The sequence below is a fragment of the Abrus precatorius genome, unplaced genomic scaffold (assembly GCF_003935025.1).
Source record: "Abrus precatorius isolate BTA unplaced genomic scaffold, Abrus_2018 Scaffold6, whole genome shotgun sequence".
Taxonomy (NCBI): Eukaryota; Viridiplantae; Streptophyta; class Magnoliopsida; order Fabales; family Fabaceae; genus Abrus; species Abrus precatorius.
In genome coordinates, this window is record NW_020874406.1 from 18,408,530 (window position 1) to 18,468,741 (window position 60,212).

At 31.8% G+C, this 60,212-nt stretch overlaps 9 protein-coding genes across 16 annotated transcripts; 5 read left to right on the forward strand and 4 right to left on the reverse strand.

Annotated features, from left to right (window-relative positions):
* The first annotated feature begins 10,542 nt into the window (after positions 1–10,542).
* Positions 10,543–20,065, forward strand: LOC113868820 (serine/threonine-protein kinase STY17-like). Of its 2 annotated transcripts, XM_027504741.1 has the most exons (16): positions 10,543–10,945; positions 11,309–11,423; positions 11,789–11,889; positions 12,039–12,158; positions 12,715–12,769; positions 13,327–13,437; positions 14,580–14,630; positions 14,998–15,173; positions 15,266–15,373; positions 16,681–16,754; positions 17,147–17,322; positions 18,154–18,249; positions 18,984–19,064; positions 19,186–19,239; positions 19,331–19,465; positions 19,546–20,065. In XM_027504741.1, exons 1-16 carry the CDS (start codon positions 10,749–10,751, stop codon positions 19,624–19,626), a joined length of 1,731 nt encoding a protein of 576 aa, XP_027360542.1. In that variant the 5' UTR covers positions 10,543–10,748; the 3' UTR covers positions 19,627–20,065. The 2 variants fall into 2 exon arrangements, with proteins under 2 accessions (XP_027360542.1, XP_027360543.1); XM_027504742.1 differs by lacking the exon at positions 19,546–20,065 and having other exon boundaries at positions 19,331–19,474.
* Positions 20,066–21,071: 1,006 nt separating this feature from the next.
* On the reverse strand, positions 21,072–23,704 carry LOC113868825 (thiosulfate sulfurtransferase 16, chloroplastic-like). The gene is made up of 7 exons (XM_027504748.1): positions 23,419–23,704; positions 23,241–23,318; positions 22,752–22,868; positions 22,571–22,644; positions 21,992–22,062; positions 21,837–21,890; positions 21,072–21,388 (listed from the first exon to the last, which is right to left on the reverse strand). Exons 1-7 carry the CDS (start codon positions 23,517–23,519, stop codon positions 21,314–21,316), a joined length of 570 nt encoding a protein of 189 aa, XP_027360549.1. The 5' UTR covers positions 23,520–23,704; the 3' UTR covers positions 21,072–21,313.
* A 987-nt stretch (positions 23,705–24,691) lies between these two features.
* Positions 24,692–27,546, forward strand: LOC113868823 (thiol-disulfide oxidoreductase LTO1). Of its 3 annotated transcripts, none has more exons than XM_027504745.1 (6): positions 24,692–25,059; positions 25,151–25,407; positions 25,512–25,615; positions 26,309–26,456; positions 26,924–27,061; positions 27,166–27,546. In XM_027504745.1, exons 1-6 carry the CDS (start codon positions 24,744–24,746, stop codon positions 27,238–27,240), a joined length of 1,038 nt encoding a protein of 345 aa, XP_027360546.1. In that variant the 5' UTR covers positions 24,692–24,743; the 3' UTR covers positions 27,241–27,546. The 3 variants fall into 3 exon arrangements, with proteins under 3 accessions (XP_027360546.1, XP_027360545.1, XP_027360547.1); XM_027504744.1 differs by having other exon boundaries at positions 24,706–25,059; positions 27,148–27,468; XM_027504746.1 differs by having other exon boundaries at positions 24,706–25,059; positions 26,915–27,479.
* A 1,115-nt stretch (positions 27,547–28,661) lies between these two features.
* On the forward strand, positions 28,662–30,223 carry LOC113868824 (ganglioside-induced differentiation-associated protein 2). The gene is made up of 3 exons (XM_027504747.1): positions 28,662–29,178; positions 29,292–29,556; positions 29,827–30,223. Exons 1-3 carry the CDS (start codon positions 29,055–29,057, stop codon positions 30,047–30,049), a joined length of 612 nt encoding a protein of 203 aa, XP_027360548.1. The 5' UTR covers positions 28,662–29,054; the 3' UTR covers positions 30,050–30,223.
* Positions 30,224–31,880: 1,657 nt separating this feature from the next.
* Positions 31,881–33,593, reverse strand: LOC113868822 (F-box protein At2g26160). Its single transcript, XM_027504743.1, has one exon. It carries the CDS (start codon positions 33,523–33,525, stop codon positions 32,389–32,391), a length of 1,137 nt encoding a protein of 378 aa, XP_027360544.1. The 5' UTR covers positions 33,526–33,593; the 3' UTR covers positions 31,881–32,388.
* A 2,150-nt stretch (positions 33,594–35,743) lies between these two features.
* LOC113868947 (protein S-acyltransferase 10) lies at positions 35,744–42,035 on the forward strand. Of its 4 annotated transcripts, none has more exons than XR_003505439.1 (12): positions 35,744–36,114; positions 36,345–36,459; positions 36,629–36,703; positions 36,814–36,885; positions 37,014–37,151; positions 37,240–37,273; positions 37,952–38,061; positions 39,243–39,329; positions 39,795–39,878; positions 40,605–40,670; positions 40,900–41,649; positions 42,009–42,035. XR_003505439.1 is itself a non-coding variant. In XM_027504966.1 (11 exons), exons 1-11 carry the CDS (start codon positions 36,021–36,023, stop codon positions 41,072–41,074), a joined length of 1,050 nt encoding a protein of 349 aa, XP_027360767.1. In that variant the 5' UTR covers positions 35,744–36,020; the 3' UTR covers positions 41,075–41,764. The 4 variants fall into 4 exon arrangements, 2 of the variants coding, with proteins under 2 accessions (XP_027360767.1, XP_027360768.1); XR_003505440.1 differs by lacking the exon at positions 42,009–42,035 and having other exon boundaries at positions 40,900–41,168; positions 41,472–41,764; XM_027504966.1 differs by lacking the exon at positions 42,009–42,035 and having other exon boundaries at positions 40,900–41,764.
* A 2,009-nt stretch (positions 42,036–44,044) lies between these two features.
* Positions 44,045–47,969, reverse strand: LOC113869865 (lysine histidine transporter-like 8). The gene is made up of 5 exons (XM_027506367.1): positions 47,531–47,969; positions 46,974–47,110; positions 45,865–46,292; positions 44,757–44,888; positions 44,045–44,533 (listed from the first exon to the last, which is right to left on the reverse strand). The coding sequence occupies exons 1-5, from the start codon at positions 47,944–47,946 to the stop codon at positions 44,045–44,047; spliced, it is 1,602 nt and encodes a 533-aa protein (XP_027362168.1). The 5' UTR covers positions 47,947–47,969.
* Positions 47,970–49,499: 1,530 nt separating this feature from the next.
* On the forward strand, positions 49,500–56,187 carry LOC113868614 (general transcription factor 3C polypeptide 5-like). Of its 2 annotated transcripts, XM_027504359.1 has the most exons (13): positions 49,500–49,935; positions 50,037–50,129; positions 50,231–50,321; positions 50,969–51,032; positions 52,406–52,448; positions 53,063–53,234; positions 53,333–53,431; positions 53,874–53,942; positions 54,229–54,367; positions 54,622–54,820; positions 55,214–55,311; positions 55,406–55,442; positions 55,720–56,187. In XM_027504359.1, exons 1-13 carry the CDS (start codon positions 49,584–49,586, stop codon positions 55,872–55,874), a joined length of 1,611 nt encoding a protein of 536 aa, XP_027360160.1. In that variant the 5' UTR covers positions 49,500–49,583; the 3' UTR covers positions 55,875–56,187. The 2 variants fall into 2 exon arrangements, with proteins under 2 accessions (XP_027360160.1, XP_027360162.1); XM_027504361.1 differs by lacking the exon at positions 55,406–55,442 and having other exon boundaries at positions 55,720–56,101.
* A 2,413-nt stretch (positions 56,188–58,600) lies between these two features.
* On the reverse strand, positions 58,601–59,548 carry LOC113870308. The gene has a single exon (XM_027506902.1). The coding sequence runs from the start codon at positions 59,546–59,548 to the stop codon at positions 58,601–58,603; it is 948 nt and encodes a 315-aa protein (XP_027362703.1).
* Between the last annotated feature and the right edge of the window lie 664 nt (positions 59,549–60,212).

Below are 60,212 nucleotides of genomic sequence, written 5' to 3' on the forward strand. Positions count from 1 at the left end.
ACAAGACTCAATTCCTTCGTTCGTTCTCGGCTAAGTTCTAATCCAATTCTGTTTATGTGATAAAATTGTGTCGGCAGAAAAAACGGTAAAATACACGTCCGAAATTAAATTGGCCCCGTCTTAATTCTGTATGTACCACTAAGTATTCGCTGATGGGCCATCATCCTATAGTTTTTGAACTAAAAGTTATTTTTCATTGTATATGAAATCAATTATGTGTATCTTGTTAGTATATATAACAAGGAGATACCTGAAAATTTACAATTTCCTAAATTTAAATGAGAAACCAAAACAAGTTTGGGGGATTACATGCAATATCTGCATCACCCAATGCACAAGTATTTAAGGCAGCAAGCAGAGTTAATTCATAATATTGACTAAAACGATTTAGAGCCTATTTGTTTAATATATGAAACTAATTTTACACAAATTTTCATGCATATTTCTGTTAGAAATCATATTACGTGAGAGGAGGAAAAATTCAATTATAGAAAACTCCGTTTTGAGTAGAGATACAAACGAGCTCTTATTTTTACTGAAAAGAAAAAAAAAAAAAAAAAAAAAAAAGGTATTTGAAGGATTTAACGTTTGTCATATTTGTGCCAACAAATTAGCATCACTATACATCTTCTAACAATATAGAACCTGGACTTATGCTCCTTAACCATGGCAAAGCACCCATGTGTTTTTGAATGAACAGAACCTTCACCATCCCCACCAAACTCTCCGCTATTATTTGTTGTTCTACGTGATGCTCGTTGACCCATCCAAATGAAGGCTAGCTCTAGCTTTCTCGTATTCCTCTTCCCTTCACTAAATGAAATTTGAGACTAAGCTTTATATTTCAGGAATTAGAGAGAGAGAGAGAGAGAGGGTCTTCCAAATAACTTCACGCGCCCAACACTCCTAAGTCATTTATATGCGTGTGAATCTGCTTCTCTATTTTCTGTTACTACCCTTTCCTGTCAAAGCAATTAAGCAAACCTTTTTTCTTCACCATTGACAAAATAGGGAGAGAGATTCCCAATATATCCTTTGAAAAATTGTTATTTATTTTATTAACATTGATTTTTAAAATTGGCTTATAAATTTATTTATTTGAATCTAAATCTAAACATTAATTTAAAATATCAATTTTTTATAAATTTTAAAAATATATATTATTTAAAGACACGTAATAATATATTAATACATAATAAATTTTATATTTTTTTATAATAACTTTTTATTATGTATTTTTGAACTAACGTCCGCGTTTCCGTAGTTGGCAGATTCTTGGACCCTACAATTTTTGGAAAGTTGGGTTGGTGGTTTAATGCTAAACACTGTTTCTATTTCGTCATGATCAGAATATGAGTAGGTAAATTTTATTTTATTTTTTTGGAAAGGAAATATCTTTTTATTAAAGAAAATATCCATCATATAAATATTTAATATTACTTTTTAAAATAGCTAAAAATATTTAAGATAATTTATTATATAAAAACAACTAATAAAGAGATAATACGCGTTGGAATATATCGATTGTCCTGTGGAATAATTCAGTCATTTCCAGTTATAAGTGGTTGAAGTTGTTAGGGATTGTAAAAATCATATAACAGAAATTCCAACTTATATGCATTGTGAAAATAAATATATTTGAAATCATGTTGTGTAAAAGACTACAAGGCAAATTACCACTCTATTTCAATGAATGAATAATAATTAATTAAAAAAATCAATAGAGCTTATTTTTATAAATTTAAAAAGATTGATATCAATAGGTTTGTACTTTAGAAAAATAAGCAAGTTTCTATATTAACTGTGATATGCGCATCAAACTTCAAAAAATATTCTGGAATGAATTTGTCTACTTTCGAAGTTTGGAAATGGAGGCATGATTGTGTAAGTTACTCCTATTCCTATGTGGATAATTGATGGGCAAGAGTGAGGTTTTCCACAGGTTTTATCCGTTCATATTTGGTAGTTCTAACTAACTATACATATTATATAGACCCACTGTATCTAAATTGTTTCTTATTCCCATAATTGAGTTCTGTGTACCATATTTTATTCTAAGTGTACAAGATTCCTCTTTAATACGCGTGAGAGAAAGTTCCAATAATTTCGACTTTTATATGGCTTTTATGCTTCAAACTAATATCGCTATATTCATTTCAGTGATATAAATAGCAAATAGTACAGTGAATTTTTTTTTTAGTTTTTGTTAGCTTAGTTGGAGAAACTCTATTCATAATTTGATGGTATTCTGTTAATTAGTACCTTTAGGAGATTGATAAAAAAAATTTAAAACATAATGTCAAATATACATTAATCGTATTTTTAATAATATTTTTTTATTTATTTTACTAGTATTATTTGTATTTGTTGATTTTATATTACATATTTAATAAAAAATTCATACAAAAATATTTATTATGACAAAGGAATATTTTAATATTTATAAATTTAATAAAAAATTTGATTAGTCTCGCCTTATATTCACGTACTTTGATTTTATCGTAGATAACTTCAAATATTAGCAAAGTCATTTATACTTAATGGAAGAGTTGGTTAAGGATTCCAAAGCTAACAATTATCAAAGTAAAATAAAACGGAGTTTAATTTGTAGGATTAATTTTTATATATGGAATTTAAAAAAAAATATACCAAAACATGGTCTTTTTTTAAAAAATTATAAAAATACAGTTTAAAAATCATCATCAGTGATTTTTTATGAAAGCATTAATAAAATAATGAAAAGTTACAAAATTTTAAAAATCGTTAAATAGTAATTTTTGATAAATTAAAATGATGATTTTTGAGAAAAACTAAAAAAAATAGTAATGGAATTTTTAAAAAAAATAATAAAAAGACGAGTATTAATTTAAAAAAGAACATGAAATTTTTAAAACACCATATTTTAATATTTTTTAAATTTTTTTTTCTCATATAACAAAAAAAACCCTAGTTTTTATGAGTATTGATTTTTAAAAAGAACATGAAATTCTATATTCTCAAATGTCTCAGGCTTGCATCACGTTCCTATAGCTTATGTTATATTAAGAGGAAAAGGCTTTTACAATTTACAACACGGATATCCTTTTCACAGTCAAAATTTTATATGCAATATAACAAAAAGAAGGGTAGAAAAAGGTTCAAATTAATTAACCGTTTGATGTTGAAAAGCATGGGTAGAAATTATGTATAATTATCACTTTGCATGCAGGGCATAAGTTATAAGTTAATAGGCTTATATTCACAAGTAATTATGCCTTTGTAAACTAAGATTAGCCAATTTGACATATAATTTAAAATTTATTCAGAAGTATTTAATAGTCTATATTAGATACTCTTTTGTTATGAAGTATCTTTGAATAATTGATTAGCAATATTCATTTACAATTTTGTTAGTATCAGTCTTTAATTTGTATTTTAAGCAAAAATATATTAGAAATAAATTACTTATTGCCTTTTTATATTTCAATAAAATATTTTTTTAATAAAAAATATATTTTTAATTACTTAAAACTAATCACAAAAACTAACGTTAGTATTTTACCCTTTCACTTGGGTAAGAACAAGATAAAAAGTTTTTAGTAGTAAAACAACTTTTATAATATAGAAAATATAAAAAAAAAAATTAAACTCACTTTATTAACAAATTAAAAGAATTTGAAAGAATATAGTCAATATTCATGAACCTCTACTCTCTTACAACTCATTTTTAAGCTTTTCCTTTAATGAGTTTGGAATTATCTATAAGACATTTATAGACAGATAATAAAAAATTTCAAAATATTATAAAAATACCTATTATATTAAAAACATTAAACCATTTAACACTATTCAATTTTTTAAACAACTCATTTAATATGATATAAAGTTTCAATTTCAAAATATTATAAAAATACCTATTATACTGTTTTTTTTCAATTAAAATTATACATATTTTTTCAACATCTAGAATAATTAATGATAATATTAAAAATTAATGGTGTTCTTAAAAATAAAGTTTGAATTAAAATATAAAATAACATAAAAAATAACCTAAAATGGTCGCTCTAAAAATTATCCTTAAAAATTTGCTTTGGAGTTTTGCATTTGGGACACAGGATGCCACTTACCAGAAACAGATATGCACTAATGTGAAAGCGCTGTGCTCTCATAAATGGAGACGCGGAGTGCCTGCAAGCAGATTCCATCTGAGAAATAAAAGGTCGTGGATATTATGAGTATTAAATGTTGTCATAAATACATGATGAACCCAACCAAACCACAAACAGTGTAGAAGCAGGGCATAGTATAAAACAAGATTCCCACTTGTAACAGAGATACTGCTTTGCCATATAGAGCAAACATCAAAAGGCTTTGAAGCCGTGAAATTGATTTTTCTCTCTGCAAGTCAACCCTCCCAAGTCCCTACTCGCCCCAAGGAGATACCCTACTCATGTTTTCAATATATTATTATAACGTAACACTAATGTTAATTAATATAATGAAGGTATATTGGAGCAAAAAATGGTCTTATCCTAAAAAGAAATAGGAGGGCAAATGGGTGTAACAGCTTGAAGACAGTCTAAGGAGTACGTTGCGTATTAATGTGATGGCCTGGCCATTCCAGAAGGAGATTCCCTCATTTAATGTTATCGGTCTTTCTAGTTTCTGCATGACAGCGAGTATCGCGATCATGCCCAACCCAGCCACAAGAAGCGTAACCAACAGAGGGTTAAAAAAGACATTTACTAGGCGAGGAGTTTCTGAAAGTGTGGATTTTAATGCTGCGTCCCTGCTTTATGCTTTGGTAGTCGGGGCTTTTAAATGCTATTTTCAGACCCTCTTCCGCTCCCTTCTTAAATTCACACCCAAGACATTCCTCTCTCACTCGCACTATCACTCTTCTCTCTCTCTCTCTCTCTCTCTCTCTCTCTCTCTCTCTCTCTCTCTCTCAAGCTTCTATGAAGTAGGTATTGTGATATTGGCTTGGTTCACTCAGACAAAATCACACACACGGATGCTAAATCAAGGTTTTGAGTTTTTGATTGAGCCGTGCCAATATCTCACTGCTATTTCATGTTTTGTTAGTTTATGCAAAAGTAATCAAGAGAAGATCAAACGCTAAATTTTTCTTCCTTCTCCCAACAGGCTATGAATGGATCGTGGATGCTTATTGAGCGAAGAAAAAAAAATCGCTGAAATTTTAATATTTAGTTCCTTTAAAAATTTGTTTATTGCAGGTGACTTTAGAAGACATGAATATAAGGTATACCTTCGTATCGTTCATCTTCTTCTCCGTTCTGTGCGCGTTGGCATTAATTGGTATGGGAACTTGAGGTTTATCTGTATCTTCCATGGCTCTGGTTATAAAGATCCAAAAGACTTTAATTAAGCGCGCAACGCAATCACTCTTTTTTCCAAAATTCTACGTTTATATTACTTAATTGAAAACAATGTTATTCCATCTCCGTTCATTTTATTCATGAAAAATGTTAATCCTAGAGTCTTAAGTGCTGAAGATAAGAACTAATTAAAATTTATTAAAAATAAAATATTAATATTTTTTAGAATATGAAAGTACAATAAATGTTGTATTTTTTAATAAAGTTAAATTATTAAAAGTATTTGTTTATTATAATTTTGAAGAAAAAAATATTTACATATCATTTTAATTGTTGAAGACAATATTAATTATATTTTCAGTGTGCTTGAGTATATAGCTTAATAAATACTTCTTTAGTAATTTCTTATTATAGATAACTTGTAGAAATTTAAACATTAATTTTTTAAAATAATTATTTTAATAATAAATATTTTAACTTGTAGTATTCATTAATATTATTATTAGTGCATCGAATTATATGATATTATTTTATTTTTAATAAATAAAATATTTTTAAAATTTAGTATTCATTAGTACATTAAATTTTAAATTTTATTTTATGCATTGTTGCACACATTAAAAAAATATTTTAATGTATTATGCTAAATTAATTATGAAAATAAAATTAAAAATTCTATAAATTATAAATTATTTCCATAAATATTTTATAAGATTTTTGAATGCTCTTTTTATCAATTATACCTTAACATAAAATTTAAAAAACAATTAATAAGAAAAATAATAAAAACACAGTTTCAAAAAAATTTAGAATATTAGTTTTTGACAACGTTTTAAATTGATACTGGGATAAATAACAAGGAACAAAAGGAGAGTACTAAACAGTTTTTTTCATTTAATAATAAAGCAAGTATGAGGACCACACAACTGACTGAGTAATAAATAGTATTGAAAAAAAAAATCAAATATTTTATTTTTTTAAGTTTTTTTTTTTTCCATATTTATTTTTAAGTAATATTTTTTCATTAATGATCAGTTATAGTTAGAGAAGACTACTTTTTTTTTGGGGGGGGGGGGGGGGGGAACTCATACTTGACTTTTGGATTATATAAGGTTACTATTATTCAAAATTTTCAAAACAAATAATTTGGGTTTTATAACATATCGCTTTGAGCAATGTTTGGGAGGCCAATGGGCAAATACAAATAATCTTTTCATATGTTAACCCTAACATGAAATTTTCTGCTTGGGCCTATTAAATTTGTGTTTTTTACCCAACCAGGAGGGCCAGATATGCGGACAGAAGTTGAAACCAATCACAATTTTTCGAAAACAAACAAACACAAATTCTATGCTGATACCAAATTATCAATGTTGACAAATTTGTTTTTTGTCAATGTGTCGATTGATCTTATCTTTAGAGGAATTTTTAGCAAAATAAATTTTCAAGTGTCACTTGATAGTATCTTCCCGGAATTGGGCATAACATTCAGGCGTGTTCCTCAAATTCGTCACCTAAGCTTCTAGGCGCTGAAATCCTTGGTTGGTGAGACTAGAACCCGAGTGAGCAGAACATGATACATGCCTTCAATTTTATACAGCTGCTACTTAAATATTTAAATGATAGATGTTGGTTAAGGACTTTTCAGATAAGATCATAATCTCAATAATTATAAAAATATAATATAAAAAACGCCCTATTGTTGGCCTTTAACTCTTATAAAAATCCCAATAAAAAATTGGAGTCAACACACCCTTGAAAAAATTGGAGTTAATATTGCCTTGAATGGAATTTTAGAGGTAAACGACTACAATCGGATAAGTATACTGTGTAATTGTTCTAGTCAGCCCAGACTAGATAGGTACAACAAACAACTAACGACAACAATCTTGAATATTTATTGGGGCTTAGTTTGAAATAAATTAATTGAGTCAAGTGAAAAAAAAAAACACTTTAATTCAGCATAAAAACTTTGAATAGATCAATAGAGAAGCCTTTGTTTTTTGTATTTTTTTTTAAACGGGATTAAATATATTTGTTTTCAAATGACTTTTGGGGACCATGCCCCTCTTGCACCCCGAACGTTTGAGTTGAATGCCTGTTCATCAAACTCATCCCAGGTCATGTGTAATATTATTATAGGTTAAAAATTTGCTCTTTACTTCTTATTTATATTTAATTTGATTTTTAATTTCTTTCTTCAACTTAATCTTCTCAATTAGGGTGTATTTAGATGATAGAATTGAGATTGTAATTTAGAGATTTAATATATAATTAGAATTGGTTGATAATTACAATCTTTATATTTGGGACTGTATAAGAAATTACACGTGGAAATAGATTTTTAATTTCATTTTCAACTCTATTTTTTAAATATTAAACCTAAAGTTTTAAAATACCAGTAATAATATTGGTGTTGGTAATGGGAATGAATATTTATGACTAAAAGTTATTTTATTTAATAAGCATCTCCAATATATATATATGTATATAATAAGTTTTTAAAATAAAGGAGACATGATAAGAAAAATAATGGACAAATGGTTTAGTTGATAGAAAATAATTATTTTAATATCAATTAAAAAATAATGTTAGAAATATAATATATTTCTTCCTTTTTTTAATTATGAAAACTTTTAATAATATATATATATATATTAATGTGAAAATGAGATACATAAACTGTAATAATTGAATTTTACAGTAAATAGTTAATAAAAAATTATAAAAGTCAAGTAAATTTTTTCAAAAAGCTATATAATTTTTTAAATGATCATATTTGACTTTTTAAACATTATAATCTTAATTATCGTATAGAAAAAACTTCTCTCACCATACACATACATGTCCATATGGTGTTGTAACTAAAAATAGTATAAGATTTTTTGTAAAAATATTTATAACCGTATAAATTATAAAATGTAATTAAAAATGAATAGAGTCTATATTTATATTCCACGTCAATTATAGTCAAACGCAGACAATTGAAATTTGAAAACAACAATTCTGGCAAAGCAAGTAACTTGAACCGCATGCATGAAGAGCTTACTTTTATTTTCTGTTGGTATTTTGTTTATATATTTTTATCTTTGCTGATGTTTGGGTTTTTGGGTGCTGGCATGCATGTGCGGCTCAACAGGTTGGATTAACTCTGCTGTTGTGACTTGCCCAAGAATAACAACCCTCTGTGGTCCAAATATTCGATCAATATTCTTAAACCCGAGTAAAACGTGCATAATAACTATGACATTTGTCAACCATTCCAACCAAAGTTTCTTTTTCTTCGTACTTTAACTAATATCTTAACAATATTATTTTAAAATGTATTTTATATATGTCATGTTAGTTTTCTAAAATTAATATAACAAATGTTATTATTATTATTATTGATTTTATTTTTTAATTTTACATCTTAAAGTTATATGTTTGTTAATTTAATTAACAGCTTAAATTTACTGGTATATCAAAATTTAAAGATACGGGTACTGACAATTTTGATATAATCTACTCTTGAAGTAGATTTATAGGTTACCATGAACTTTTAAAATATCTATATGAAATTTTTAGAATAAATGTAATTTTAATTTTTATATATTATTAATTACTTAAATATATAATAAATATAGTTTTTAAATTAATTATTATAAAAATATTTTATTGATATAACAATTTATAATCAATGATAGTATAAAAAGTGTTTATATTTTTTATTCAATTAAAATAAATAAGTTAGGTTTATACTTTACATTTTTTAAAATAAATTGAATTAAGATAAAATCAAGTCTGTCGTAACTTTTTTTTATGCTAATTTACATATGTATTTGTTATATAACTTTTCTATTTGTTTTAAACAAATTGTAAACTTTATTTTTTTAGCCCAATTAGAATTGCTTTATCCAGTAATTTTTTTTCATTTTCAACAATCAATTTATGAATGCAGATGATAATTTTAATGAATAATGGTGAATTTTGTATTACATCGATCGGCTAAAAAATTATGATAAATCACGGTACTAAACCAATTAATAATTCCTTGAATGTAGCGTTTATCGGAGAAGCAGCATGAAAAAAAAAATATATATATTTATTTCAGTTTTGAAATTTTTTCGGATTAAGGAATAAAACTTTTTTATGTTTATTTCAAGTTAAATAATGTATTTTATTCTCTAGAAAACAGTTTTTTATACGTTTTATTTTATTTATAATGAAGTAATTAACATGCTATTTTTCGGAAGAATGTTAGAAGTTAATATGTAACTTAAACAGTATCTTTTATTTTATCATTTTAGTTTTAATATTTTCTAAACATTAACATCTAGTTAAAATAATTTATCAAAATATAATTTTTTGGAAGTGTAACAATATATCTTCAAAAAACGTTGCCCAAAGTTTCTTAACAGAACGGTGAAATTTGAATATTTGTTGGCTTAAATTAAACAAAAAAACCTTCAGAAAAAGTAACATCAAACTCTCTGCTGTTCATGACTTGGTGAACTTTATTACTGTGTTCTTTGTTTTTAATTGTTCCCATTCCATGGTGCTCTCAAAACGACCCTACTCATAGTGGGATGAGCAAGAAAGTTCTATGGTTTGGTAGGCCCACGATTTAATCTGAGAGGATAAGGATTACAGGAATAAGCCCATATTCCCGAATAAACCTTAGACAAAGCCTCCCTCCGTGGGTCCCTATTCTGTTTTCTTTTATATATTTACTTCAAATTCTCTCCCATTTTCATATTATACTTAACTATACAAAAAATAATTTTATTATTTCCAAATTAAAAAAATTAAATTTAAAAATTGATAATAATAAATTATTATTAATAAATAAAACATATACTTTTATTTTTCTAATATGATAAATACTTTATTTTTAATATATTTTTTTACTTTTAATATCTCATCCTTGTCTTTTGACATTAACATTTTTTTAAAAAGGTATCTTCATTTATTCTGACATCAAATACAGAAAAAAATAATTATTAATTTTATTAATGTGCATTTATAATGTATGATAAAAAATAAGTTTTTATTAAAATTTAAAATATTTAATAAATTTGTGCTCGTGTTAAAAAATAGTTGATTTATTTATCCGATCCACAAACTTTCAATTGGCGTGTGTCCATTTTGGGCTGAATGCGGGGCCCACGCTGACGTGGATAGCTGGGAACAAACACACTGCGCCGAAGCAAAAACACTCATTAGTACCTGGAAAGAGAACCAAAGCAGCTAAATTAAAAAAGAAAGGACTCGAAAAGAGTTTTCCGTCAACTGAATCTCCATCTTTCCCCTTTCCCCTTTCCCCTTTCCCCATCCTCTCCTCTCTCTCTCTCGCTTTCGCTTCTTCTTCGCGATCTCTTTTGTCTCTCTCTTGGAGTTCTTCTTATTGTGCGTAGTGTTGCTGATCGCGCTTTGCTTCGCCTCGCGCTCATGGTGATCGAGCATGACATTGAGAGCTGCGGGAGCAGAGCGGTGCAGTCGTCACATACTCATCCTCGCCATCACCGCCAGAAACTGGAGGCCTACAATGAGGTGCTTCGTCGAATTCAGGAATCTAATTGCGAGGAGGCTCACGTTCCCGGCTTCGACGATCAGCTTTGGCTTCACTTTAATCGTCTTCCTGCTAGGTCTTTCACGATGCTTCTGAATTTACCTCGTTTTTTGCTTTTCTTTTGCGATTTGATACTTTCTTTTTTATTTTCTCAGAAATAACCGTGGAATAAGTGGTGAAAACGATTGACAGGAAATTCGTGACTAGCGTTTTTGTATATTCCTTCTCGTTTGTGTGTTTTTATAATTATTTCATGCAATTAGAGTTTTATTGTGTTATTTTGTACTCTGATGAAAATTGAAAGAAATAAAAAAAGGAGGAAAATAGCTGAGTGGTTTTTTTTTTTGCCTTTTTTTTTTACTTTACCTTTATAAGTGGATTTGCCAGAGTGGTTTTTGTACGAGTCTCCTGGTTGGTCACTGTGATTGCTACTACATAGGTACGCATTGGATGTGAATGTGGAGAGGGCAGAAGATGTTCTTGCTCATAAGAGATTGCTCAAGTTGGCAGAGGACCCTGCTAATCGTCCTGCATTTCAGGTTCGCTTGGTACAGGTAAAAACACATTAATAGAGCACTAGGAATTTGTTTAAATTACTACTATATCACAAACTCATTTTTCTGTAAGGATTTTATTGAAGTTTTGTAGTTTGTATTTTTACTTGTTTTGACTAAACCTAAATGAAATTCCTATAAATTAAGAATTCATTGTTCTAGAGGTTGTTAAGGATGCATACACGGAACTGGACACCCCCCCCCCCTCCTCTTTTTCTTGACTGGCACTATTGATTACTGCTAGCTGTTGTTGACATCAAAATTTAACTCTGGAATCTGCATGTTTATAAGTGACTAATATAACTACCAAGAAGTGCTACATACAGATTGAAATTGAATCATAACTATATCTATCCGTAATGCAGGTATATCCTTTTGCTAGTGTAAATTATGTAGATTCCATACATTCAGATCATTCTGAGAAAGAAGATGCACAGAGTTCTCTTAACTATTCTTTAAAGCAGGGGTATGGTTCTATCTTCTTGTGTCAGTTTTATTTCTATCCTTGCTGTTCAATAAGCAGAATCCTTTTCAATATTCAAACACTTGTTATTCTATTTTCATTTGTTCCACGTGTTTATTTTTTCAATTTTGTTTCTTTGTTGGGCAAAAAAGAATTCATCCACCACCTACATTTGGTTCATCCTCTAATCTTGAAGCTCTTGCACTTCAAGCAACTAAAAATAACATTGAAGATGGGGGCAGTGTTATGAGTGTGACACCATATGTTCACCGGTACGCTTTTTAAGAAATGTTTTATTTCGGGCTGTTATTCTTCTCGTCAAGATATAGTGAATGGGTTTGCTTTCTTCTGCTTCACTTTTTATTGCAAAAGGTGTCTTATGTTGATAAAGTAGAAGCATGTATTTTATGACAAGGTTGATTTATAGACTAGAATAAAATCTCACACCTTGAGGATAATAGTTTCCAAGTGTAATTCTCTTATTTTTTTTATTGTATATCCAAGTTTTAGAGAGAGAGAGAGAAGTTGGAGAATATTAAGTTTTTGTATTAGTCATTTTTATCTTTTCATAAATACATGATCATTGCTGACGTTTGATGTGTAGAAGAAAAATTCTAGAATCAGTCAATTAGAACATGTGTGTGTGTGCACGCATTGACAACGTTGTGGATGCCTCATGCCAATACTACGGAATGTAAAGACCCTCCATATGTAATTTCTCTAGAGGGCGCATGCATTCTTGTTTCCATTAGCTTGTAGTAGTCAATGAACATATTAATATGTTTAAAAGTTTAACCAGTTCTAATCTTTCCACTTACAAAATTTTAGGCCCATGCACGAGATCACCTTTTCAACAGTTGACAAGCCAAAACTCCTTAGTCAGGTGGTTAATTCTGACTTTATATTTAAAATTTTTGTAAATGGTGCTTTAATTTAAATTATTGGGTGATGTCGTTATGTGTAATCCTCATTATACTTTCTTTTTTACTTTATTCTTCAGCATCCTCATTTAAAATCTTTGCTCTTTTATACTTTGAAAAGAGTAATCGTCAATTGCATTCAAAACTGTAATTATCTGGATCTACTAGATTTCAAGGAGACTTTCATAAGTTCCAATCAATGATAGTACTGCTTATTCATTGCGCTTGGATAAAAATGTTTGGAAATTTTTAATGAGTTTAACTTTGATGCATTATCAATGTAACAAAGTTTTGCATTGTCATCTAATGATTAGTTGTCACATTGTTCAATGAATTTGACAGTGTTATGACTTACACAACATGTCAAATTCATTATATGATGTGACAGTATATTATTGGATGACAATATAAATCTTTTTTACATCAATAATGGATTAAAATTAAATTCTTCTTAATTATATGATAGAACAATTGTATTTTACATTATGGGATGTCTCTCACCCTTTACTATGCATTTTAGTTAACTTCAATACTTGGGGAGCTTGGACTGAATATTCAAGAAGCTCATGCATTTTCCACCACTGATGGATTTTCTCTGGATGTCTTTGTTGTCGAGGGATGGGCTAATGAGGTAGGACAAAAATATCTAAGCAATGATCTCATAAAATCACTAACAAGTGTTTTGGGCAACATAAAAACTTAATGTGTGCCTTGAACATCTTGCTATGAGTGCAGGTTGCAATTTTGAATTTGTAAAAAGATATTTAACTTTTTCTCTCTCTCTCTCTTTATGGCAAGTTTACCTTTCCATTCTATATGATTATTTATGTTGTCTCCATGGCATTTCAAAATTCAAACAATTTTGTTGTGTGGATATAAATACATAAGTACAATAATTTTTTGACTAGTTTAGAACATAGCAGGGTACTTAATTAAATAGTATGCCTAATTGATGTATTATTTCTTTAAATAAGTTATATTATCAAAACAGAATCGTTGCAAACCGTATCGTCACCCAACAAAGTGTAAAATTTTCCAATTTCGACAAAGATGAAGTATACATAATAATTCCAAATCCAACAAATAGAGATATTTAGGTTTTCTTCATAAAAAAGGAAAAGAGGGGGAGATAGAGAGGACTGATAACTGATCATTATGAAAGGGATGTTTCTAGCTGACTGCTGACACCCCTCCCAATACTAGCCAAAGCTATATGCTTCCTATGCTTTAGGTTGTAAAAATAAAATAAAATTTGGTAACAACATCTCTTATCTCGGATGAAACTGGAGAATTCCTGTTTGAATTTTTAATTGAATTGCATGTCAAACTAGATTAGGGACATTCTGTATGAGCTTTGTTAGTGATCATGCTGTTGATTTCTGCAAGACAATGGAATTTTTATAGCAATCAAATATTAAAGGAAGGTGTGAAGACTTTCTGTCAACAATAAATGCAGCACATAACTTTTTGTCAAGTTCTATTTGTCTAGCAATTCAAAGTTGTGCAAGATTTTTTGTTTTCTACTTTTTTGTTTTACTCTTGCAATGGTTTCTAGCAAGTGTACCTGGCTGTCATGTAAATTTGTTAGAATTTCGAATATTTTCCTTTGTAATCCATATATTATTTTACTTGCAGTTCTTACATGTTTATAATTTTCTTCTTTCCCCTTAGAAAATATTTGAATTTTATTTGTGTATGTGTTTTTTTATTTTTCCAATTGTATTTTCTATGTCCAAACTTCTTGACTCTATTGTATCTTCCTTTTGCCATTAGGAAACTGAGGAGCTGAAAGGTGTGTTGGAAAAGGAAATTTTGAAGGTTAAGGTATATTCTCCTTATCAATCATTTCAGTTAGAGATATGTTATAAAAACTACTCGTGTGTGGGATAGATTGCTCATGACATGACAATTTCAAATACAAAGTTCTCTCACTCTCTCTCTCTGAATGTATGTATGCGTGTGTGTATGTTTATATCTTTTGGAAACATTTCAAGATTAAGTTGGAAGAATGAGATTATTGCAGTTTGGATTTTGTTTTTCTGGGAAAAGGAACTGATATTAATTTGACTACATTTGAGTAATGGCAATGTCTGTGAAAATTAATTGTTCTTTGCACTCATACAGACCACTAAATTTCACTTCTCATTGTGTTAAAGACTTGCTGATACAAACTATCTTATTTGCTCTGCAGGAGCAATGTATGTCAAATCAGGGTATACGTTATGCTGCCAATGAACAATACCAGGCTCTGGTGGAACCCTCCCCGCACTGCATTCAAATACCATCTGATGGAGCTGATGTCTGGGAAATTGATAACAATCAACTGAAATATGAAAACAAAGTTGGCTCTGGATCATTTGGTGACTTGTAAGTTATTTTGATATGATGTTTATTTGAACTCTACATACATATCTTTTTGGTTGATGTCTCTTTCTATCCCATTCTTTGAACTACTTTAGGTACAGAGGTACATATTGCAGTCAAGATGTGGCAATCAAAGTTCTTAAACCTGAACGCATAAGTACAGATATGCTGAAAGAGTTTGCGCAGGAAGTTTATATCATGAGGTTTGTTTGCATGATTGAATGTAATTGTGTAGCTTCTATTTCCCATTACCAAGATATTTGTTTCTCCTATGCTTTCCTGCCTTGTGCTGTAACTTCACCTTTATGTATATACTTTTCATTCTGTATTTTATTAAATCATGATATTGTATATAATATTTCTGAGAATTGGGTTTTGACCGAGTTTAATGCTATCATGTGATCCGTCTAATTGACTTTACTTAATAGGATAAAGCTTGATTGTTGTTATATTGTATTAAATGGTGATCTGGTCTGCACACCCTATAATTAATTGTGATGGAGGAATGGAAATGGACTTATTTTGTTTGATAAATTATCTTGATATACTGTGCTATTAGAGGCTTATTGTCCATTGAGGAATTTTATGCCTTCTTACTATTCCTAGACTTAGAAAAATGTGAAATGCGCAGGCATTATACTTCTCGGCAGATCTTTTCTATCTTATTTCTTTTTGATCTCAGTTTGAAAATAAAAAATCCCAGGCAGCCTGACTCAAATCTTTGTGCTCCTATTGCAAAAGAGACTTCATAATTTGCTTTGATGCTTATTCACACTCATACAAAATTGTGCTACCTACACTGGTGCTTGATTATTTAAAGAGAATCATACTTTGGCTGTAATATTAAATTTTAGGTTCTGAAGAAAATCCTACATTTCAGTTATATTTCAATTTTTGGGCAGACTTAAAAAAGGACATAATATAAAATGATAGTATATGAGAGAATATTAGAGTAGAACTTATGGTGGAAAAGATAACCAAAAATCGTCTAAGATGATTCGGTCACGTATAGAGAAAACCTTTTGGAGGCGTAAGTAAGAAGAGTGAATTGCACGACTCTTACTTCGGTAAAAAAGGGTCAATAGAAATTCAAAAGAACTTTAAATGAAGTTATTCAAAAAGATTTTTTGATTATCTAGATTTTTGAAAATTTGATTTTTGACCGAACTCAATGGTTTCGTGTGATCCATGTTGCCAACCTCACTTTAGTGCAAAAAGGCTTGGTTATTTTTGTAGAGAAACTATATAACATCTGATTCCTTTGGTGGACCATTCAGGAAAGGAATATATTAACTAAAAATATGTCAATTTTAGATATTCGCTTCTTCAAATACTTCTCAATATTTTCTAAAATTAACTAGTAATGCTTCAATCGTGACAATATTAGTAGTTTGTATAACAGTCTTTTATCTTAGTTTGTTAGTATTAGTGATTGACTGATTGGTGATATGGTATCCATGTATGCCTAAATATTCATTCTTCCTTTACCATGCTTTATCTTGGATTGCAGGAAGATTCGACACAAGAATGTTGTCCAGTTCATCGGTGCATGTACTAGGCCCCCAAATCTTTGTATTGTTACTGGTAAATAGGAGAACCCAGACAATTTATGATGTTTAAATATATATGCTTCTTAGTATTAGTTTAGAGGATGAATCTGGGTGCAATGATATTGTTACTGCATTGTTACTTGGTGGTCCATGTATTTTAGTTGTGGGAACAACACTTCTGCTTATGGTGGAGGCTGAATACACATTGACCCTCCCCACATCCCATAATGAGGGAAGCCTTATACACAGACCTTCCTTTTTATATTCATATTGCTAGTTTACTAGTTCTATAATCTGTATAATGGCTCTGCTTATGTATTTATGTTTTGTCAAGTAATATAATTTTGGAGATGATTTGGCTGACCTATTCATTCACCTGATAATTCAATTTTGATGCTTATGTACTCATGTTTATGCCTTTATCAGAGTTTATGTCTAGGGGAAGCTTATATGACTTTCTGCACAAACAAAGAGGTGTATTTAAGCTTCCATCTTTGCTAAAAGTAGCAATTGATGTTTCCAAGGGAATGAACTATTTGCACCAAAATAATATAATTCACAGGGACCTCAAGACTGCCAATCTTCTGATGGATGAGAATGAAGTAAGAGGATTCCATGAATGCACACATTGATTCTGTCTGTTGCATCTATGTTTTGCTTCTCCCTGTATATAATTTTTGGTTTTGTATGCTTATGTTAAGTAAACTGTTACGTCTCCATGTTATGGGGTTATTGCACTGTTGACTCTTCTATTCTCAATTTAGAGTTCATTGTAGAATTTCTAATGTGTGATAATTTATTGTCAAAATTGTATTGGTGTTTTAAATTATAATTGATTGTTGTATTTTTATGTGCATTATTACACTGAAATACCATTAAGCTCTTAATAAAAGAGATTAGTTTACCTATTGGAGGTATTATGTGTTGAATCTGGGATTTAGTTCCTTTAAAATGAGGGGGGTGCAATATAGATGATAAAGTACGGTTTTTAGTTGTTCATTAAAAAATCAATGTTAGAATTGTCATAAAATACATGCACTTGTTTAACAAACCGTGAAATTGTAAAAATCTCAACCGTTGATTTTCTAATCAACAGCTTTAACCATAATTCTCTTAAGTACACCCACCTCAAGAAGCTAAATCTTTGTATCTAAAAGGCTCCTAGCCTTGTGCCCATCTCTCCCTATTGTCTCATTCATATTTCATACTGGTCTGCTTATATTTTGCCCTATATTCATTGATGAACCAGAATTGTATGTCATAGTGAATGACAAGAACCACTATAGCTTTAATTTTTCAGCAATCCAGCATCCAGTAAAATATAAGCCATACAGGGATGAGAGGAAAACAATATTTTTTTTTTCTTGAATAATTATGCATCTCTAAAAGTTATCATTTCACATGTACTCAAATAGCATATTGCTCTTCACCAGGTGGTCAAGGTTGCAGATTTTGGGGTTGCCAGAGTGCAAACACAATCTGGAGTGATGACAGCTGAAACTGGAACATATCGTTGGATGGCTCCTGAGGTATGGACTTGCTTGGACTTTATATTACTTGATTGATTTTTTTGTGTGACATTGATCATTGTGCAATACAAATTGAGGATCAGTATTTGTTTATGGTACACCTTTAGGTTCTGCCTGGTCGAAAAGTGGGAAATATGGTGGTGCACGGTGAAAATAGAGAATGATGGATTATTTTTTATTGGGGGGTGGGGGGAGGGAGGAGGGGTATGTTAGAGAGGTCTAAGACCTTATGTGGTGAGGGGAAGGTAAGCGTAAGCAAAGCCAAGTGGGATTCCATTCTGGGTTCAAGCAATCCTGAGAAGTCCCACTTGAACTGATATTCTTGGTTTCAATTTAAATGTGTCCAAGCTGAAGCAAAACTTTAATGTAGTAAGTAATATACTGGTTTTGGTAGATGTTAATATTCTGCCATAGTTATTGAATTTATCTTGTTTAGGTATGCAAGTTAAAATTTTAATTCAGCTTCTCTCTCTTTTTTTTAATAAAAAATTGAGATTAAAAAAGACAGATGAAATGATTGCCACTTTTTTCATGCTTTCTTAGTTATTTCCTTACCAATCATGCTTTGACACTTCCTCCTCAGTTCCATCCTTATTATTGTATTCATCAATCCCGTTAATATTGAACTTTAAATTGGGTACCTTATCTTCATATTTCCTTTGCTTTTCTAATTTTTATTTTAAATTCATCTGGTAATGGTAATCCCTTTCCATTGAAATTACTTTTACTTGAAGGTCATTGAACACAAACCCTATGACCAGAAGGCAGATGTTTTCAGTTTTGGAATAGCTCTTTGGGAGCTTCTAACTGGAGAAGTGAGTACCTTCATGCCAGGCAGTGCACTTTGCTGCTTTATCATTTATTCCTTTTTGATTCAGACATTGATCAGGCTTCTACTACTCTTATCTCATTGCATGTACTATTTTTTGTAACCAGCTGCCTTACTCTTACTTGACCCCATTACAAGCAGCAGTTGGCGTGGTGCAGAAGGTTTTTATTCTCTTCTCTTCGCAAATAATTTCCTTGTAAGCAATGTTCTTGTTTATCTATGATGATTCTACGTGGCTTAAATTGCTGTTAGGGTCTACGGCCTACTATTCCCAAAAATGCACATCCAAGACTTTCTGAACTGCTCCAGCGGTGCTGGCAACAAGATCCAACGCAGAGACCAAATTTCTCTGAAATAATAGAAATTCTTCAGCAGATAGCGAAAGAGGTAAACTAGTCCCGAATTTTTTAAAATATAACATAAACGTTGGACCCATCAAGCAATTTTCGGTTTCATGTTTCTACCAGGTCAATGATGAAAAAACAGACCGACCCAAAGATAAGTCATCCCATGGCTTTCTCTCAGCTCTTAGACGTGCCCATCATTGATATTGATATCCATGGAAGGATCACACACAGTATAGCCTTTTTGTCCTGTATAGTAGTCTGACCAAAGATCTATCGAGTTGGTTGTACCTGCTCTTGAAAGATTACGTTTTATAGTGCTATTGCCTTAAATCTCTCTTACAATCTGCGTCTCTCTCCCGGTTGCGTCTACTCAACTTATTCGCCTGTGAATATAGGATGGATGCAAGAGTAGTGAAAGTCGAAAATTCAAAGTATCATTGTAATATTAAATTTTTTATTTGTTTTCTATGCTTTTTGAATGGGAGCTTTTTCGATGCACTCCCCTGTATCCAAACCCTTGATGTTGGCTACTACAAGCATTATACATTGAGAATTGAGATGTACAAGGCTTAACTACAATAAGATTGGCATGTAATTGTTATGCAATTCAATGCAAAATTATTAAAACACGGGAGGTTGTCAAAATTCTTATCAAAAGCATTATATATATATATATATATTGTGCTTGATCAATTTATATTTTCCTTGTCACGAGTGATAAGGATACCACGATAAAGCCCAAAGATCGCCCCCCACTTGTAATCACAAAGAACAACCGTTGCTGTGGGTTAAACACCAACTAACCTTTTCATGTTTTTATCAGCTCAACTAGTCACTGTCACCATTCTTTAAAATACTTGTGATCAGTCTATTTGTTAAGTAGTTAAAACACCTATTTTATAAATTTATTGTTTCTCAAAAATCATTTTGAATATTTTAGAAGCTGATTAATTGCTAGAGGTATGTTAAAAAAACATGTTGACATCAGTCATCTTCTTATTACAACTATTGAGCAGCCGCTTTATATGAAAATAATCTAACCTAGAAAATGTAAGTGGATAGAACTAGTTTAAACAAATTTTTATTGACCAGTTATTAAAATATTATAACTAATAATTTGCTTAACGAATCAAGGGATTTGTGATAGGAATTGTGATTAATTAATGTTAACGATAGTTTGAATAGTAGGAAAGACTTCTGTCAACCTCATTGCTTAAACAATGATTGGACAATGTTAGATGTTATTTTTGTTTTTCATTGGGTCTTGTTAATATTTTTTATTTTTTATTTTTATGTTTAAGAATGATCCGATTGGGTCTTTTTTATTCACAAAAGTGTATTCAGTTTTTTTTTAAAAATATTTTTATTTTATTTTTATAAATAATTATAAACTGTCATCTTAATTTTATTTTATTTTCAAATATCTGTATTATAAGTACAAAATATATATTTTTGAATACATGAAACTTCGATAAATCTTGCGTTTTACCCAGTACATACGGACCATGGTTCAGCAAGTGGAACTCTCCCAAAAATCACAAAAAATTCCCTTTTGAAAAAAAAAAAAGGACATCATCTTAGAGTTGTATCAAGTTTTGGCCTGGCGGTTTGAACTGTATGGAGGAGAAGGCGTAATCAACAATACATGAAGCCAAGAAAGAGAGTTTCTTTACGAAGTTTGATAAATATTAACCTTTTTTAATTGTTGATATCAACAAATATATGTAACCATCTCTTTCTCCCGCATTTACATGTACATTTCAATTTAAGGATTTTTCCTCCCCAGTATCAGATTGCCAATGCCTTGGTGAAATGTTTCTGCAGCCCCATGCATGAGACTCTTCCCAAAACTTATTCTATATACAGCTGCAGGTCCAACATTAACATTTCATTGTTCTGTTGGAAGTCCATTTTGGGTCCAAGCAGCATAACCACCCGCTATGTCTGTGAGTCCAGTGAACCCCTACAAGATGAACAAATATTAGTCACTATACAATCTTTGAATTTTCAAGTAAGATTTAAAGATATCAAAACATCCTTAGGAAATTTGAATGACAATAAACCAACAATATATTCTCTTTAAAGCGAACCAGTAAAAAGTTACATTCATCCTAGAATTTAAATGGTTTAAGATCTTGATCCACTTTAAATTATATGAAGATGAATACTTCCTTATTTGATTGCTATAGATACAAGCTAACGTAAGAACAACCTTGATCCATTGCTTTTTTAGTATTAAAAGAGGTACAGAAAAACTTAATAGTCAATCAATCTAGGTTGTATACAGCTAGCCATGATAGACACCTTGCTGTGGAAACACTTACTGATCCAGACATTCAAACAAACTAGGATGCTTGCTTTCAACTCCAATCAATTTTAAGTTTAAGGAGTTGAAGAAATAAAATACTTACAGCAGCTAACAAGTCACTAGCAGCCATCATAGACCTTTTACCAAGCTGACACCCCTGTGAAACCAGAAGCCAACATCTAAAATTAAGCAAGAGTGCACAGAAACAACATAAAGAATTTAATGACTGGGAAACAAGAGTTTAAGATATGCACTCACAACAATAATTTCATCATCTTTCCTAAAATGTGAGGACACCTCCTTAAGAAAGTTGCTGTTCTTTGTCATCCCTGAATATATACATGAATGGAGAATCCATAATGAGATGATAATAATAATAATTTACCTACAACCATGAGACTCTGGAAGGGTACAGTATTAGATTATCAGTAAGTTTTAACATGAAAGAAATGATTTTTGAACGACTTTTCTTTATTTTTGGGATACGTGTATGTAAAGAGATAAAAACAACTGTATAAGGTGTCATTTTTCAGTTGTCTAAATAATATAACTCTGTGACCCTCTCTTGTAACCATCACATTTCAAGGATTTATTTTGATTTGAGCTTTCAACAAAATGCTTTCATTTTAATTTTCAAGGATGGGCATGTCACAATTGACATAATATTGGAACTATGGATTGAATTGGATTCATTGAACGTCTAAGCTAATGATCAGATCAGGTAAGATAGTTATTTTTGCTTTAGAAGGGAACTCTGCATTAAGAATCAACAAAGCAGCTACCATCATCACTGAGAATATTATAATTTAATGTACAAATTGAGAATTGAAATAAAACCTGATCCAACTCTGAACATGTAAGGAATGTTAATAGCTCCAGGAGCATGTCCAGCATTGAACTCTTCCGGGGTCCTTCACACAAAACAGGGGAAATAGGTGAGGTTTTGGCTGCTTCTAAAACATGATTCCAAAAAAACTCCATGCGTTACGCATATTAGTGATGGCAATTAATCTCTTACCTCACATCCAAATATCGATGACCAGCTAGAAGAAGCTCGTATGCTACACGCACGGGCACTGAAGTTGGACTTGGAACTCTAATAGCCTCCATATTCCCCTTCAGAGAAGCTTCCATCCTTCAATAACCCATAACACGTTAGCTACTATTTACTAATTATAATTACTACCCATGTCACAAGCCATGTTTAAATTCATGAAAAGAGAAAAATATAAGTAATATTTTCATTCTATTGATTAGCAAGTTAGTAACCGCAATTAAAACGTGATCCATTTCGTTTATTCTCGAGGGTACTACGAGGTATATATATAACTAGTCTCTTTTAATCAAAAAAATATTCATACAATAAAACTATTCTACTTGGTTATGTTATGTTCCATCTCATCATCTAATTTCACTCACAGAAGGAGAAAAACAAGAACAGAACAAAACAAAACACTCTTCTTTTTCGAAGCCCATGAATCATGATTAACACTTTCTTCACGCTTACCGGAAATTTGGAAACTTGAGTGGAACAGCAATGGTTCTCCGTCCCTTGTGAGAGTTCAGGGATTTTATAGGTGATGAGCTGCACGTAGCAACACTTGAAGTTTAACAAAAAGAAAAGAAATAAAGACAAATAATTAAAAAATTGTATTGGTATAGAAGAATGGTTTCATAAATTTGACCTTGTGTGACATAAATTGGGTGAGCATAGGGGAGAACATGAAGGAGGGGCACGGAAGCAAACGGCGGAGACATCAAATGTTGTTGCTATCATTGTTTTCATCGTCGTTGTTTACTAGTGATGCTGAGAATGAGATTATTATCGGAATGGTATATACTACGCAATGCAAAATAAGTGGTTAGCTTTGTTGATGTAATGCTTAAGGTTGCCACTGCCAGGCCAAAGATTTGAAAGGTTTGCATGCATTTGTAGCCAAAGTAAGGGTAACCCCTGGCCCACACCTTAATATCTATATCACATCTATTCAAAAACTCTTTAAAGACATTATTTATGTTTGTAATATTTTATCCCATTTTTTCTTAATAATAAAAGATGTTACCTTATTTGTTACTTTACCTTTTGAACTCAAGAAAAGATAGCTTATAATATATTAAAGTACGTCAAAAGAAGAGTAAGAAGTACACGAAAAGGAGACAGAGATCACAATCAATCGTGAGGATTGAGGAGCAGTGATGGGCAACCACGCCATCAATAATGTCTAGTACTCCTGTTCATGTTCTTTGTTGAGATACATTTTGTAGGTTATCCATAAGAACCAATTCCCGGTAAATTTTATACAAATAACATTGTGAGTTCAGACATTATTTTAATATATACAGTGGCATTATCTAACAACTCTTGGAATGATAATTCTTTAAGAGTTATATTATTTGTATATATTTATTCATTGTTTTATCTAATATATTAATTATTTTATCTTATAATTATCATTTTTATCTATTCAGATAATAACCTCATTTTTCAAAGAAAACTTTAACATATGGTAGGAGATCTCTAAACTAAAATATTTGACTATATATGTGACGTTTATAATTAGTGAAATAAAAGAAATGAGAGGGTGCATTTGTTTTGGATAAAATCCTATAAGATGACACGTATTGGCACACGGATAAGCCCGAGCACAAACATGAGCATTGAATAAACAAAGAAAGTGGTGACCCACCACTCACGACTCTGGAAACTCATGGATAAGTTTCCACCTCAGAAAGCCCATCGGATTAGGGTGGAGAGATTCTTCTACTGTTCTACACGTGGCAACACCATCCTCCACCTCCCTCCCAACTAATGGACCCTCTGCATTGGGCCTAGATATTTTCAAACCCCAAACCATATTCTTCCCCCATTATTGGGCTCCAATTAGGAGGCCCATTAATAAACCAACGAATCGGCCCAATCAATTCAACACTAACTAGTCTCAGTAGTTAGTGTGAATTGGGATAGAACGGAATGGTGAAAGAAGTAGCCAGAGACGGTTAAAGGTTCTGAATGGCTTCCTTCACCTACGCCACACTATCACTATCGTCTTCATGTTTTTTCTCTGCCGGAGCAACGATTCGCCACCGTCGTTCTCCGAACCAGCTCAGGTTGTTACCTCTCAAATGCTCCTCTTCGTCTTCGGAGCCTGAAACCGCCTTGCCTCCTACCGATTGGACTCGCAAACTGATCGCAGGGATCTCTGGAATCGGATTCCTCGAAACCTCGTACCTCACTTACCTCAAACTCACCGACTCCGACGTTTTTTGCCCCGTCGGCGGCGGCACCTGCTCCGACATACTCAACAGCGATTACGCCCTTGTTTTCGGTATCGCTTTCTTTTACGTTGCAACTAACTAACTAACTAACCGGTACGGGAATTTGTGTTATGAACGGCATGGTCGTTTTGCATTTTGCAGGTGTTCCTCTTCCTTTAATTGGTATGGCTGCGTATGGATTTGTTGCTGCTCTAAGTGTTCAATTGGCTTCAAAGAAATTGGCGTTTGGGATTGATAAATCCAATGCTCAATTAGTATTGCTTGGAATCACAACTTCCATGGCAGCTGCTAGTGCGTATTTTTTGTACATTCTAACGACAAAATTCTCCGGTTCATCTTGTTCCTATTGTCTACTATCGGCTTTCTTGTCCTTCACCTTGTTTTTTATTACCCTGAAGGTTCGTTGTGTTAAACCAAAGCCCCTTTAACTTACGCATTATACTACTTTTCCATGTTGGTTTGTGTTGCCTAATTGGTGCACTTTTTGGAATTTGTGTTATAGGACATTGGATTTCAAGAAGCGTATAAACAAGGGGGTCTCCAACTATTAGCTGCTAGCTTAGTGATTCTCATGCTTAGCACCTCCTATAGCGATTCTAAATCCAGGTGAATATTATTGACTTTTTTTTTTTTTTGGCAACTTGATTAGCACCTTTCGATCATTTCAAAATATCTATTCCATTTTTTAGGAGATGTAGTACAAATGTACAATTTTGTTATCCATTATCAATCGATGCCATTTCATCAGCTTGAACAAAATTAGGTGAAAAACGAATCTCCTTCGAGTCATGCCTTTTCTGTTTATTACCAATAATTCCTTGTTCAGTACATCTTTTTTCTACTATCGGGCTTTATGATCATTGCTAATAGTCCCTTATCCAGTGTTTTCTTTTTTAGTTGTTTCAGTTTTATTCATGTTGACATAGATATGACAAATGCAGAATGTAGTTAAGCTGGTGTGGATTTTACATCGCCTTCATTACTCATAATCAACAGATTAGGATTTCCGCACAAATGCATACTAAATGAACATAGAAACCCTCATGCATAACTATATAATTAGTATAGTATTATAATATGTGGAACTGTAAGAAGTAGGAAATGCCTTGACTTGGAGATTACTTAGATTTCTCAGTTTTCATGTGAAGGCTAGCTTTGTTCTTTCAAATAAATCTCAGGCAGCAATACATTTATTTAGTTTTTTTTCCTATCCCTATTGGAGATGAAACCAAGGTGAATGCATATTCTTGTAACATACAAAATTAAACTTTTCAATGCTTCCGATGTCTTCTTTAACAGCCTGGCTGAAATTGAACTGCCATATTATGCTACTGAAATTACAACTCCATCAAGCCCTTTTACACTATCTCTAGCAAAGTATTTGCACTCCATAGGAGCTAAAATGTATGGAGCTTTCTGGTGTTCGCACTGTCAGGAACAAAAAGAGGTATATTGTCACTTCTAATTTCTTTTGAACTTCTTAACCATACAACAATGTTACGCATTTCTCTTCCTTGAACTTGTCATCAATTCTGCTGAGAAGTGAACGACTCTTGCAATATCACTTTAATTTTTAGAATTCAATTTCAGTTGTGTAATTTTCAATCATGAACTCAATCATATGGCTATTTCACATTTTGTGAAGATCTTGACCTTGGTATTAGGAGTAGTTAAACAGTCAATGGATTCAGAAATTACATGGTTCATTTCTTCCTGAAAACTCTTCCTGGTATCATTATATTATTCTGCTTTGGATCTATCATAGCATACTAGCGTAGTCAATTTTAATTCTTCATCCTGTTTTCCTATGCTTGATAATGTCCAGATCTGAGAGTTCTCAAGCCTTTCTAGCTACAGTTTGTTGTCTAACATGTCTTTTAAGTGGAAATTATTGACTTCAACCAGCTGATGCAGATGTTTGGAAATGAGGCAGCCAAGCAGTTGGATTATGTGGAATGCTTTCCCGAAGGTTATCGGAAAGGAACTAAAATGATCAAGGCATGCCTAGATGCCAAAATTGAAGGTTTCCCAACGTGGGTTATTAATGGCCAGGTAAAAAGGAAGTAGGCTATGATTGCAACTGTCTCTTTGCATCCTCTCTGTCCTACCTGAATTTGTTTCGTTCTGATTGCATCAAGCATGGGCATCTCATGCAGGTTCTGAGTGGTGAGCAAGAATTGTCGGAGCTGGCTCAAGTGTCTGGTTATAATGAATCTGTTCAACCTAGTTAAGGCTTAGACTGAAAGTGAAAAAGATAGCATTGTAGTAGCACACACATTGTACAGCTTACAGATGAGTTGTTTGTCCTTAGGCATATGTATAAATTCCTTTCCATTAAGCTATAATGTTAATGTCTTTTAATTTTTCCTTTTATCGGTACATGTATTTTTTTTAATTATTATAACGGGTAGCTGGTTTAAATGATACATGTTTCCCTTAAGTTGAGAGAACTAGTTTTACCATAATATACATATTCTTGATTTGAACAGGATTACATTCCGTGAATAATACTTGTAGTTTGAACTTCAAAAACAACCACTATAACACGGTCATTTATTTTTTATATTATTAGATTGTTAACTATATAAACAATAAAATAATATCTAAACTATTACATATTCTTGATTTGGAAGGAACATAAAAAATCAGAACAAGAGACGCGTAATCCTAGAATTGCCGAGCAAATGAAAGATCAGTCCAGCAATGGATCTATGTTGATGGTAAAGAATGATCTAAACTCTCAATCTAACCAAACAAATACTCTCGATTAGTCAAAAATTCCAAATTGCTCTATGTATATAACTTCCTCAATGAAGTAACTTTTTTAAATCACTACTCTGAATTCTCGTTGCCAAATTAAGAATAGACCAAAGCAAGGTTTGTAAAATTTAGAAGCTGCGTCAGGAAGGCTCGAAGCCGATTTGTGTGTGTATAAGTGATTTCAGAAATAAATTTGATAAATCATTTAATTAACTTTAAAAAATTAATTAAATGAAAACAACTCATGTGAATCTACAGCTAATTAACATTTTAAAGTTGAAGTAAAATATAATGTTTAAATTGATTGAAATATAAAATAAAGTAATACACTTTGAATATTGAAGACTAATTCATTCCCCAAAATTTATTGCAAAATGGGACACACCATTAATCCACTGTTCTCCCTGCTCCGATTATTTTAATTTGCCTTCCTCTTTGAAGATAGGAGATTGAAATTGCAGCCCCACTAACATTATTGAATTTCGATCCCTACTTTCAATGAATCCAAAGCAAGAAACTACACATTTCTTATTTCTTTCTGGCCTTAGAAAGTGTAAATTCTACACAAACTTTGAGCGAGTTCGGACAGGCCCAAAGCCCAAAACATGACTATGATGATTCAATTTCAAAAAGAAAAAAATGAATCTTGAGCATTGTTTTTGGTCAAGGTTACGTATGAAATTGAAAAGAAAAGTCAAGAGAAGAAGATAAGAGAATAGTAATAAACAGATAAGATAGTTTAATACTTTGATCGGAATTGGGAAATAAATAAACAGACAATCACACGCAATAATGGCAAGAAGACAAGGCAGGAGATAGCGACCGCAGTTTCATTAGCATAACCTATTAGCCACCCGTGTTTATTTAATCATAGATGAGGAAGATGAAACGTACGGCTGTGATGGCGTGTGGAGAATGAACCCGGAATCACGCAGAGGCGGGGGCCACGAGGGTCAAAAAAAAAAAAAAGGAAGATGCTTTGGAATATACCTTATGACCGCGCAACCGCATAATGGTTTAATTTTCTCCATTACTTTCCCTCCTCTTTCTTCTTCTATCTTTTGTTTTCTCCCTCAATCTGTCCACACCCAAATTATTACGCCCTGTTCGTCTTTCATCCATCTTCCACCCCTTTTAAACCCTATCCGCATTCGCCATCACAGTCCCAATTACAATCACTATCACTCCCTTAATCTTTCTCTTTTTCTTCTTCCACTCTCTTACGCAAACGCAAACGCCTTTTCTTTCTCTTTTACTTTCCTCAAACCAATTTCAAAAAATTAAAATGAGCAGTGCCATATCTGAAGTTGAACAGGAAGAGTTGCTTGAAAAATTGGAGGTTTTCAAATTCAAAGGCAGGGATAAGCATGGCCGCAAGATCCTTCGCATTATCGGCAAATTCTTCCCTTGTAAATTCTCTATTCCTTTCTCGTTCTTTAGCTAGATCGCCTTTCTTAGTTTTCTCATGCATGGATTATAAGTCACCGAATTAATGTTGTGTTTTACCGATTTTACGATTCAGCGCGGTTCGTTACCGTTGAGGTTCTGAAGAAGTACCTGGAGGAGAGAGTTTTCCCCAAGCTTGGGAAGAGGAAATTCGCGGTGTTGTACGTGCACACCGGCGTTCAGAGGAGCGAGAATTTTCCTGGAATCTCTTCACTGCGATCGATCTACGACGCGATTCCGGCGAACGTGAAGGAGAATCTCGAAGCCGTGTATTTTATCCACCCTGGCTTACAGTCACGCCTTTTTCTCGCAACCTTCGGTCGCTTCCTCTTCAACGCTGGGTATGGATCACATCACGATCCGGATTTCATGATTTTTACCTCTTTTTAATAATATAATATTTTTCCGTTTAATTATCATACAAATAGTTATCATGATTAATCATAGATCCAGCAGTTAGATTTCATCATTCCAGAATAGTTGAGGAAGTCGTGACTGCATGTCGCGCAAGTTAGTCTGGAAACTTCTAAATCACAACTAATTAATAACAGTTAATTGTGATTATTGAAGTTTATGTTATTTTAATGGCTGACACTTGTGGATTGTGATAGGTTGTATGGGAAGCTGAGGTACGTGAGCAGGGTTGATTATTTGTGGGAGAATGTTAGGAGGAACGAGGTGGAGATTCCGGAGTTTGTGTTTGATCACGACGAGGATTTGGAGTACCGTCCGATGATGGATTACGGGTTGGAGAGTGATCATGCAAGGGTGTACGGTGGAGCTCCTGCTCTTGATTCGCCCGTCACCACTTATTCCATGAGGTGCATCTCATAGGATTCCTTTCCTCGATTCATTAATTCTCTGCGCCTGTTGTTTTGTACTATAGGTGGCTGCCTTTGTCGTCGCTCGTGGACTGGGCCTCCCTGGTAGTTATCCGGGCCCATACTGTGGGAAGGTTGATATTGTGCAGAAACAAAAAAAAAAAGGAAAAAGAATAGTTTTTTTTTTTGGGTTGGGTTGGGGGGGGGGGGGGTGGTGGTTAGGTTATGTTAATGTGTTAATACTTTATCCATGACCGTTTTCAGTTTTGGTTGGGTGATTCAGTTCAGTGATATTAAAAAGAATTCCACCGGCTCATACTTCTGATTTTTTTTTGGTATGGCGTATAGGGGTTTCCATCTTTCACGTTCTCTTATGCATTTTGGTCCAATACCAGTTTCTTAATCTTACCAAAATCCCTCCCCCACGAAATTATATTATACTATTAACTATAGCCATATTTTCTGAACACAACTTATGGGTATTTCTTTCATTGTATTTGTAAATATGTAGGAGATATAAAACAAAAATTATGATCTGAAATATTTGTATTCTGAAAACTTTGAATTTTGAAAAAGTTTAATTAATAAAATATTATTATAATGGTGAAATAAATAATACGATGTGTGGGGTTGATTAAGAAAATTTGAGTATAAACTAAAATAATGAAGGAAATTAAAAAAATTATTCAACTGAAAACTAATAAAAGAGCGAAGAAATTTGATTTGATGTAAAAATAAATAAGACCCGTGCTACGAAATAAGAAAAATATGTGACCACCTAATTTTTTTTTTCACGTGATTGTATTATTTTAAAAAATGATGATAATAATCTAGCCGAAGTTTTGACCTCATGTTAGATTTCCGTACAATGTTACAGCTTACAACTGAAATCCTAAGTGGTATCGATGCCAAATTTCGTTTTCGTTTCACTACATTTAAACATGACTAACAATAGATGGGTGATTAGATTGGGTTATTTCTATTGTTGTATCAACCTGAGGATAACATATAGATAGAGGGTAGTACATGGTTACCATATTCCTAAATCCTAATTAACCATCGTTTGCTAATTCCAATAGACGTGTGACTTGTCTTATGGTTGTTTATACGAATTTAACATGCCAATTTTACTCCATATGAAAAAAAGCTGGATTAGTTCTATAACATTAATCTTTGTAAAAACAGTTGTGTTGTCTTACCCCTGATTAGTGTCATGTGACTTATTTTGACACTATAACTTGCAAAATTAGTGATGTTAGATGGTGAACCCCATGTTCTAATAATGCCTTAGTATAGATAATATAGCAATTGACTAAAAAGAAGAAAAAAACATTCTTTAAATTATGACTCCACGATGACCCTTCACACTTGCATTTTTGTTTTAACTTTTACTTATTTCAATTATACGTTTGAAAAAGAAATTATAACCCAATTTTGGACATCATATAATCATAGTGGATGATAAAATATTGAAACCACATTTTGCAGTAGGCTACAGAATTAAATAACTTCAGATCTGACTAGATGATCCTCCTAGAGGGCCATCAAATTTGTTGCAACCAATCAACTTTCTTTTCTCATAAACCTTCATTAAGTATAATGGCACCATCAAATACAGGAAGGTCACTAAGTCATCCATTGCTCGGAAGCAAAAGCGCAAAACTACCTAACCATTCTCATTTTCCAGCGACTGTTGCTAATGATCTGCAAGCTCACGCTTTTCTTGTCTATCAAGCCGTTTGCAGACTCTCGAAAGAAGGAATTTTATAAAGGGAAAAGAAAAAAAAAAAAAAAAAACACTTTCCCCCAATGCAGCAAAATAATTTTTTTTAGTTGTTGCAAACTTTGTATTATAATAGAATGATCATAAATTCATAACCAGCAGCAGATAGTATTAACTTGAACTAAAAGTTTCTACTTAGAGTTGTTAAGACACTTCACCTATCCTATCTCTGCTAACTTGGAAGCATAAGAACTGACCAATGACCATTACAGAATGATGATCCATACATCGACAAAGTAGCTTGTAATCCTCGAGTTTATGAAGGCACAACAATTAGACACTTCTAACCGCGGCACACTTCTTTCTTAGGTAGATCAAAGAACTAAAGGAAACTACCTGAAAATTGTTACCTGTCTTGCTTTACAACTCAAACTAGAAGACAAGTCTGAATGAATATATAACCAAAATAAAATCCCAAACGTTCCTGACCTAAATCCAATGCAAAAGTTATAACTAGTAATGTTAAAGTAAACGTGGATTCATACGAATTTAAACGTAAATCTAAACACACCATAAGTCTCCTTTATTTCCTTAGAAGCCATTAACTTGAGCTTTGTGCATTACTATTCTTACAAATTGAACTTGGGATGGAACAAAGAAGGGCAAGGCCAGAAAAGGTTAGGAGACTTGAATTTGGAACTCTCCAAGCTGAAACCACAAGCTCTACCAGCAGAAGAAAAGTAGATGCAATTCCCTTCACACCCATAGTAATCTTGAGCTGACAAGGAGAAATTAGAGTCTTTACCCAACACAAACAGAACATCACCCAAGTTTTTCACATCTAGCCACCTACCCCATTCTTCATCAAGCTTATAAACCTTAATATCAATGACCTCATAGTACATCCCCATAGGGTTGTCGGGTTCCCCTTCAATATACATATCAACCACATAGAGACTTCCACCAGCCTCCACCAAATGCTTCCTCTTACCAAAACCGCACAAGAAGGGCGAAAACTGAACCAGCTTCAAAGACGAACAATCGATCCACAAAATGGTTCCCCATTTATCCACAACGTAAACCTGCCCCTTGTGAAGCATCACATCATCATAACGCTGGTTCCCACCATCGAGCACACTCCAATTCTCATCTCCAATAATGGAAACACCCAAATTTCCGTCCATATACAGAGCAAACACCATGCGACCCTCAAACAATACCACCTTACGAATTTCAGGAACAGGCATGTACAACCCAAGTTCAGCTTGATCTTCATCTTCCTCGTCCAAAAGCCCACTTCCGAAATTGAGCGTATATGCTTCGATCAACTCAACGACCCGAAAGTTGACCAAATTCAACACCTTTGGGGAAGCATCAGATGGGAATCTCCGATGGGTGAGTGAGACGCGGGCGTTGGTGAAAGGGTCCAAGAGGCGAAGTGGGATGGATTTGGATTCGCCAACCTTTATGATCCACCCTTTGGAGTTTGAAGAAGAAGAGGAAAGTGAAGAGTGTTGAGAAAGGTGAGGTTCAAGACGGTATATTTTGGTTTGTAGAAGATGAAAGTTGGCGTGTGGGATACGAATTTGTGGAGAGAAAAGGGTGTGACAGTGAGAGTGAGGGAGAGGGAGAGGGAGGGAAGAGCGCCATGATTTGCAGACGCTGCGGAATCGAAGAACATCGATTGTGGCGATGAGATGTTTTGCTATGAGAGGCCACAGTTCATCGGGAAGATGAGACCAATCCACTGTCTTCGTCTTACCCATCAATCTCCGGTGAACCAAGTCACACTGCTTCACTTCTTTCTTGTTCTGTTCTGTCTTCCAATAACATTCACTTCAGTCTCCAGGAAACATGGAATATTAATAAACTCAAGACCACACTGTTTCTTTCTATATTTTATTGGATTTTTCTAACATGAAAAAGTTTATTCCCAATTTAATGTATTTTCAATATTAAATGTTATAAATTTAAATAATTTTTAATTTTTTATGAATTTAATTTTAGTACAGTATTATACTATTAATAAAAATATATCGCTAATATAATTTTTATATTAATTAATACAAAAATTAATGATTACTTTTAATCTATTTTTATATTTTTTGCTTTTGTTGTACATATTTGGAAGACCCTATTTATTTATAAATTTATTTATATTTTATAAAATTTTTAAATTTGTTGATACATTTTATTAAAATAATTTCTTTTCAAATTAATGTTGATAAATTTTATTATTAAATTTATAATATATTTTTTTAAATTATTAAACAAGTACTGAAATAATTTAAATATTTAAACACACTTTATTTATAAAATATAAATCTTAATTCTTAAATAAAAATATTTATAAAAATTTAATAAAAATATTAAAATTAACTTTTTTTTATTATATCATATATTTATCTTTCATTATTTTTTTTCTTAAATTTAGTTCTCTTCCTTAAACCTTTAATATACGGTACACTTACTAAATTGTGTATGAACGATGTGAGAAAGTTACATAATTTTTTAAATATTTTTTTTTGCTAAAATTTTTAAATTTTTTAACCGAGTAAATTTTTAGCAGAATTATACCATTTTAATAGTAAAATTTTATGATAATATTTTACAATAATATTTTTATTTTTATTTTTTTTACCATCACTTATTTTATCATTAATTTTTCTATTTTCTTTAAACGTTTTTTTATCTTTGAAATTTAGCACATCGAACTTATCTGTAATTTATAAATAAATATTTTACGTGAATAATTTTTAAAATTTATTTTTTTGTAATTTATATAAAGTAAGTATTAATTACTGAATGAAATTATTTATTATGTATTTCTTATTTATTTAATATATAAATAATAATAATTATTTAATTTAATTTAATAATATCTATACCATGTATAAGAAAGTTACTAATTATATAATATTTTTTTATAAAAAACAAAATAAAATATTTTTTTATTTTTATTATAAAAAATAAATTCTAAAATACATTAATTGCTAAATTTTTTTATATTTTTATTTTATTGATATTATTAAATATATAAATTACTAATTACATTATTTAATATTATAAATATTTTTAGAATAAAATTTATATTTATAATAACATAATAAAATTAATTGATTTTTTTAGTTCTAGTCATTATTATAAATTTGAAGTTTTAATATTTATTTTCTTTTCACAATTACAGCTCATACATATTTTATAGAGTTTATATAACATTTTCTAAATTATCTTTCAATCTTTTTTATTTTAAATGGAGCTATTTTAAAATTATAACAATATAATTATCTTTAAATTAAACCCTAATATTTTATAAATATTTTGTTTAAATTTAATTTAAATATTATTTTACTTTAAGTCGTATTTAAAACATTATTGTAGTGTTTTGTTATCTTTATTTTGCATCAAATTAAATTAAAATTTTTAAATCTTAATAGTAATTTTTTATCATTTTAAAAAATTATAAAGTTGTGACGGATATATTAACTCCTATTTTTTATAATTTTTTTAAAAAATGATATGAGAAAATAGTTACTGAATATTGTAAAATTAATAAAATATTACCTTCAAATTAATACATAAAAAGTTATCCAAATAATAAATTATTATATAAAAAGTCTACTTTAAATATATATTTTTTATAAAATATAAAATATTATTATTATATTTAAATTTCAAAAATTTAAAAATATTTATTGAAAATAAAAATACATATTTTTTTTTTCGTGCCTGAGGTCATGAGCATAAAATGTTAAAATAAATGATATTTTATTTTATTAACAATCATAGATGATATTTTATTTAACTAGAAGTTAAAAGAAGAATTAAAAAACACAGTAAAATATTAAAATGAATATGAATATGAGAATTTACATTGTTTATTGGGATAAAAAGTCGTTTGAATTTCAAATAGTTCATCCAAATAACTGGAAAAAATGATAGTACTAATAATAGTTTCCAATATTGGTAACAACTAACAGTCTCACCAGATATATCATCTCATGGTTTCCTCGTTCCCTAAAGAGCGCTAAATTACGCGAAGGATGCGCAGTGCGCACCCTCTTCTATTGTCTCTTTAGAGTTAGCAAGTTAAGCTAGTAGCTTCGTATAAATTAGACTCATCATTACTCCCAATCCTTCGCTCTCGTGCTTTTTCGGGTCGGGTCAATTCCTCGGCAAAGTTTGATTCGAGTGAGAATTTCGTTTCCCTGGAAACAAACACTCGCCAATCTCCGATGCGAATCGTTTCCTCCTTCGGTTGATGACGATCGTCAGTATATGCCGCCCTGTGCATTCCCCTTGGGATCAACCAATGGATCGCTGCTTCCGAATTTTTCCATGCCTAGCCGATCCTGGTATTATTCTTTAACACTCTGTTTCGATGCTGAGAAAGCAGAAACTGCAGTCGATTTAGTGTTGGATTTTTGTTTTGCGCTTTTTTTTTTTTAAACTTTTGTTATGTGTGTTTTCTTCGATAATGGTAATTCGATGCAGGACTACTCTGAATTTCATTTTCTTTTTCTGAGATTTTTCTGCGATAGCTTTCTTTTTCGTTTTCCTTCTAAATGTTGGTTTCTAAATTCAGCTCGAAGGTCTTCGTTGTGCTTGAAATTGGCGTTGGTGACGATTCACCTGGCTTATGCTGGTGTTCTTTTCTTATTCGATGGAGATCTGATAGAAAAAACTAAGAAGGAACCGTGGTTGGTATTCCCTCCCTCATTGTGTGTTTCGTGTCATTTTTGACAAAATTAACGCTTCATTTTATGCGTTGTTTGTTATGCATGAATGTAGAATTTAATGCTTCCAAGCGATTTTAGGTGTTTGCTATAATTTTTCTGACTCTTTATTTTTTGCTTGCTTTTCTGTCAGGTACACTGTTTTATACTTGCTGCTGTTCGTTCTTACTTTAATACAATACTTTGCTACCTCTTTTTCTTCTCCAGGGTACATTTACTTCCTTATGATGAAATGAATATTGTGACGAGGAACCTAGATATTTTTATTAATATCTATCTGATGTGATTATTTTCCTTTGCTATCTTTTTTACGTACAGTTATGTCGTTGATGCCATGATGACTGTTAACGAGAGTAATGTAGTATACAGAAAGGCGCCAGAAACATCAAAGTAGGCAACTGTACTTTTCCTGTATGAAATTTGTTCCTAGCTAGAAGGATCTAATGACATGTGATGTAAACTTATGTTTCTGGTCTCACCTAACTATTTATTTTCAATCTTATATTGCTTAAGCAAAGTCAACCAGCCTCAAGCAAAAATGGGAGCTTTGTTGTTTCCATGGAAGGAAATCAGATGGGAAGAAATAGTTCAGGAAGTAATGCAACGTCTTGGTCAAAGTTGGTGGCCGAATTGTATCCTTATGGGACAACAATCAGGTGGATAGAACTGTCTATGGGTTCTCGAACTTTATACACTATTGGTTAAATTTTTTCATAAATTATTACAGCTTACTTATCCTTGCAGAACATGGACATGCACCTACTGCAATGTGGAGCAGGTATATGAATGACATTCTATAACATGTATCATGTCATGGCATTGTATAAGTCATTTCATTTTATTTTCCTTCTTCGATGCATCTTTAGGTGATGGTGTTGCATTCATTTGATGGTTTGAGTTTTCAATTTCATTTTGTACAGCATCATAATAATTCACCGTAAGGATGTGAGAAACCAACCCTGTGACCTGTCATGTCTTGAAGTATAATTTTAAGTATAATCATAGACTGTAAATAATATTTTTAACATGTTTCTCAGATTCCACTTTACATCTTATATCTGTAAAAGCATTGTTTGGGTGTTGATTTTGTCATATGAATTCAGCCTGCCTTCCCCTGTAACAGAAAGAAAGCAGCTTAATTTCAATTTTATTTTTTTTTAATGTTATTAGTTCATAACCAAAGGTAATTTATAGTTTCAGAAGAAATTCTAGAATAATTTTTTTTCATGCTGGATTGGATCCTTGTCGTAGAAGCATGAGGAGGTCATTTCTGTGGACAATAAAAAGATGAATTGAGCTGCACTTTCTAAATTGCTTTTTCCCTGTGTTCTAAATATATGAATTTTAGCACATTAGGAGTTCCTTTGCACATCGAAAACAGACCTCTCTTTTGGATTCTAATAATTTAACCTCCTGATTTTGATGATTGATTATTTTGTTAATGGTCATTATACAGCCTCCACGAGCAAAGCATTGTCATGATTGTGACAAGTGTGTTCTTCAATTTGATCATCATTGTGTTTGGCTTGGTAACTGCATTGGGCAGGGTAACCATTGTCGATTTTGGTGAGTTAATTATGTTGAGATAAGTACTTCATCATCGCCATTTCAAAATTTTCTATTGTAAACTTTAACTGAGCTGTCTTATCTTTAGATAAGAAATTTCTCTTTCACCAATAATGAAATTTTTTCTTGATGATATTATTATATCATTTGTAATTAGTATTGATATTTAGATGAAGGACCAGTGGCCTGGAATTGCAATCACTGCTAATTATCAGTAGAATGTCTTTTGTTGGTTTCATAGTCTTGACATTTGTTCAAATACTTTTAGTAGCAATGTGGTTTTAGTCTTCTTTTTTCAATGTTAATTATGAAACAGACTGGCAATAACTGAGTTGGATGCACTTGGAAACATATTTAGAAATTTAATGATGTTATTCTTACATTTCTTTTACTGCATATGTGCTTTTATTTTCCCATTGAATTGTACTTCCTCCTAGTGTGTATTAAATAAGTAATGATATTTTTAAGCAATAATTATGGATAGTTTTTAGCTATATATAGACCGAAAGAGGAGGGGGGGTTGGCATATTAAGTGAGAATTGTTCTCACTTGTTATAATGAGAACAGAAATAAATCTTCACTATACAGTAGTACACAGACGGGTAAGATTGGTTTTATTCAATTTTAATCTCGACTATTCATATTTGGTAATATGAAAAAGATTTGTAAAGTTCTTACTTGATATGCAGCCTGACAAATATTGTTTTTTTTTCCAATTTTAATCTTGAATATTCATGTTTGACATATTAAGTGAGATTTGTCCTCACTTGTTAAAATGAGAACAAATAAATCTTGACCATACAATAGTACATAAATGGAACATTGGTTTTATTAAATTTTAATCTTGGTTATTCATGTTTGGATATATGATATATTTGGAAGTTCTTAATATGCAGCGTACTCCCTATATATGTTTGTGTGTGTGTGTGCACGTGTTAGTGTGAACATTTTATTTTACAACTTTGCTCAAACATCTGTAGAATTTATGGTTGGAATTTTTTTTATAGCTTATTTAAAGAAATGCTATATATCCTTGTGAAGATTTTGGCTATGTTCTTGTAATAAATAATATGTCAGCACTGTACAAGGAAGTTACTTATTTTATTAGTTTTGTATATATTTTAGTATAAATATAGCTCTCTCACTATGGATTTTTCTTTCTTTCTGTCTAAACACTTTAGGTGGTATCTTTGTGAAGAGACAGCATTGTGCCTCTGGACTGGTGTCTTGTATATTTCATACCTGAAGGCTCACATTACAAGGGTTTGGTATGATATCTTGTTTATTTAGGAGGAATATTGAAATTCCCAAATTCATTAAAATAGAAAATGATATAAAATTTTTGTAAGTCAAATCCTCCCTCGGAGAGTTATATACACAAATATAGGGTGGGTGACAAGTGGAGAGGATATTTCAATGATTAGATTAGAACCTTCTGAACCAATAACCTTTCTTTTGTGCCAGGATTCACCCTCTAAAGGATTAGGTGAGTCTTGGCACAAAGGTGTAGGCTTGACCTATTGCTCTCTCTCTCTCTCTCTATATATCTGTATGTGTGTGGGTTAAAATCATTGGAAGTAAGTGGATTATAGCGGTTCTTTTTTCCTTTTTTTTCAATAATACTTTTACATTTTATATTTATTATGTGGTCTTCCAAAATCCAAGAGGAAGAAAGTCCAGTGCTCTTTATTTCTGTATTTTTGTAATATGAAGTTATATTGTTATGCTCTCAGGTGGCAGGATGCAATCATGATACTACTCTTGATCACTCTTGCAATTGCTCTCATCTTTCTGCTCCTCCTACTGCTATTTCATAGGTAATTTTTGTAATTGTTTGCTTTTATACACAGGCCTTTGTTCCTTTCCTTGCCTGTAAGGGATTTTCTTTTCTTTTTTTTTTTATGGGGGGGGGGGTGTCTATGTCAGAATACTAACTAAATCATTTATTTGATTTTATGCATGTGAAATATCAAATATTATTGTCTGTGGTTCTTGTGTACTACCCAATGTGCATTTTCATTTTATATCTTTGAATGTTTTCATTCCATCACCTTGATGCTACAAATCTCTGGGGTTTGAGAAACCATATATTTTGTCTAATGAAGACTAACTGGATCTATCTGGATGATGAAATATTTGCTTTAAGTAGTAGTTATTAAATCTAATACTCGTTACCTCAGAATCCACTTTGTGATATATAGGAGAATTTGAAACACATTCTGCCCAGGTTAGCCTTTTACCTATTCAAAAAGTTTAGAGTTAGGAATAAATGGCTAGAAATAATGTGCAGAGTGCTTGAAACAAGGATGTATGATAGAATGATTTACTGGTTTGAGTTGTTCAATGAGTTTGCTACCATTTTCGTTTTGCATCTAATATAAATCTTAGAAGCTGTGTTCTGCCAATTTAACCATATGTAAAATAAAATATTAAACTTGTTCTTCCTTACACTCTCGGCCATATTCTCCATCATGTTGACTGTGTAGTTGAGCATCCTGGTTCAACACAGTTAGAACATCACATCTGTTTTGTCTTTTCTGCAGTTATCTTATTTTGACAAATCAGACCACCTATGAACTTGTAAGGAGAAGACGAATTCCTTATCTAAGGTTAGACTATATGCTGATGTTTTTGTATATTTCATGTTTATACCTTAAATCATTAAATATAACATATTGCTGGAATGTGATTCTTTTTTTGGCTGTTGCATGGCTTTTAATTTTTCAGCAGGATGTATGATGATGTTAAATGATTAAATGTCTGATTTTGAGATTTTTTTTTTATTTGCCAGCTATGTTTTTGGGATACCTATCATAAGAACATTTCATTAATCTGCAGGGCGATTCCTGAAAGAGTGCATCCATTCAGTAAGGGAATTTGTAGAAATTTATACAGCTTCTGCTGTGCTAGGTACAGCATATACGATTTGGAATCCCTACCTACCCCTCAAGAGATAGAGGAAAAGTCAAAGCCGTACACATGCTCGGATGCTGTAACTTGTCGTTGTTGCTGATGGTTTAAGTATTGTTTAAGTAAAAGTCTTTCCTCCAACAACAGTTTAATTGTGAAAAAACAGAAATATGTTGAGCACCCGTTTGCTTAGGTGGGTAGGTGTTACTTAGGGCTATTTGCTATATGATTTATCTTCAGTAATTCATTCTTTGCCTAATTTTTGGAGGTTGATGTTCCACGTTTGATGTACAGTTGCAATGTTAGTATGTTCTTTTGCTTTTTCTTGTTAATCTGTAGACCTAGATATACAGCTATTATCACTGACTACTGTTAGGGGAACGAAAGAGACAATACAGTATTTTAGTTGCATGCATACATGTTTTTTAACTTATCTAGCCCCACCCCTGGTTGCAAGCAGTTGAAGTGGCAGATTTGGCGTTCTTATATTATTTTTGTAGGTATTGAAGTACTCATGAGATTAACATGGCATGGCGAGTGACAAAAGAAAGACTTAACACGCTTGTGGGAAGCATGTCATGAAATGTTTCTGTTGCTATTTCTGCTTCCCTACATTCAAAGTGATGGCAATCAAATTGTAGAGCTTGCTACTGAAGCAATATTGGACATTAGAATTTGGTATGGGTATTTCCAAGATTTCTTAAAACGATACAGCTCATCATATGAAAATTTTTCATTGAAAGAGAGGAGAAAAACAGTAGTGGAAAAAGTTACCTATCTGGTCTTGCTGTGTTTACTTGCTTTTGTTAAATGCCAGTTATCTAACGCCGTTATTTTCCGTTCCTTAGGTTATTGTGAAATCTAATTGACCTGACTTTCCTCAGTGCATTTGAATAGGCAATTTAATTATATATTCATTTCATAAACACTTATTATATAGGAGATATTATGAGATGTATTTTATTATAAAATTCATTAACAAAAGTTTATTAGCTATTCAATATTCTTTCAAATACTTCCTTTTTCTATTATTGTAGAAATAATTGAAATAGACAATGATCCGGTAAATGTTTTAAGAAGTGCTTGCATGGAAAGATAGTAAGATACAATAAATAACTTTTTATATGACTTCTTTCAAATTGATGCACAAAAGTTTATTTTAACTTATTGAAGGATTATAACTTGTATATTTAAAATTTTTTAAGACATTGAAAACTTAAGAAAGTTTTATTATATTTTTTTCTTTAACTCATTAAATGTTCAAAAAATATATGTTAACATTTTTGTAAAAATTACTAATATGTTGCATATTTCATTTATATATCATAAATGAATCTCAATTGAATGAAATGACATATAACTAGACATCGACTATCTTTGATTATTTCACCGTTATTCTAATATATTTTTATAATATTTATTGAATAAATTATTTTTAAGAATAATTTAAATTTTTATTAACATTAAATTATATTAGTCAATGATTTAAGTTCTTATGCTAAATATTAATATAAAGGTGAAAACTTGTTTTAAGTAAAATTTTGTATTGATATTTGGAAGTTGTATCTAATTGTTGATGTCATATCTCAAAAATAATAAAAATTATTAAAATTTGAACTAATGAAAGATATTTTATAAATAAGTTCATTAAATATTAAGATGATGAACATAAACATAAAATAAAATAATCAGTGAATCAATTTGAAGGAAAAAAGTAAGGTTAAAAAATAAAAAATTAAACTTCAATAAAAATAAAATTAAAGAAACAAAATTCAAAACCAAAATAAAAAAGTAAAATAAAATAATATCAAAATACTAACTTTACTTTTATTTAATCTAACTTGAGTTTAATATAAGCTAAATTGTAGGACTCTCTCCCATTTTGCGCCTTTTAAGTACGGTATGTCGGTATGATACTTCTAGAAGCCACCATCCTCGATTTATAATATGGACAAACTAAACTATGATAAACCCTCTTTTAAAATGTGATACGGCATTTTTCAAAATTTGTCGATAACCGTTCTGTCGCCTTTGACAATGCCAGTGTGTTGTTGGGATACAAATCCACATTAAGATGCTGTAATAGGTTTGGCAGAATATTAGTCAGACCTTGAAGGTAAGACTTATTAGTTTTGATATATAATGCATACGTATTTTCTCATTATAATTCTAACTCCAACCTCTTTATTTTAAAATTAAACTTTATTATACTTTTGATAATGTTAATCAACTACACTTACAAATAATATACAATACAAGAATAGGTTAATGTTTAAAACTCAATTATATTATAGATGGTAAAAGAACATATTTATTTTTTTCAGTAAAATACTATTATGCCCCCATAATCTATGTTTTAGACCATTGTGGAATCCAGGACTAACGGAGGAGTCCCCTAAATTTGTTAATGACTATGTGTAGATACTTAATGGGATTTGGCTACTTATTTTATGCAGCCTTGGTTTGTTTTTCAATATCAGATGCATTAGATGTGATGTGTATAGTGGTGGAATTTCCTTGTTTTATGCCTTGGGACTATTACTTTTCTGAAATATAACAACTATTTCAAATGAATATAACATATTTTCAATCACAAATTTTACTAAAAAAAGTATTATATAATATAATGCATAGTATTTTATACAATGTAACCGAAACTTTTTTTTCATTAAAAACTTATTATCAGACTTCATACTATCTGACTTTATCGTATGTATCATCCATATCAACAAGACATATGTCATTTTCAATTTCTAGAACAAGAAAATTTATACCACCCCCTTCTAGTCAAAGATAAAGAAAAGATGTACTGAAACGAGCATATATATATATATATATATATATATATATATATTTGTTGTTCTCATAAAAAAAAAAGCGGTAAAAGAATAGTACAAAATAAATGATGTACAAATATAATTATTGTTTTTCCTTTGGAAAAATCAGCATAGAACTACAAAGTGGGATGATGACAATTTTGAATTTCTAAAAAACAAAAAAGGACAACCTTAGCAATCCTCTTCCTACTTATCTCAATATCATTTCCCTAGTAGTTTGTTTCCTATGGAGATAACTACTGAGGATCAAAAAAGCTCACGTTAACACCAGTGTCAATAATAACATATATACTAGCTGCAATCAATATGCCACTCAAACCCATCCCCAGTGTCCCTAAGAACCAATTGAGACACCACATAACACTATACTTCTTTGGCTTCTTTGCTTTGAGCCACATAAAACATGGGTATGCCAATGTCACTGGAAGTGCCACTCCTCCAATCAAACCAGCCAGGCTAGACAAAAATGGAACTGCCACTCCTATGAAGAAGCATACAAACCCAAAGAAGACTCGGAAAATTGATCGAAGCCACCACGGGCATGGCTTCTTCATTCTTCTTGTGTATTGTGATTCCATGTCATCGAACACTGGCATGCCATAGATTTGAAATGAACACAAACCATTCACCACTACAAAAAAACTCGTTAACCCAAGCACGAATCTTGACACATCACGAGAGTGGAATTGGTAGAGAGCTGTCAGCATTCCTCCATTTGCAGGAATCTACAAATTGAGTCATACATGAAAATTTAGAATATGACATATGGTATACCTTCAGGTCCTAATCAGTAGGTTCATTTTATGTACAATAATTCATAGAAATATTTATAATCATTAAATACAAAATATTAAATGTATTTTATGTTTTAATGATAATCAATACATGTATTTATGGTAAATTAAAAGAAGCCCTTTATTACATTATATTGTCAAGTAAGAAGGATACCATTTGGCCATAAGCCCAGTAGCCACCAATGGCCAAAGGAAATAGGCACGCAGCGATGACTGTGTAAGCAACCTTTACTCCTTTCCACATTGGCACGTGTGATGGATGCTTCTCGCTTGAAGGCATCGTGGCCTGCATGAAACGTTTCAAAATCAATACTTGAAGAATACATTGCTTATTTAACAATCCATATTCATTCATTTATCTTATACTAAATCAGAAACTAATAAATTTTCAAATTTCAAGAGCTAAACAATTAGATTCAACTTATTAAATAATAATGTTTTGACCAAATAAAGGAAAACTAAATTCAGGAGATTGAGTAACCACTGATATTTTAGTGACGGTAACCTTAAATATCTAGATCTTAGCTCAATTTATTGAAAAAATGAGATTGGGATGATAGTAATAAACTAAAGTCACAACTACGTGCCAACCCTTTATCTTTCTATTTGATGAAACTGTATACTCAAAGCTTATCCTTCTTTCTTTCTTTTCCGAACGTCATTCTGAACTACATAAGTAATGTAAAAGGGAAATTAAAAGTCTCCACTAACTTCAACATTGTATGCTTGACCCAGCCTCAGTATTGAAGTTTATTTTTTCAACAACTTTCAACTTTGAAAACAATTCTTATCATCTATTGTCAACTAAAAACAATGGACGTACACATAATACATCTCATTCCTACAAAGTCAAAAGATAAAACGGCAATGAAACTTCAAAGTGGTATTTCAACTAATGAAACTCTGACCAGTGACAAACACCCAAACAGCTTAATCAACCATAATTATATATTCTATTAGTGTGCTTATAATTAATTCCCTTTTTCACTAATTTCATAAAGTTTAATTAGGTAAGATGAATGTAGGTGAATTTGTAGATAAATCTATAATAAAAAAATAATATTAAAAATAAATTAAACTTATTTCATAAGTTCAAAATAACTTATTCTTTTAAGTTTTAAAAAATTTAAATAATTTATTTAAAAAAATAAAAAAGTAAATTTTAACTTATAAAAAATTAATTTTTTATTTAATATTTTACTCCTATGTATACTTATTAAAAAATTTATTCATTACACTATAATATATCATGTTTACATTACCTGAATTTCAAGGATGAGATTGTGGCCCCTAAAGGCAAATGCAATGATACCAAGGGCATTGAGCACACTAAAAGCACTTTCAACGTTGCTTCGAGCCCTTATAGGATTATAGTTGACCCCTGGTAGGGTACCCTGTGCCACCGAGACTACCCAAATGGAGGTACAGTACCCTACAGCAGTGACAGCTCCAATGAGTGATACCCCAGCTATTGAATTCAAATTGGGCAATTGTGATAGCACCACAGCTACACATGTGAACACCAAGTACCATTCCACAGTGGTCATAGGTTTTGCTGTGCATGAGTCACCACATACCACCTGGTAGAATGTCCTTGCTGTGGATCCTCCTATGATGATCAATGTTGTACATGTCCCAGCAGATAGGTACAAGATTGGAAATAAGGATAGCAATTTCCCAAGTTTTTCACCTGCAACATGTCATTCCAACACTTAATTATTTTTCCATACCATTATTTTTCTTATTTTATTATATATGAAAAAAAAACATAAAAATTATGTGAAGAAAATAACTTCAAAATAAGATAAATTGTATAGTTCACTGAGCATATTCTGTAAATCCAGTGCAATTTCATATTTGACCTATTTAAAAATTTTCTTTTTTTAATACTTGAGTTAAAAATAAGGATGAGAAAATTCGTTATACGAGTGTCGCATATAACTTTTTTGTTTTTTAAAATATTGATGACCAAATATATAATTTTTTAATATTTTGTTGTTTGCAGCTCTATAATTTGTAGTATCTTATAGCTTTCTTTTATTTTTATACATAAAACTCACACTCTCTCGTATTAGTATATAAAAAAAAATCAGTACGTCTCATCAATTTCATCTGATTAAAAGAAAAATAGTTATTATGTTAGGGGAAATTAAGCAAACGGTTTTAGAATTTAATAAATAAAATCAAAGTTTCATTTAGCCTCAAAAGAGACCAACTCTCACTAACAATTAAGAACACATTAGTGCACAAAAAAAAAAATCTCATTTAGTCAATACGGAAGTTATTACAATTTATCAGTTTAAAAGGATTATTGAATGTAGAATAACAAGGATTGAAAAAAAAAAATGCTGGACACGTTGATAAATCATACCAAATGTAGCAAAGCAAAGTTGAAGGTATCGACTGTAGCGAACACCGTTCTCTACTGACTCATGAAGATGGACGAGCAGCCATAAGGTGTAAAGTTGCCATATGAACGCTAAAGTCAAACTTATGATTCCCCATGTCCTGCAAATCAACCACACTTTTGTTTGTTAAAAATTAACGAAGACGTTTTGTTATTTTATTTGAAACAACATAAATGAGTTTAGAAGAGAAATATCTAGTTTAAAAAAGGAAAAAGAAAAGAAAAGAAACATCAAATAAGAACATGTGAAGCGGACATCTTACTATTGTAAGAAAGTTTTATCATTTTTCGATAATAAATAAAACAGCTGGGCATTAGTTTCTTTATATTATACAAACCTATGCAGCTACGCAAATACTTTTATTATGGTTCCCTTTAATGATAATTCCAACTATATTTTTATTGTTCAGTTGTAATCAAGTGTGTGTGTGTATACATATACTATAGCTGCTACAAATTTGCACGTGCAAAGGTAAAAAAACAAGGACAAGATGAAATTGAATAGTGGATGGGATACTTACCAACCAAGAATAGTGAAGGCGACAGGGAGAACAAGAGCCTGAATTCCAATTCCAGAACAAAGAGTATGAAAAGCAGCATAGTATTTGTTACCATTCCTTGACTCAGTTATTGGAAGCCAAGCATCTTGAGGATCAAGCTTTGTGAGCCTCAGAGCTTTCCTCACAGGGCTTCCCAAAGGGGTGATAAATCTTGGAGTCAAAGAGATTCTTGGGGTTCTAGGAGTCTTTGGAGTCTTGTTTTTTGGACGTGGTGCATCTCCATCCTCTGATTGAAGAAGGGGTGACCTTGTTAGAGATGGAGAGTGAAGCTGAGAAGGTGGACATGACACAGGTGGAGATGCCACAACAGGTGTTCCCATCACTGAAGCTGTTCTCGGTGTTATTGGTGCTGATCTTATTTCCTTAGCTTCAGCCATGTTCCACCTTCTTTTCTATTTTGCACCTTTCTGTCTTGTTCTTTCTGTGCTGCTCCTTCTCTTGAACATTGCAAGTATATATAGTGGCTGTGGAAGAATTATAATACACTATTAAAGGAGGTGGGATCATTATATTTCCACGTTACTTTTTTGAATAATTTCCATGTGTACAGTCATCATGCATGCACAAAAAACTAATATTTGTCTAGGATTTTGTTAAAACTTAATTTAATAATGAAATGACAGAGAATAGTCATTTTCAAAACATATATGGTCAATCTAATAAGCATGCAAAATTGTGACTCAAACTTAGCCTGTAGAGACGTAGGTGGAGTGCATTTTACATGCAATTAATTATTTAGGAGACTTTGTGTGACTGGTTGAATTAAAATAGTTAGCTAACTAGGTTGGTGGAGATTTTTCGGTATTGTTTATGCCACATGTTGGACAGCGAGATTGACCCATAACCATGCCCACCAATCTATCCTAGTTGTGGGATAATATATATCAAGTAGTATATATATGAATTTTAAAACAAACGTTTCTCTTGGGCACAGCTTTAATTAGAATTGATACTTTTCAAGCTCTCGCTTTAAGAATTTTGGCACAGCATTTACATTAACATTACTACTTGTTATTTTCATTAGTCATAGAAATGATTCCTCTTTAACCAACTTTTAGCACTAAAAAATGTATTTTATGTTACAAAGATGCACTTGGTCAACAAAAAGCATCTCATGGGAATTGTGACTTTCAACTCTCAACTACCCCTGTGTTGTGGTGGCTGCCTTGGGATGATTTTGGCTATGTTCTTCTTGTAATAAATATGTCAGCATTGTACATGGAAGTGACCCATTTTATCAATTTCGTTCATATACATGTTAGTATAAATATATTTATCTCAGTATAATTTTTTCTTCTTTCCTGTCAAAAACACTTTAATGGTACCTTTGTGAAGATACAACGTTGTGCCATCCATATTTCATACCCCAAGGCTCACATTACAGAGGTTTTGAACGACAACATCTTGACTATTCAGGATGAATCTTTATAAAAATATTTTCTATTTTCATTTCCTATTTTTATAATTAATTTTTAATTTACCACCTTATTTTTATGCTGTTTCTAATTTTTTAAAAATTATGCAAGAAACAGTAAAAATATATGGCTTCATGTAATCTTCCTCTTCGTGCCTCTGGCCCTTTGTTATTTTATATTATTTATTATTTTATATAACATAAAATTTTAAAAAACATCATCGGAAATAAAATAATATAGCATGGTAGAATCATAATTATAACAATGAAATTTTTTTTAAAGTAATATTATAATAATAAAAAAAATAGGAATATACTAGTATAATGAAAATTTAGAAACAGCAAAACAAAAATAGTATTCTCTTTTTAAATTTATTTGATTTTATATGATACCGTAGGAAGGCTAACCCACCCTACCATTGGGTCCTACATGGGAGGGTGTGGATAATGGGCCTTTTCCCTCTTTGGGCCTTTTGGGCTTTCTCAGCACTACCACTGTAGAGCAACAGCACGCACAGGCACGATACGTAACGCAGTAATGGTTGTTTTGGGGTTGGAACTAAAAATGGAAGATTGATGAAGCAGTGATATTGGCGTATAATGGGAGTGATAAAGGATGGAACGATCTCAGGGGTTATACCAGAGGCAGAGGGATTTTTGGTACACTATCCTGCGTATCCATCTTCCATCTCTCGAGCCATTCACACTCTTGGTGGAATTCAATCCATCCTTAAGACTCGCACTTCTCAAGCAAATAAATTAGAGCTTCGTTTTCGCCCCGAAGATCCTTATTCACACCCTGCATTTGGGGAGCTTCGTCCCTCCAACTCTTTGCTTCTCAAAATCTCTAAGACTAAACCACCACGTGCTTCTCACACCTCTCCACAAAATGGAGAGCATCATCTTTGTGCTGATATCGTTGCTCGTGTTCCTGAGGCTTATTTTTTCGATGGTTACACACTTCATTTTATCTTCAGATTAATTAATTAGCTTTGTCCAGCTTCCTAAGCAAGTTATGTGGTTGATTTTGTTTTGTGTTTGAAAATTTTGAAGGAATGGCTGATTACCAACATGTTATTCCTGTTCATGCTGATATTGCTCGCCGCAAGAAGAGAAACTGGTCAGAGCTAGAAGAACCGCACTTTGGTGAATATTTTGTTTCACTGTTTTTGTTACTTCCACTTACTGTTTAGGGTTTTTAATGGCTATTTTACCATTTTACCGACTTCTGTTGTGTTCTGTCATAGATAAGGGTGGTCTTATGGATTTGGACCATGAGGATGTTATGATTATAGTGCCTCCAATTTTTGCTCCGAAAGATGTGCCAGAAAATTTAGTGTAAGTTTCTCTCACATTTCTTGTGTAGTGGTCGTGTACTACGTTTTTTTAAAGAGAAAAGCTAGGGATCAGCATGGACGGTACTATGAGCTGTACAATACCATAACTGTTCAACATACTAACAAAATGATGGCAGGGTCCAATGAATTGGCAGTTTCAACCGATTTGATGAAGAAAATTCTGGAGATTCACCTAAGAGGATATAACTTGTGTTATCTACTATTCTTTTTCTTTTAGCTATTCTGGTTGATTTTGTTAATTTATAATTATTATATAAGTTGTCATCTTGTGTATATTTATAGTGCCTTGCCTCTGATACATTTAAGTGGGGCTCTGTTTCTTGTCCATGTATATATGCGTGTTCTGTATATTTGTTTCTGTACTTTGGGGTATTTGGATAGCACTGCACGCTGGATTCTTAAAATTGAAGTGTTTAATATCGTTGCATCTTTTCTCTCTGCTGAATGGGAGGTGGCAATGAAGTTCTTTGTCATACTATTCTTTGTTTTCCTTCAGTTATATATTTTTAATTATCTGCATCATAAGCTTTTTATTGTAACTTTCATTAGTTATCCTTGTAAAATTCTTTCTGGTGATTTCATCTTGCGTTATTCTGTTGAAGTGTCGTGATCATTTTCTTATTTCAGCTTAAGACCACCTACTGTTTTGGGTTCAAAAAAGAAACAAGAGGAAGTTGTACAACATGTTGAGGTAAGGATAGTTCAAATAAATTTCTTTATAGGATGTAGGTATAAAATTTAATGTTTTTCACATATTAAAATATATCAGTTACCTTTGGTATAAATTGATGATTGATCTGAGTCTCTTTGACTATCAATCACAGTTATTTGCTTGCAGAATCCTTAATATTAGTTACTTCTTTCAAGGTTTTTATTAATTAGTCTTACTCCTTTTGTTGATTGTACAACTTTCTATCATGCTTGCATTTTATACATTATAAAGATATAGATACCCTTTTTGGTAGGGTAGAAAAAGAAACTACATTAATGAGAAAAGCAGTAAGATATAGCTAGAGGAGAACAAAATATCCTCCAAAATTAAATATAACACTGAAAGGAAAAAAACTTGAGACAACAAAGTATAGGAGGAAAACAGATGCCTTTAAGGATGTGAGCATTTCACTAAGTCAAGCTCACCGAAGGGTTACATTTTGCGCATCACATATTGCTGCAAAACATTTGCCTCCTTGGTTTTTTCCTTTAACATGGACCAAAAGAAACTGTTCCAAAATGGAGGTTCTCATCATATGGTTTCCCAGAATTCTAAAAACATTTTTTCAGATTTCAAAGAGTACCTTACAATACAAAACAAAGTGGCAAGATTTTCTCAACTAGACTATACATAAAATGCAGATTAGGACAAAGAAATACAAGGCCTATGAATATTCACATGGAGTTTGTATGTAACCAGTCCTCTTAAGATCTCTATCATATAGAAGACTTGAACTTAGAGGGAGCATGTCTATGGAATAGCGACCTTTGATAGTTAGGACTTGATAGAGTGCAATAGAAACTAAAAGAAGAATTTACTAGAGAACAAACTGGAAGAATCCAAATCCAGACTCTCCAATCTAAATTAGCAGAGAAATCAATAGGATCTAATAGAATCAAATGGGCTTGTACTTGTCTGGTTTATTTATCAATCAGTCGGCTGTGAATTATGAAATCAAAATTCCAAATAAAAGATCTTGACCAGAAAACACACTTACAGTGGTTGGATTATGCAAAGTAGTTTGATGATAGAATAGAGGAGATGGAAAGCGTCAAACAAAGGAACAACCTGAATTTCCTCCAAAACAATTAATATTTTTGTTTGATTTCTACTAAAACATTGTTACTTAACTGGCAGCTTAACTTCTACAAGGATTTTTTCTAGGTGATAAAAGTTAATTTAACATTTGCTTTGAGCACGCTGGGAAAGATCACATTCTGAAAATATGTAGATACAATTACTAGGTGATTTGTACTTGGATTACAATTAACATGCATTTTTCATTTGGATGTCATCATCGATCAGATGCAATATTTTACAAGAAAACTTTCTTGTTGTGATGTTGTGTGCAGGTGGACACGGAGCCAGTTCTTGCAATTGATTTTGACATTAAAGATATCCTTTTCTCAATTATCGTCATATTTCAAACTTATTAAAGTTGAAAAGTTCTATGTTATTATAGCATGGCTGTTGTTATTGGTTTGCTCCTGTGAATGGAATTTCTTTTTTGCTTAAATTTACTCTCATGGCATACACCTGAGTCCATAGACCATAAACATATTGAGAGAGTTAAACCTGAAGATCATAGTCTCACGTCAACCTTCTCCTAGGAAGGAAAAATTGTAGCTTATGCCAGTGATAAACTGACAGTTCTCTTCTTGTCTTCTAAGGTGCAATCCATTTTTATACAAGCTGTTTGTTTATACATTTGGACCATTACATGATTAAGTTTAGCAAATTTCTGACATAGGATGTTACTCTTTCAACAAAAACAAAATAATTGCAAATTAGCTATTTTTCAGTATCTCTTCCTGGTTGTTATATATTTCTATTGGGACCTACTGTATTTTTCCTTTTTTACTTTCTGTAAACTTTGTAGGAGGTTTTCTTTGTGTTGATATTTCGTTTTTTGAACCTAAGTTTGATTGAAGGTTTTGCAATGAAAAAAGCTTGAGAGACACTAAAACAAGATTGCACTCTGTGGTTCTTGTTTTACTTAGCTTTCCTACAGATTCCTAAGAAAGTGAATTGGGAGGAATATGTACCACAAGGCTCAGAACAGTGGGAGTCACAGATGGTTGTATCTAGAATGTTTGATGAGCGGCCTATATGGTCCAAAGATTCTCTAACCGAACGCTTGCTTGATAAGGGCTTAACCTTTTCGCATGGCATGCTCAGAAGGTAACTGAAGCAAATTCTGCTGATTAGGTTTTTAACTTGCAACAATTGAATTGATTAACCATGATAATAATGCATTGACCTTCAATTTTCTATTGCAGGCTTCTGTCTAGAATTTCTTACTACTTTTCCAGCGGACCATTTCTAAGGTTCTGGATCAAGAAAGGATATGATCCACGCAAAGACCCTGATTCTCGCATGTAAGACTTATTCTTGCTTCCTAAATAATCTCTTGAATTTTAGTCATATATTTGCACTCGGAAGTGTTTGGTTCCTATGATAAATATATTTCTGAAGTATTGTCTTAATGAGTTTGTACTGTCTTTTAACATGGTTGTGCATCTTTTTCTTTATAGTTTTCTTTTGTGAGCTCCACATCATGTTATTCAGTTTCAGTTCCCATTCCAGTTCATAATCTTATTTTACCAACCTCAATAAGCCTCCTATGGTATTTGCATAGAAAAATATTGAATCTTTTTCTCACCTGTACAAGAAATATGAACAATTTACACATTTTTACCAAGGTTATTACACTAAATCTTTATTGTATCAATTATTTTTTACTGATTTTTTATAGGTTGTTTTAAAGAAGAATATTGAGTCTCCAATCTATTTACTATATTTAGATTTTTTGTTTTGCAGTTATCAAAGAATTGATTATCGAGTACCTGTTCCATTACGAAGTTATTGTGATGCTCATTCAGCCAATAAGTAAGTCTATTTCTTCATTTTATCTCTTGCTGTTTACAAAGCTATTTACTGTAATTTAAAATCAATTTCATACATGTATATATGCACAAGAAAAAGGAAAAAGAAAATAGCAAACTAGATTAATATATATAGACAAACAGAAGTGAAGAGAAAGAGATCTCTTGGAGCTTATTACAATCTTGATTAAATTTATTTGCAGACCTCTCAGTTGATATAACATATCTTGTTATTTCACTATATATGATTACTATGTTTTCTCATCTGTTATGGCTATTGTTTCATGCAGATCAACACATAGATGGGAGGATATATGTGCCTTTCGTGCTTTTCCTTACAAGTTTCAGACTTCTTTACAGTTATTTGAGCTTGTTGATGATTATATTCAATCAGAAATAAATAAGCCTCCATCACAGGCAACTTGCACAGTATGTTTTTTTTTTAATGAATGTTTATTTAAAATATAGCGTTTTTTATGTTGATTCACTAGCCTATGGATTTACAAACGTGCTTTACTCTGCTTTTGACATGTTTCATATCTTTCTTATCTCTTAGGTAGAGCCTTATTATATTATGACTGATAAAATATCATAAAATCTGCCTGATTTATTTTTCATGCTTGAAGTTACTATAAGAAATTCTAATAACTATCCAAGTTGCAACAAAAATGCTAATTTTGCAGTTTGGTACTGGGTGGTTCTCACAACACATGATCAATTGTATTAGACAACGTCTTATGGTGAGGTTTTTATCAGTATTCCCCAAGCCTGGTGCAGAGAATTTACTCAGAGCTGCCACTTCAAGGTTTGAAAAATTGAAGAAGGAGTGCGGTAGGAATGTCACGAAGCTTGATGGAGAAGAATGTCAGCAAGCTAATTCAGGTTATGTCTCTTTTCTTCCCGTTTTTCCATGATGCTTTATATTGATATTACTTTAAAAAAATGATATAAGAAGAATCAATCAACTTCAAACTACTTTGAGTATTATGTGATTGAAAATTGTAACAGAGAATTCTATTAAGGTTCTTTTGAGTTATAAGTTTCCTAATTTGTTTTCTCAAAGGCTTATTTGTAGCAGAATTTGGTAATGTAGTTAGAGTAATTTTATTTAATTAATTTGTTATCTAATATGCTTTTGAACCAATTGGAAGATTTTTTTTCATGGCTAAATCATAATTTAATATTCTTGCCAAGTAAATTTTTTTAACTTTTGGTCTGATAAATGATCTTTTAGTTGAGCTATTACTAATAAAATTTTTTGTATCTGGAATACAGGTTTGGAAGAAAATGAAGAACCTGACAACGCTGAAGATGAAGAGGAGGCAGCTGAGGGTAATGATAGTGATGAGGAATGGGAAGAAGAACTTGATCTGGTAATACTTCTGCTTTTACGTTTTTCTCTTTAGATTGGGTTGACAGTGGCTTTTTAAGTGGATATTTTTTAATTTACGTTGTTGACACGTGTAGGCTGGAGATATTGACATGCCTCTGCCGTCTCATTCATGTATCCTTTTTTATTTTAACTCTAAATTTAGTCATGGACTCTTATGTTTGAAGATTGAAACCTCATTATTGCATTGCTCAAGTTGTTCTTAGAAGAGGATAAGACTAATTCAGAATTTTCCATAAATCAGGCAACCTTACCACTACGTTTTCAAATTTCTCACGTAACGTTAAATGTTTCACATTGTTAAGCAATTAGATTAGCAAGATGTATTTTATCCCATAAGTTAGGTCTCATTCTCTCTGTTGGCTCTTTTGAATTCCTTAATCATATGCAGATATCAACATGGAGAATATTTCAAGGACTCATTTACAGGAGCTTTTTGGTAGCTTTCCCTCTAATGAAATTGATGGTGACAAAGGGCAAGCAAATGGTAGTGACGAAGAATATCATATATACGAGGACGATAGTGACAACTACTCTGATGAATGATTGTTGACATTCAGAATCGTCAAATGCCGCATAACTCTTCTAAAATTGCTACTGGAAATTTTGCCGATTAGTTTAGAGGGACATCAATGTTTGTTGAAGTTACATAGGAGGGTAAATATCATTGTAGATCCTAGTATTCACCTTGTATATTGTAGAATTAAATATAGTGTTCTGTTAACACAAGTGAAGGCGTAGGGAAAAAAGCAGTAGAAGTATATGGAAAATAGAAGATAAAACGCGCATGGTTGATTTAAGAAAATGATTTTTAAATAACGTCTGTTTTTGTTAATAATATAAAACATTTAATTTATTCTTAATTTAGTTTTTTGCTTTTAAAGATATATATGCACAGAAGGATGAGCATAATTTTCACTAAAGAAAAAAAATTGTACTAGGAAACATAATTGGTAGATGATTAGATGGTATAGTGAAATTGAAATAGATAAATAGTACTCTAGTGATTGAAGTAAGTTTTATGGTACTTGGACGATGAAAAAAACATGATACTGATATTAAATAATTATGAAATAGAAATGTCTGTTAAATTCCTCTCTAAGTCACGTATTTATAGGAACAAGTGCTGGCCATAAATGTAATGTGAAATCTCCCTTGAATGAAAAGCCCTTACGTCGTTATTTAATCTACCCCCTCCGAAGCATTTCTGGGATAAAGTTAAAAGTATAAAGTGGTATTAAAAGTAAAAATGAATTTAAGTTAAAAGTAATTGCCCGATTCCTCTACCTTCCAACTTGAGTGGGCCGTATCCAAATTAAACCCAATTGGATTCCATTTGCCCCGTAACCATCAAAACAAGGTAGTATAAACAGATTTTTTTCCCTTCCTTCTCTCTTTCTTTTTTTCTCCGAAGTGATTACACATAAGCAAGACTATATTTCATAACTCATTAATCATTAAATGCATAATTCCTTTTGTCCCAACCCCTCCCTAACTTCACTATTTATAATTTTGTAGTCACATTCTTCATAGTTGGTGGTTGAAGAAATCGTTTGCAGTTAACCGATGAGATAGATACATTTTGCTACAGTCTTGTCACTCTCTGCTCTGCTAGTTCTTTAGCTGTAATTTTACGTATGTTGCTAAAACCATCCTAATTTTCTGCATATATGGTTAAGTGACCAGTAGCGTTAGTTCCAAAACTTCGTTAGTCACAATCATCCGATTTAAAGTTTAGTGCTTCTGTTTTAAAAATTTTAGGTGTAAAATGGGAAAACAAATTATCATTTAGGCATTCGTTTCAATTTAACTATGCATTCTGAACAATATTTTTTTTATTAACAAATAAAAGAAATATTATTGATACTTTTAAAAATTTACTAAAATTTATTAAAAATTACAGAAATTATATAAATTTTATTTTTTAATTCTTAATTTTATATTTTGTTCTCTATATTTTTATAATTTTATAATAAATTTTAACTAATAATTAATATATGTAAACTTGAGAAGGCTTTAGATATTTTTTAATCGACAATTATGATTTCTTTAATATTTTAAAAATTAAAATATATTTATATTTTTTTAAATTATTATTTCCACTATTTATTAATATAAAATTAACAATAATAATTATTTTACGCGTCTTGATTTACAAGCTAACATAGAAATTACCATGATTATTAATATAACTTACCTTTACTGGAGGTAAAAATAGATTGACTGATTCACGCAAGCAGTTGTGCACAATTAAAACGACAATAATTATGTAACTAATGGGACCAAGATGGGTGATGGATGATTGCCCATAAGTTGGATAGCAGATCAGAATAATGACACTCCGAAAGTGACTAGAAAATGAAGTTTCCGGGGTTTGGGAGAAAGGAAATGGATGGTATGTGAACTGTGAAGGACATTTCATTATTATGGACATGCAATTTAGCCTCAACCCAGCATGAAAGCAGATACTACGGGATTCATTACAGTTTTTGCTAAAATAACTTAGGTATATTGTATTTGGTAATATCTTATTATTCTTAATAAAAATTATCATAAATAAATTTTTATAGTGTATCCATAAATATACGTTAAAAAAGTTATATATTATTAATTAATTAATTGTATCTGTAAGGTTTTTTTTTTTTTTTCTTTTTCAACAGTGTCCGTGATGTTTGAACAAATAACTTTGTACAAATTATACAATTGTCTATTCTAAAGTTATTTTGGGAACATGTAAATTCGTGACAGTGATTTCAATCTATCTTTCCTACACTAATTTTCATTCCCTCTAACCACAAGGTAGGGAAGTTTCATGCTGATTGGCGGTTGAATTTATACATTCCATTTAATTCTCAAGGAAAGGAATCCCAGCACCCACATTGTTCCTGATCCTGAATTGTAATCCTAAAATGAAAAATTTGGGGATTCTTCGTAAAAAGACTAACGAAATTTTTTTAATATTCATAATCTAATTTTTGGCCAATCATAAACTACTAAGAACTACGAGAAGTAAAAGTAGAGTAAGTTGTGAAAATGTGATTGTCTTCTAGGAAATAGAAGATGGTGAATTTGCTGAAGAAAAGGAAAGATGCAAGAATTTCAATGATTGAAATCAAGTTACAAGAAGGGTGTACAATGTGCAGTTAAGAAAGAAAGAAAAAAGAATGTGTAATTGCATCAATGACAGCTTTCTATAGTAAGGTTTGTTTATACAGATCCTCTGATTATGAAGATGGCTTCATTGGACTGGAATTGTGGACTCTACATGTCTGTCATATTCTACCCGAGGGAGAAATTATATTGAGAAAAGACACTCGAGTATTAATAAGGTGCTTAAACAAGCAATCCAATCCATTTTCAAGCCCTTCAATGATTACCACCACAGCTTCAAGCTCTTTATGTGCAGATTGAAAATTCTCAGCCTCAAAATCCTTGTTGGCGTTATCCATAACCATTCTGCAAAGAGACAAGTCCACCTTTTCCAATTCATTTACATTTTCTTGTTGATTGTTGCATTGAAGCACCCCTTTCTGCATCAGTCTTGACACAAATGCCCACTTGTTATTAGCCTTTGACTTCAAGATTGGTGAAGAAAGAAAAGCCACCAGTGACTGAAAAATAGAGCTTGTGATCAAACTAGCTTCTCTGAGAACTCTAACAACTGCAGAAAGGTGATGATTAAGATCCAAAGGAGGAGAGGCACCAAATGACCCATCTTTCTGCTTCAACAACAGAAGAGATTTTGTACATTCTTTCCTCGTGTTTCTTCTTAGACTCCAATATGAAGAGACATGGCTTTCAATCACCAAGTCTCCAATCTTTCTCCTTCTAAGTGCTGATTGAAGTTCTCTAACATTTCCTTTCATTAACATGATAGCATCCCTTGTTTCTCCCAATATGTCCAAGAATCTCACTGGGCATTCTAACAACTCATCAACCCATTTCTGGTTGTGGTAATGGGATAGTGCTTGTTGGGTCAGTGGCAATTTCAAAAGATCTTCTATGCACTTGTGCAACTCTACAAGCCCAGATAATCCAAAGAAAATTCTTTCCACCTCAGATGAAGATGATGTCTCCCAAGCCTTAAGCTTGTTGAGTTCCTCTTCAATTTGAACTGTGCTTGGATGTGATCTAGTTGGCAAGCTAATAGATCGAATGCCATAGCCACGATAATGCTTGGGTGAAAGTGAAGAAAAGGTAGCTATAGTTGCCTTTTTCATCTTAGTAAAGTAAAAGGGTGGTTAAGCAAGTGTTGATCTTGTCTTGTTAATGCAAAGGCATGTGTGGAGAGGAGCAAAAGTATCCAATAGGAGAAGGCAGTGTGCGGTTTTACATATTGTGGGTTTATATTGTGCGGTTTTTGCATGTTGTTGTCATGTCTTCTCATATTTTAAATGGAAACCCTTTCTATGTTACATATGTATGGTGTAATGTGGACCTCACAAATTTGCTATGCTGTCTATTTGATCTCCCCGTCTCTCATGCAGCGTCACTCAACTTCCATACAAAACCATGCACATCAGGACCCATGCAGTGGTGCTGCACAGTAGCCTAGCATCCTTAATCACTTCCATTATTAGAACATCAAATAATTTTTGGTGGAACATCTAATAATTGATATTGGACACTACAATTATATCCCTCACATTTTATCTTTTCTGTAAAAATACTCCAAAATTTATGGATTGTTCAAATATGAAAAACACATTATAAAGATAGATGACAGAAAGAGAGAAGACAGGATTGATTCCATATACCAATGTTTCCTCATGAAACTTGATTAATCCAAAGAGAAAATTTGGTGTGATTATTGTTCAAATTCACTAAATTTGTAATGAACTAATGATTGATAAATTTGGCTCATAAAAAAATTCACTAAATTTC

Coding starts and splice junctions, on each gene's coding strand:
- LOC113868820 (XM_027504741.1), top strand. CDS start 10,749: ATGGTGATCGAGCATGACATTGAGAGCTGCGGGAGCAGAGCGGTGCAG. Junction 13,438..14,579: donor TCGAGGGATGGGCTAATGAG/GTAGGACAAAAA, acceptor TTTTGCCATTAG/GAAACTGAGGAGCTGAAAGG. Junction 16,755..17,146: donor AAATCTTTGTATTGTTACTG/GTAAATAGGAGA, acceptor TGCCTTTATCAG/AGTTTATGTCTAGGGGAAGC.
- LOC113868825 (XM_027504748.1), bottom strand. CDS start 23,519: ATGAAAACAATGATAGCAACAACATTTGATGTCTCCGCCGTTTGCTTC. Junction 22,869..23,240: donor CTCAAGTTTCCAAATTTCCG/GTAAGCGTGAAG, acceptor GGGTTATTGAAG/GATGGAAGCTTCTCTGAAGG. Junction 21,891..21,991: donor AAGATGATGAAATTATTGTT/GTGAGTGCATAT, acceptor CTGGTTTCACAG/GGGTGTCAGCTTGGTAAAAG.
- LOC113868823 (XM_027504744.1), top strand. CDS start 24,744: ATGGCTTCCTTCACCTACGCCACACTATCACTATCGTCTTCATGTTTT. Junction 25,408..25,511: donor TGTTTTTTATTACCCTGAAG/GTTCGTTGTGTT, acceptor TTTGTGTTATAG/GACATTGGATTTCAAGAAGC. Junction 25,616..26,308: donor TATAGCGATTCTAAATCCAG/GTGAATATTATT, acceptor CTTCTTTAACAG/CCTGGCTGAAATTGAACTGC.
- LOC113868824 (XM_027504747.1), top strand. CDS start 29,055: ATGAGCAGTGCCATATCTGAAGTTGAACAGGAAGAGTTGCTTGAAAAA. Junction 29,179..29,291: donor TATCGGCAAATTCTTCCCTT/GTAAATTCTCTA, acceptor TTTACGATTCAG/CGCGGTTCGTTACCGTTGAG. Junction 29,557..29,826: donor CGCTTCCTCTTCAACGCTGG/GTATGGATCACA, acceptor GGATTGTGATAG/GTTGTATGGGAAGCTGAGGT.
- LOC113868822 (XM_027504743.1), bottom strand. CDS start 33,525: ATGGGTAAGACGAAGACAGTGGATTGGTCTCATCTTCCCGATGAACTG.
- LOC113868947 (XM_027504966.1), top strand. CDS start 36,021: ATGACGATCGTCAGTATATGCCGCCCTGTGCATTCCCCTTGGGATCAA. Junction 38,062..39,242: donor GGTAACCATTGTCGATTTTG/GTGAGTTAATTA, acceptor TAAACACTTTAG/GTGGTATCTTTGTGAAGAGA. Junction 40,671..40,899: donor AGACGAATTCCTTATCTAAG/GTTAGACTATAT, acceptor ATTAATCTGCAG/GGCGATTCCTGAAAGAGTGC.
- LOC113869865 (XM_027506367.1), bottom strand. CDS start 47,946: ATGGCTGAAGCTAAGGAAATAAGATCAGCACCAATAACACCGAGAACA. Junction 46,293..46,973: donor ACTTTGCTTTGCTACATTTG/GTATGATTTATC, acceptor GACATGTTGCAG/GTGAAAAACTTGGGAAATTG. Junction 44,534..44,756: donor ACTGGGCTTATGGCCAAATG/GTATCCTTCTTA, acceptor CTCAATTTGTAG/ATTCCTGCAAATGGAGGAAT.
- LOC113868614 (XM_027504359.1), top strand. CDS start 49,584: ATGGGAGTGATAAAGGATGGAACGATCTCAGGGGTTATACCAGAGGCA. Junction 51,033..52,405: donor AAGTTGTACAACATGTTGAG/GTAAGGATAGTT, acceptor TGTTGTGTGCAG/GTGGACACGGAGCCAGTTCT. Junction 55,443..55,719: donor GCCTCTGCCGTCTCATTCAT/GTATCCTTTTTT, acceptor AATCATATGCAG/ATATCAACATGGAGAATATT.
- LOC113870308 (XM_027506902.1), bottom strand. CDS start 59,548: ATGAAAAAGGCAACTATAGCTACCTTTTCTTCACTTTCACCCAAGCAT.